The following is a 72,089-nucleotide window of genomic DNA, read 5'->3' on the forward strand; positions in this document are numbered from 1 at the left end:
TCTGATACCACTTGTTGGACCACCGTGGAGAGCTCTCAACCACCGAAAAAATTTCAGAGAGAAATCAATAGGGAGAACATACTCTGATACCACTTGTTGGGCCACCGTTGAAAGTTCTTGACCACCAGAAAGATTTCGGGGAGAAAACAAGTGAGAGAACATACTCTGATACCACTTGTTGGACCACTATAGAGAACTTTCTACCACTAGAAAGACTTCGAAGAGAAGCCAAGTAAGAGAACACACTCTGATACCACTTGTTGAGCCATTGTGAAAACTCCGACCACCAGAAAGACTTCAGAGAGGAATTAGGTGAGAGAACATAAGATGAGAAAACATCACATCCAACTCAAAACCTTAAGGTTTTCAGTTAATGAGTCTTTCATTTTATAAACTCCTCACTATTTCTTATTTTTTTAATGTGAAACTAATTCATTACACTCTTCACACTTGCTACTTAGCAGATTGACCATTAAATTTGTCATTTATTCTACTCAATTTGATTAATTGATGAGATAAAATATGATATGTAAAAATTTCATAAAAAAAATTTACAAATTATATTAGATGTCAAATAATATTTTATTTTTTTAAATTTCTAATTTGCTAAACAAATCTATATATGTGGATCAGACTACAATTTTATCAAAATTATGTTTATTTTCTTTTTATTGCGAGTTTTTTATATAATTTTTTTAAAAATATTTTTATATTATCTAATAGTTGTTAAAAATTTTAAAAACTCTCTACATCTCTGTTTAATAATTTAAATATTTATAAATCAGAATAAATAATTTATGATATGGAATTAACACTTTTATAAATAAAACGTCAAAAATTTCACTCTAAGCTAATTATAATAGGATTGAATTATTTATATTTTATAAGGCATTTATTACGAAACAAGTTCACCACAAATCTATAATGTCAAAAAACAGATAAATTTCATTATGATATAGATCTCTCAAAAAAAAGATACAGTATACAATTTGGCTAAACAACTTAAATTTATATATATGTCAAGTAAGTACTATATACTTAGTAACTAAGAATCAAATTAACACACACTTGTATGTAACTTGTAGAAGTTTTAATTTTTATTATCTTATTGATGAATAAAGGGCCAATTGGCCAAGCATCCATTCAGTTTAAGGATCTATTTTTAAATTTTAATCGTCTTAAATTAGTTAAATGTATCATTATTTTATATGTTAAAAATATAAAAACACTTATTATATATACGTGTGTGTGTAAAAATATAATTTACTAATATATCCTCTAATTTTTTAGGATACCAAAACATACAGTTATCGTGGCTTCTTATTGGTATATATATGCATAATAATTATTATCATCTTTTAATATAATATATGTTAATTATTTTTATATTTTGTTAAAAGTTTGATAACCTTTTTTCTTCCTACTAATAGGTTAGTATTGCTTACAAATGGTACATCTTTTAGAATGGTATTATAATTGAAGGATGAAGTTGAATCAGCTGTGCATATTGAGAAGAATTATTACAAGTAAAAATAGAAAAATAGGAGAGACATGAATGCATCATATATGTATTACTACTAGCTAGTTATTATAATATCGATAACATTAGGAAGACAATAATAACTCAGTCCAAATTAAACAGTCTAAATTTATTTTATTTAATATTCATTGATTTTAACAACAATTAATAAATGATAAATAAGATAAATTTTGAATGTTTGAACTGATTTTTTATTATCTCTCAAACATATTGTTACAATATATTGTTAAATAATAAAAGCAAATGTCACTCTTTTATAAAGTATATTAAACATCAAATAATATTTTTATTTCTATTTCAATTATAAATTCTAATCCACAAATAATTCTTAAGAAAAAAACTTCAATTCAAACAATCAATTAGTCCTAACTGTTATATTACGCACTCTTTTATTATTCTGTAATTTTTAAATTAGACAACTTTCTTCCATTTTCTATTCTATAAATTTATCCTAAAAACATTAAATCCAACATAAAACTTTAGAAAAATAAAATTAAAAAACATATCCCAATCTCAAACTCAAGTTATAATACCAAACTGCACAAACAACTCATGATTTATAAATTCTAAGCGCTTCAAAGATGCTTAAGCCGATCCAAAAATACTCGTATCTGATTTTAAAGAGTTACATATATATAAGAAGAAGATTATTGTTGTTTTTGTTGTTAGTAGTAGAAGTTGTGAAAGAAAAAGTATTGTTTCTCAAAGATGATAAAAGAAAAAAGAAGGTATAAAAAAGATGAAACTATAGTTGTGTTCTTTTATTTGTTAGCATCATCATAACTTGGGTTGGTTAAGAATTTATGATTATAATTTTGTATTATTTAAATTACACTTTTGTGTTATTCAACTAAATTTTTTATATTTTTAACTAAAATTTTTGTTTTTATTAAAATTTTTATATATATTTATTTTTGTGTTATTCAACTAAAAAAATTGCATAGTTTAAAATGACTTATGTATTATGCAACTAAAATATTTTAACAAAAAAATTGTATTTTTCTTTTTTATTATTTAATTAAAAAATTACTCAATTTAAAATAATTTTTATATTATTATCCAACTAAATTTTATGTATTTTTTTTATTATTCAATTAAAAAATTTGTACAATTTAAAATAATTTTTGTATTATGTAATTAAAATTTCTGTGATTATAACAAAAAAATTATGTTTTTATATATATATATTTTTTTTTGTCAAATTCCTCCTCCTAACTACTCTTTTTCTCTTTTTCTTTCACCTTTTTTACATACTTCCTCCTCTTTTTTCCGTTGTTTCTCCCTTCTTGTTTTGTCCACTTAAAAAAAAAAAGAAAAAAATCAAACAAAAAAATAAAAAGAAAAAACAAAAAATAAAAAAATATATTATTAGCATTCAATTCACATTAATAATGTTATTAGCATTTAATCTATATATGAATATTCTACCTTACAAAATATCCCTTAGTTCTTTAGAATGAATAAATAATCTTGTAATCACAAATTTATCTAAAATAATAATATAATTACAATCCAAAATTACAATTTAAATTATCTTTCCATTGTCAAAACAACATATTAGCTAAATAAAAAAAATAACTGGTTTACTAAAAGTCAACATTTTGTAACAAATTATATAAATAGAAAACATATATATAATTAAATTTGATTTAGGACCATATTGATAATTTGAGATTCTTTTTATTTTATTTTTGAAAAAACCTGGTTTTATGTTCTATAAAACTTTAATTTATAATACTATACGAGTAGAATATAAAGAAAATAGCATTATAAATGTGACAATTATCGCCCGCAAACATAATTATTAAAATATCATTATTTGATGTGATTTGATTTGTAAATAATATTAAAATTATGTTATCATATGATACATTATTTTGTTGTACTTAAAGAAAATATTTCATGGTTAAAAATTATATTTAATAGTTCATAGTAAATGATATTTTCTATAATTAGTAAAAAAATAAGACTCTGAAAATTGAGCTAGCTAATTTTATTAATTTATTTTGAAATGTTGTATTAATTATTTGATTGCTAGATATAAAATTGAAAAAATATTTGGCGTAAAATGAAAGTTGAAATTATCTTCCATTAGTGAAGACAAAATGTATATTTAATGGAAAAAAAAAGTACGCGTACGGTCCATAGATTTTGACTAAGTTGCATATCATGTACAGTATTTATTTAGAATAGTTGCTATTAATTAAAAAATTAAACATAGTTAGAATAATGACTTAATTTTATTTAACATTTTTAATCGTTTTCATGTATAAATGAAAAGAAACCAAACTATAAAATGTTGAAATGTTTATAACAACACACGTTAAGTTAATTTTATAATATATACTTATAAATGAATATTTAACCATTTCTCTGTATATGGTACAAATAATATTTCTTTGTAATAAACTTTTTTAGAAAAATTGTAAGTAAAGATGTCAAAAAAGTGTTATTATTGTTTAAATGGTTATATATATATATATATATATATATATATATATATATATATATATATCACTTTACTCATATAGCTATAAAAAAAAATTGGTTTTCCAGTATAAATTTTTTTTTTTTTGGTTATACCAGTATAAATTATTTAATCCACTAGTATATTACATTATTATAAAAAAAAAAAAACCTTGAGTCGATAATACAGAGAAAGCCCATGGGCCATGGAAGTATTTGTTGGAAGCTTTTCTTTGTGCATCCAGCCGGCAACAAAAGGAAGAATTTACTATGTATTTAGTTTTGTCATTATATCAATTTTTTTTTAATTTAAGCTAATAAAGAGAGATAATATAAATTATTATATTTTTATATTTTTTTAAATAAAAGTTTTTTCTAAAATTTACTTGATTTTGTATAAGTTTTTTTTAATCTAACGATATAAAATTTTAATATTATATTATGATATTATTTTTTAAGAAAAATTAAATCAATAAAAAAAGATTACATATTATTTCCACCATCTTAATTGTGTCAACTATTTTTAAACCATGAGTTAGTAATTAACAATCTGTAAAGAATTGTGCCATACTATAATTACAGTTTTTGCATTAATATTGAAACTCTGTCCAATAAAAAAAACAGACACGTCACTAATTTTAATACAAAAACCTTATAAAATGATTTTTTACAATAGTATGTACTCCTTTTATATTACATATTTAATTATTGAAAAAAGAAATTTAAATAATCTCTATCAATTATTTCAAAAGACAATAAAATTTTTAATAAAAAAAAATATTTTTTTTGACTTTTAATTTTTATTTTTTGAAACTGATTAACATCTATGTTAATATTGACAAAAAAATTAATTAATCTCACCAAATTAAATATCAAATATTAAAAAAATATTTTTTTTATTTAAAGATCTCATAGTCTTTCAAAACAATTATCAAAAATCGAATTAGATATTCGCACTTAATTATTTCAAAGTCATGTATGTGTAGTTGTGTACGTATAAGAGAAATTACTGCTAAATAGTCACTTCATTATGGATCCTTGTGGAAATATAGTCACTTTATTTAAAAGAAAAGAAGGTGATTGTTCCTATAAAAAAAAAGGTGATAATTGACGTAGTCATGTCTAGATAATAATTGTGAAAATTTGGTCACTGGATATTGCATATGCTTAGGATCTTTTAATTTCAAAGTCATCTTTGCAAAACGACTTTAAGGCTATGTTTATTTATAAAGATACAATATTGAGACAGGAATATAAAAATATAAAATTGTATTTGACAAATAAGATATAGACAGAAATATTATGTTTAGAGATAATGAATTAGTGTATTTTTGTGTCGATCTTAATAAAAAGGATACAAAAACACTAACAAAAGATACGACTTATTTTTTATTTTTTCTTTTATTATTTTTGTTAATTTTTCATAATTATATTTTTTATTATTATATTTTTCTTCTCAAATTTTTTGAATGAAAAAATAAAATAAATTAGATTTTCATAATTTGTTCTAATTTATCACCAAACAAAATGCAAGAACACAAAATTTTATGTCTCTAACATTTGTGTCTTATTCTCAGTGTTTTGTCATGTCTTGTTCTAAAAAATAAACACAGCCTAACTGATAACTTAATATTAGGTTAGCCCAATTAAATAATTATACTATAAATAGGAGTATGATGTAATAATATGAGATATCCATGATGTAATGAGAAACTCTATTTTCCCTTTTTGGCCATAATTATAGGAATTTAGCTTCTATTCTCTCTGATTTTCTATCTAATTCTCTATTTCTTGATACAAATTCATATCAAATGGTGCTTTCATTGAACACCATACCAAACTCCCATGGTAATTTCTCGGATTCGATTTGGGATCAAATTCAAACTAGTTTACAAAACTTGAATTTAGATTATCAAAAACGGACCAAGATACTTGAAGAAATTCAAACAACTTGCACCAAAATTTGTGCAACCTTGCATGATCATCAACAACTCCAGCAGCCTCCAATTTTCCAGATTCACGACAACTTAGAGGCAGATAGTTCAACAACTTCTGAACAAAAATTTTCATAGCTCTATAATTTGGAGAACAAAATACCACATGAGTAGAAGAAGAATCCTCATATTTTAATTTGGCAATTCAATCACAACAACAGCAACTTGAAGAATCACCAAGCAAAAAATTTAGTTACTCATCACAGAGAAATTCAGCAACAAATCCACGAGAAAAAAATCTCACAACAAACTCAGATTATACAATACAAACAGATATTCTAGTTCACACAGAAGAAAAAGAAGATGAAGAAGATGCAGAAGAAGAATCAGATTTCTATTTCCTAGTCCAACCACAGCAACAATAAGCAAAATCAACAAAAATGGCAGTTCAAACAACAATTCAGCAATCGTCATTGTCAAGTTATATTTACAAAGATGCGATGCCACAATTTCAGCAATGATGAGCGGATAATTTATACGCTTTTTGGCATTGTTTTTAGGTAGTTTTTAGTATATTTTATTCACTTTTTATTATGTTTTCATTAGTTTTTATGCAAAAATCACATTTCTGGACTTTACGATGAATTTGTGTATTTTTTTGTGATTTCAAATATTTTCTTGCTGAAATTGAGGGATCTGAGCAAAAATCTGATTCAGAGGCTGAAAAAGGACTGCAGATGCTGTTGGATTCTGACCTCTCTGCACTCTAAATAGCTTTTCTGGAGCTAAAGAATCCCAATTGGTGCGCTCTCAATTGCGTTAGAAAGTAGACATCTAGGGCTTTCCAGCAATATATAATAGTCCATACTTTACCCGAGATGAGATCAAACAAACTGGCGTTTAACGCCAGCTATCTATCCTATTCTGGCGTTAAACGCTAGAACTGGCATAAAAACTGGAGTTAAACGCCAGAAACAGGCAGCAACCTGGCGTTTAACTCCAAGAAAAGTCTCTACACATGGAAGCTTCAATGCTCAGCCCAAGTACACACCAAGTGGGCCCCAGAAGTAGATTTCTGCACTATCTATCTTAGTTTACTCATTTTCTGTAAACCTAGGTTATTAGTTTAGTATAAAAACTACTTTTAGAGATTGTTTTCAGGACCTCATGACATTTTTCACATCTGAATTTGTATCTTCTACGGCATGAGTCTCTAAACTCCATAGTTGGGGGTGAGGAGCTCTGCTGTGTCTCGATGAATTAATGCAATTACTTCTGTTTTCTATTCAATCACGCTTGTTCCTGTTCTAAGATATTCACTCGTACTTAACCGTGATGAATGTGATGATTCATGACACTCACCACCATTGTCAACTTATGAACGCGTGCCTGACAACCACTTCCGTTCTACCTTAGATTGAGTGTATATCTCTTGGGTTTCGGGTTCACGAGTTTGATTGCCTCTCCTGACAACAGAGCATTCAAATCCGTGAGATCAGAGTTTTCGTGGTATAAGCTAGAATCAATTGGCAGCATTCTTGAGATCCGGAAAGTCTAAACCTTGTATGTGGTATTCTGAGTAGGACCCGAGAAGGGATGACTGTGACGAGCTTCAAACTTATGATTGTTGGGCGCAGTGACAGTGTGCAAAAGGATCAATGGATCTTATTCCAACACAAGTGAGAACTGACAGATGATTAGCCATGCACATGGATCTTTTTCACTGAGAGGACGGATGGTAGCCATTGACAACGGTGATCCACCAACATACAGCTTGCCATGGAAGGAGTCTTGCGTGCGTGAAGAAGAAGACAGTAGGAAGGCAGAGATTCAGAAGACAGAGCATCTCCAAAACTCCAACCTATTCTACATTACTACATAACAAGTATTTATTTCATGCTCTTTTACCTTTTGCAATCAAAACTGATAATTATTATTAATATCCTGACTAAGAGTTACAAGATAACCACAGCTTGCTTCAAGCCGGCAATCTCTGTGGGATCGACCTTTACTCACGTAAAGTATTACTTAGACGACCCAGTGCACTTGCTAGTTAGTGGCATCGGAGTTGTGAAAAGTGTGTATCACAATTTCGTGCACCAGGTTTTTGGCGCCGTTGCCGGAGATTGTTCGAGTTTGGACAACTGACGGTTTATCTTGTTACTTAGATTAGGAAAAAAATTTTTTATTTAGAGTCACTAAGATCGCATCTTATATTTTTCCTTTCAAAAATCTTTCAAAAATATTATTTTTCTCTATTAAATTTTAATTTATCTTTGAGTCTTTTGTTTGAGTTTAGTTTCATATTTTAAGTTTGGTGTCAATTGTATGTTTTTATTTTCCTTCATAATTTTCATTATTTGTTCTTGTTTATTTTTTTTGTTTGATCTTTAATTTTGCTTGTTCTGCGTGTTTTCTTGTTTTTCTTGTGTATTTTCAAATTATCAGTATTCAAAAAAATTTATTAAATACCTTTTCAAAAATACGTTAAATTTCTAACTCAATTGGCTATAGCATTGTGTTTATGTTCTTGGTAACTTGGTGCTTCTTTGAGTGCAATAATTTATTAATTACAGTAATTTTTGATATTTTGGTATCTTCCTTTCAAAACCTTTTTCAAAATTAATTTTCCTTGATTAAATTTTATGTCAAGCTTTTAAGTTTGGTATTTTCTTGTTATTTTTCTTTAATTTTCGAAAATCTATTTTTAGTTTTCTAAAAATTTTAAATTTGGTGTTCTTTATGTGTTCTTGTGTTCTTTGAGTTTCTTAAGTCTTGTTCTTAGTGTTCTTTTTAATCTTTAAGGTGTTCTTGTGTTTTCTTTGTGTTTTGATCTTAAAATTTTTAAGTTTGGTATCCCTTGATGTTTCCCTCCAAAAATTTTAAATCTTGTGTCTTTTGTGTGTTTTTCTTTCCTCATTAAATTCAAAAATATCTTTTCTCTTTTTTTTTTTGAATTTTCAAAATTTACCTTTAAAATTTCAGATTTTTATTGTAAAAATTGTTATCTTATCTTATCTTAGTTTTAAAATTTCAAAATCTTATCTTATCTTTTCTAATCTCAAATTTTAAAATCATACCTTTTTCAAATCTTTTATTTTATTTTATTTTCTTACAAGTATCTTTAATTTTAAGACATATCTTTTTCAAAACTTCCTAACCACTTTCTCTCTCCTCAATTTTCTAAAATTATACCCAAAATTTTTCAAATCTTTTTTAGTTAATTAATTATTTTAGTTTTGAATTTTCCTTTATTTATTTTTCTAATTTTTTAATTTGTATTTATTTTTTCATTTATTCTAGTTTAATTTATTTTAATCTCAATATTTAAAATATATATATATATATATACATATTTTATTCACAATTTACATCATTTTCCTTTCTCCATCATGGACCTAAGTGGGAATAAACAGTCCAGAAGCACTTTGGGGTCATATGCTAACCCCACTACTGCTTCATATAGAAGTAGTATTTGTATACCCTCCATCAGAGCCAGTAGTTTTGAATTAAATCCTTAACTCATTATCATGGTGCAGCAAAATTGTCAGTATTCCGGTCTTCCACAAGAAGAATCTACTAAGTTTCTGGCACAGTTCTTACAAATTACTGACACAATATGTGATAAGGAAGTAGATCAGGATGTCTACAGATTATTACTATTTCCATTTGTTGTAAAAGACTAAGCTAAGAGGTGGTTAAATAACCAACCCACAGCAAGCATAAGAACATGGAAACAGTTGTCAGACAAATTCCTGAATCAATATTTCCCTCCTAAAAGGATGACATAGTTAAGGCTGGATATCCAAGGCTTTAAACAAGGGGATAATGAATCTCTTTATGATGCCTGGGAGAGGTATAGAGAGATGCTAAGGAAATGCCCCTCTGAAATGTTTTCAGAGTGGGTGCAGTTAGACATCTACTATGGAGTTACAGAAAAAGTTCAGATATCTCTAGACCACTCAGCTGGTGGATCTATATACATGAGAAAAAAGATTGAAGAGGCTCAAGAGCTCATAGATACGGTTTCTAGAAATCAGCATCTGTACTTAAGTAATGAGTCCTCCATGAAGGAAGAGGCTAAGGCAGTATCCACTGACTTTAGTCCTCAGGAACAAGTTGCTGAACTCAATCAGCAACTATCTTCCATAACAAAACAGTTAGCAGAATTTAAGGAGATGCTACAAGAAACCAGAAATGATAATCAGAATATGGAAAGACAATTGAATTAGACAAAACAGCAATTATCAAAACAGATAACAGAAGAGTGCCAAGCAGTTCAATTACGAAGTGAAAAAATATTAAATACCTCAACTCAAAGTAGCAGAAAGCTAAGAAAGGAATATCTGACAGAGAATAAACAAACCACTGCCCAAAATCCCTCTGAGGACAGTAAGGGCCCAGAGAGAAAAAATTCTGGCATTCAAACGCCAGAAAATGGTGAGAAACTGGCGTTAAACGCCCAGTGGATGCCCAAATCTAGCGTTCAAACACCAGAAAAGGGTGCGAATCTGGCGTTAAACACTCATTCAGCTCCTATTCCTGGCGTTCAAATGCCAAAGAGGGGTCAGACACTTGCAAGTGCTGATAATAACCCCCTTAAGCAGGCTGCTCCAACCATCTATGTAGGAAATAAACCTGTAGCAACTAAGGTTGAAGAGTATAAAGCCAAGATGCCTTATCCTCAAAAACTCCGCCAAGAGAAACAAGATAAACAATTTGTTCGCTTTGCAGACTATTGATGAGCGGATAATTTATACGCTTTTTGGCATTGTTTTTATATAGTTTTTAGTAAGTTTGAGCTACTTTTAGGGATGTTTTCCTTAGTTTTTATGTTAAATTCACATTTCTGGGCTTTACTATGAGTTTGTGTGTTTTTCTGTGATTTCAGGTAAATTCTGACTGAAATTGAGGGATTTGAGCAAAACTCTGAAAAAGGCTAACAAAAGGACTGCTGATGCTGTTGGATTCTGACCTCCCTGCACTCGAAATGGATTTTCTGGAGCTACAGAACTCTAAATGGCGCGCTCTCAACGGCGTTGGAAAGTAGACATCCAGGGCTTTCCAGCAATATATAATAGTCCATACTTTATTCGAAGAATGACGACGCAACTTGGCGTTGAACGCCAAGTACACGCTCCTTTCTGGAGTTAAACGCCAGAAAAACGTCATGATCCGGAGTTGAACGCCCAAAGCACATCATAACTCGAAATTCAACTCCAAGAGAAGCCTCAGCTCGTGGATAGATCAAGCTTAGCCCAAGCACACACCAAGTGGGCCCCGGAAGTGGATTTATACATCAATTACTTACTCATGTAAACCCTAGTAGCTAGTCTAGTATATATAGGACATTTATCTATTGTATTAGACATCTTTGGTCTCAGTTTTGTTTTATTCTTCATCTTAGGAAATCATTGATCACGTTTAGGGGGGCTGGCCATTCGGCCATGCCTGGACCTCTTTCACTTATGTATTTTTAACGGTGGAGTTTCTGCACACCATAGATTAAGGGTGTGGAGCTCTGCTGTACCTCAAAGATTAATGAAGTTCTATTTTCTTTTATTCAATTCTCTATCTTATTCTTATTCCAAGATATTCATTCGTACTCAAGAACATGATGAATGATGATGAGTTAGATAACCCTCATTATTGTTCTCACTGATGAACGCGCGTGATTGACAACCACTTCCGTTCTACATGCAACAAGGCGTGAATGTGTATCTCTTAGATTCCCCAACAGAATCTTCGTGGTATAAGCTAGATAGATGGCGGCATTTGTCTGGATCCGGAAAGTCCAACCTTGTCTGTGGTGTTCCGAGTAGGATCCTGGGAATCCGGAAAGTCTCACCTTGTCTGTGGTATTCCGAGTAGGATTCCGTTCATGAATGACTGTGACGTGCTTCAAACCTGTAACCTGCTGGGCGTTAGTGACAAACGCAAAAGAGGGATTCTATTCCAGTAGGGGAGGGAACCAACCGGTGATTGGCCGTACTGTGACAGAGTGCGTGAGCATTAGCTTTCACTGCGAGGATGGGATGTAGCTATCAACCATGGGTGATGCCTCCAGACTGGTTAGCTGTGCGAGTGACAGCCGCACAGGATATTTCCCCGTGAGGATGAAAGTAGCCACAGTTGATGGTGAACCCCTATACAAAGCTTGCCATGGAAAGGAGTAAGAAGGATTGAGTAGAAGCAATGGGATAGCAGGCGTCCGAGAGCTCTACAGCATCTCCATTCCGCTTATCTGAAATTCCTACCAATGAATCTGCATAAGTATCTCTATCCCTTTTACTATTCTTTTTTATTTAACAATCCAATTGTCACTATTACCTTTTTAATCTGCCTAACTGAGATTTGCAAGGTGACCATAGCTTGCTTCATACCAACAATCTCTGTGGATTCGACCCTTACTCACGTAAGGTTATTACTTGGACGACCCAGTACACTTGCTGGTTAGTTGAACGGAGTTGTGAAAGAAGGTCAATTTCTAAAAGGAATAATTTCACAATGATGCCAAAAGGCACAAAAATAGGAATCACAATTTCGTCCACCAACTATCTCAGGACTCTTGAAATAAAGATTCCATTTGCAGAGGCACTTGAGAAAATACCCTCTTATGCTAAGTTCATGAAAGAGATCTTAAGTCATAAGAAGGATTGGAGAGAAACTGAAAAAGTTTTTCTCACTGAAGAATGCAATGCAGTCATTCTGAAAAGCTTACCAGAGAAGCTTAAGGATCCCGGAAGCTTTACGATACCATGCACATTAGAGGGTGCTTGTATCAAAATAGCTCTATGTGATCTTGGGGCAAGTATCAACCTAATCCCTGCATCCACTATCAGAAAGCTTGGCTTGACTGAAGAGGTCAAACCAACCCAGATCTATCTTCAACTTGTTGATGGCTCCATTAAATATCCATCAGGCGTAATTGAGGACATGATTGTCAAGGTTGGGCCATCTGCCTTTCCCACTGACTTTGTAGTGCTGGAAATAGAGGAGCACAAGAGTGCAACTCTCATTCTAGGAAGACCTTTCCTAGCAGCTGGACGAACCCTCATTGATGTCCAAAAAGGGGAATTAACCCTGAGAGTCAATGAGGATGACTTTAAGTTGAATGTTATCAAAGCTATGTAGCATCCAGACACATCAAAAGACTGCATGAGCGTTGATATTATTGACTCCCTAGTAGAAGAGATCAACATGGCTAAGAGTCTCGAATCAGAGTTAGAGGACATCTTTAAAGATGTTCAGCCTGATTTGGAGGAACCAGAGGAAATAAAAAAACCTCTGAAAACTCCTCATGAAGAGGAGAAACCTCCTAAACCCGAGCTCAAACCACTACCACCATTCTTGAAATATGCATTTCTGGGAGAAGGTGACACTTTTCCTATAATCATAAACTCTGCTTTAGAGCCACAGGAAGAGAAAGCACTAATTCAGGTGCTAAGGACACACAAGACAGCTCTTGGGTGGTCCATAAGTGATCTTAAGGGCATTAGCCCAGCCAGATGCATGCATAAGATCCTATTGGAGGATAATGCTAAGCCAGTGGTTCAACCACAGAGGCGGTTGAATCCAGCCATGAAGGAGGTGGTGCAGAAAGAGGTCACTAAATTACTAGAGACTGGGATTATTTATCCTATTTCTGATAGCCCCTGGGTGAGCCCTGTCCAAGTTGTACCCAAAAAGAGAGGCATGACAGTGATTCATAATGAAAAGAATGAACTGGTTCCTACAAGAACAGTTATAGGGTGGCGTATGTGTATTGATTATAGAAGGCTCAATACAACTACCAGAAAGGATCATTTTCCTTTACCATTCATAGACCAGATGCTAGAAAGACTAGCAGGTCATGACTATTACTACTTTTGGGATGGATATTCAGGCTATAACCAAATTGTAGTAGATCCTCGGGATCAAGAGAAAACAGCATTCACATGTCCATATGGAGTATTTGCCTATAGAAGGATGCCTTTTGGTCTGTGTAATGCACCAGCAACCTTTCAGAGATGCATGCTCTCTATTTTCTCTGATATGGTGGAAAAATTTCTGGAAGTCTTCATGGATGACTTCTCAGTATTTGGAGACTCATTCAGCTCCTGTCTTGATCATCTAGCACTTGTTCTGAAAAGGTGCCAAGAGACTAACCTGGTTTTAAACTGGGAAAATTGTCACTTTATGGTGACTGAAGGAATTGTCTTTGGGCATAAAATTTTGAACAAAGGAATAGAGGTGGATCAAGCTAAGGTAGAGGTAATTGAAAAATTACCACCACCCACCAATGTAAGGCAATCAGAAGTTTTCTGGGGCATGTAGGATTCTACAAGAGATTCATAAAGAATTTTTCAAAAATTGCAAAACCTCTGAGTAATCTGCTAGCTGCTAACGCACCATTTGTCTTTGACACAAAGTGTTTGCAGGCCTTTGAGACTCTGAAAGCTAAGTTGGTCACAGTACCTATCATTTCTGCACCAGACTAGACATTACCATTCGAATTAATGTGTGATGCCAGTGACCATGCTATTAGTGCAGTATTGGGACAGAGGCATGACAAGCTTCTGCACGTCATTTACTATGCTAGCCGTGTTTTAAATGATGCACAGAAAAATTACACAACCACAAAAAAGGAATTGCTTGCAGTGGTTTATGCCATTGACAAGTTCAGATCTTACTTAGTAGGATCAAAAGTGATTGTGTACACTGACCATGCTACTCTAAAATATCTCCTCACAAAGCAGGATTCAAAATCCAGACTCATAAGATGGGTGTTGCTTCTGCAAGAGTTTGATATAGAAATAAGAGACAGAAAAAGGGACAGAAAATCAAGTAGCTGATCACCTGTCCCGGATAGAACCAGTAGCAGGAGCGTCCCTCCCTCCTACTGAGATCTCTGAAACCTTTCTGGATGAGCAATTGTTTGCTATTCAGGAAGCTTCGTGGTTTGCAGACATTGCAAACTATAAGGCTCAGTAATGTCAAGCTATTGACAGTAAAAAAGCGCTTATTGGGAGGCAACCCAATCTTAATTATCTATGTTAATTACTTTTTCATTTCATTTTCCATTGTTATTTTATGTTTTCTTTAGGTTGATGATCATGTGGAGTCATAAAAACAGCTGCAGAATTAAAGCAGAATCAAAACCAGCATAAAAAATAGCACACCCTGGAGGACAGACTTACTGGCATTTAAACGCCAGTAAGAGTAGCAAAATGGGCGTTAAACGCCCAGTCTGGCACCATTCCGGGCGTTTAACGCCAGAAAGAAGCAACAAGCTGGCGTTTAACGCTAGAACAGAGCACCAAGTTGGTGTTAAACTCCAGAAAGGGAAGAAGAGTTGGCGTTAAACGCCAAAAACAGGATGCAACCTGGCGTTTAACGCCAGAATTGCACTCAAAGGGTGTTTTGCACGCCTAAATGGAGCAGGGATGAGAATTTCTTGACCCCTCAGGATCTGTAGACCCCACAGGATCCCCACCAACCTCAACTCATTCTCTCTCTCCCTCACACATTTTCATAACACTCTTTCCCAAATACCCTTCACCAATCACCTCATTCACTCTTCCTCAAGATCCCCACCTACCTCACCATTCAAATTCAAACTATTCCCCTCCCAAACCCACCCATTCACAAACCTCCATCTCCTCCACTTCTCCTTCTACTCCCTTCTTTCTTCTTTTGCTCGAGGACGAGCAAATCTTTTAAGTTTGGTGTGGAAAAAAGCGTTGCTTTCTGTTTTTTCATAACCATTTATGGCACTTAAGGCCGGAGAAACCTCTAGAAAGAGGAAAAGGAAGGAATTTGCTTCCACCCTCGAGTCATGAGAGATGGAGAGGTTCATCTCAAGGGTCTATAGTTCAGTGGTAGAGCATTTGACTGCAGATCAAAGAGCCATGAGGGAGGAGCAACAAAGGCAAGGAAGAGACATAGAGGAGCTCAAGACCACCATTGGTTCTTCAAGAGGAAGATGACGTCACCCTTACTAAGGTGGACCCGTTCTTTAATCTCCTTGTCTATTTGTTTTTCTGTTTTTGGTTTTGAGCTTTATGTTTGACTATGTTTTGTGTCTTTACTACATGATCATTAGTGTCTAGTGTCTATGCCTTAAAGTTATGAATGTCCCATAAATCCTTCACCTTTCTTAAATGAAAAATGTTCCTAATTACAAAAGAACAAGAAGTACATAAATTTCAATTTTTATCTTGAAATTAGTTTAATTATATTGATGTGGTGGCAATACTTTTTGTTTTCTGAATGAATGCTTGAACAGTGCATATTTTTTATAGTGGAGTTTATGAATGTTAAATTTGTTGGCTCTTGAAATAATGATGAAAAAGAGAAATATTATTGATAATCTAAAAAATCATAAAATTGATTCTTTAAGCAAGAAAAAGCAGTGAATAACAAAGCTTGCGAAAAAAAAGGAGTGGCAAAAATTAAAAGAAAAAGAAAGAAAAAGAAAAAGCAAGCAGAAAAAGCCAATAACCCTTAAAACCAAAAGGCAAGGATAAAAAGGATCCAAGGCTTTGAGCATTAATGGATAGGAGGGCCCAAGGAAATAAAATCCAGGTCTAAGCGGCTAAATCAAGTTGTCCCTAACCATGTGCTTGTGGCATGAAGGTACAAGTGAAAAGCTTGAGACTGTGTGGTTAAAGTCGTGATCCAAAGAAAAAAGAGTGTGCTTAAGAACTCTGGACACCTCTAACTGGGGACTTCAGCAAAGCTAAGTCACAATCTGAAAAGGTTCACCCAGTTATGTGTCTGTGGTATTTATGTATCCGGTGGTAATACTGGAAAATAAAGTGCTTAGAGCCACGACCAAGACTCATAAAGTAGCTGTGTTCAAGAATAAACATATTGAACTAAGAGAATCAATAACACTATTTTAATTCTGAGTTCCTATAGATGCCAATCATTCTGAACTTCAAAGGAAAAAGTGAGATGCCAAAACTGTTCAGAAGCAAAAAGCTACAAGCCCCGCTCATCTAATTAGAACTAAGCTTCATTGATATTGTGGGATTTATAGTATATTCTCTTATTTTTATCCTATTTTATTTTCAGTTGCTTGGGGACAAGCAATAATTTAAGTTTGGTGTTGTGATAAGCGGATAGTTTATACACTTTTTGGCATTATTTTTAGGTAGTTTTTAGTATATTTTATTCACTTTTTATTATGTTTTCATTAGTTTTTATGCAAAAATCATATTTCTGGACTTTACTATGACTTTGTGTGTTTTTCTGTGATTTCAGGTATTTTCTGGCTGAAATTGAGGGACCTGAGAAAAAATCTGATTCAGGGGCTGAAAAAGGACTGTAGATGCTGTTGGATTCTGACCTCCTGCACTCGAAATGGATTTTCTGGAGCTACAGAAGCTCAATTGGCACGCTCTTAATTGCGTTGGAAAGTAGACATCCAGGGCTTTCCAGCAATATATAATAGTTCATACTTTGTCCGAGATGAGATCACGCGAACTGGCATTTAACGCCAGCTTTCTACCCTATTCTGGTGTTAAACGTTAGAACTGGCATAAAAACTGGAGTTAAACACTAGAAATATGCAGCAACCTGGCGTTTAACTCCAAGAAAAGTCTCTACACATGGAAGCTTCAATACTCAGCCCAAGCACACACCAAGTGGGCCCCAGAAGTGGATTTCTGCACTATCTATCTTAGTTTACCCATTTTCTGTAAACCTAAGTTATTAGTTTAGTATAAAAACTACTTTTAGAGATTGTTTTCAGGACTTCATGACATTTTTCACATCTGAATTTGTATCTTCTACGGCATGAGTCTCTAAACTCCATGGTTAGGGGTGAGGAGCTCTACTGTGTCTCGATGAATTAATACAATTACTTCTGTTTTCTATTCAATCACGCTTGTTCCTGTTCTAAGATATTCACTCGTACTTAACCGTGATGAATGTGATGATCCGTGACACTCACCACCATTCTCAATTTATGAATGCGTGCCTGACAATCACTTCCGTTCTATCTTAGATTGAGTGTATATCTCTTGGGTTCCGGGTTCACGAGTTTGATTGCCTCTCCTGACAACAGAGCATTCAAATCCGTGAGATCAGAGTCTTCGTGGTATAAGCTAGAATCAATTCGCAGCATTCTTGAGATCCGAAAAGTCTAAACCTTGTCTGTGGTATTCTGAGTAGGATCCGGGAAGGGATGACTGTGACGAGCTTCAAACTCATGACTGTTGGGCGCAGTGACAGTGTGCAAAAGGATCAATGGATCTTATTCCAACACAAGTGAGAACTGACAGATGATTAGCCATGTACATGGACCTTTTTCACTGAGAGGACGGATGGTAGCCATTGACAACAGTGATCCACCAACATATAGCTTGCCATGGAAGGAGTCTTGCGTGCGTGAAGAAGAAGACAGTAGGAAGGTAGAGATTCAGAAGATAGAGCATCTCCAAAACTCCAACCTATTCTCTATTACTGCATAACAAGTATTTATTTCATGCTCTTTTACCTTTTGCAATCAAAACTGAGAATTATTATTAATATCCTGACTAAGAGTTACAAGATAACCACAGCTTGTTTCAAGCCGGCAATCTCTGTGGGATCGACCCTTACTCACGTAAGGTATTTCTTGGATGACCCATTGCACTTGCTAGTTAGTGGCATTGGAGTTGTGAAAAGTGTGTATCACAATTCCGTGCACCAAGCAACAACAACAAAATTCATGCCAAACTTCAAAAATCATGGATGCAGAAGAAGCAAATTCAGATTCAATAAACAATTCAACAATAAATTTGTAGAATGTATCAACAATTTCAGATCTAAATTTTCAAATTCACATTCAACAAACAATTCAAATTTTCAAATTCAGATTCAACAATAAATTTGGCGGAAGGTTCCGGCACATTTCTCCGATCTTAGCTAGACCAACTCCACTCCTTGTGACGGTCTTCCCTTGGGAATAAGGCTCGAACAACAAAGAAGCAGGTGGCGGCGGCATTTCCAGGGAATCACGACAAAGCACCAGGCAACGATGGGTTGCCGCAACTAGCAGTGATTTTGCAGCAGACGGTGCCAACAGAACCGAGGAAAGATGGAGAAGGAGCCACTGGAGCCAGATGGTGATGCTTGACTTGCCGACGGTGGTTCTTCTGGCAGCAGCTCCGCACTTAGTTGAGTGGGAGAGAGGAGAAATGAGGTTGTTGGCCTTCTGTGTCTGGATTATGGTAGAAGGGAAGAGGACCCCTGAGTTTGAGCTGGGTTTGGAGTGTTTGGGTTTAACCTGTAAAACTCGGTCAAATCATAATTAATTAAATAATAAACTAAATGGGAGAGAATATGGTTAGAAAATTTAGCAATCGGAATTTGATCATTTAAATATGATATTAGGACTCAGTGAATTTTTCTGAGTTGGAAAACATAGTTTTATAAATAAAAATGCGCACTGAAAATTTGACTGGTAGTACTGGCTGCGATCTGTCCGGTACTGTGGCTGAGAAAATTAATTAGAAGTGAATAATTTTAAGAAATAAGAATTTATAATTTGGGAAGAGAGAAATATTTAAAATACGATTTAAAACTCTAATATTAAAGATTTTGGCCCAAAATTGGGCCAACGAACTAAAACAAGTGAACTGGACCCAAGTGGGCCCTAGACCCAACATATATAAATATTAGTTATGAGCATTTCAGTTCATTTACCCTAGAGAATGAGAGAGGGGGCGGATAGAGAGAAAGAAAACCTAGCTTTCCAAACTTCAAATCACCATAACTTTCTCTCTAGAACTCCGATTGATGAGCCGTTTACGGCCACGCGTCGCTCTTTTCATCTTCTAGAATTTTATCTAAGTTTTGTGGTGAGTATTCCACTTTTCTCTGTCCAGTTTTCGTTTTTCTCCTTAAATTCGAGTTTGGTTATGAGTGTTGAGTAATTTTATGATTTTAGTTGTTTATGAGTGCTCTAGTATGAGCCATTGGTGAGTTCCATCAACCAATTTCGTGGGTTGAGGTAAGAAACACTCCAACTCTTGTGATTTATCATTTTCATGAACCCTAGGTTGATGGTAAGTGTGAAATTGGTTATGTTAGAGTATTAGTGGATTTTAGTACATAATTGGGAGGTTGGTGTTGCTTGTGGAGCTTTGGTGAGACTTAGAGCTAAGGTTGGTGGAGACTTCCAAAGAAGAGGCTCAATTGGTTTGGCTCCAAGAGGTACGGTTTAAGTTTTATTTAAGTACCGTGGTGTGATTAGAATTTCCTAGGCTAGATGCCCTTAGGATTAAGTTTGGATTGTGTAAGTGGTTGGTACTATTATGTGTAGTTGATATGTATTGTAAATTAATGACTGAGTTGAGAATTGTGTGAATTTGTATGTTGGTGTGTTGAGAATTTGATGAATTGGATAATGAATATTAGTTTGTGAAATATGCATTTAAATTGTGAATTTGGGTCGGAGGACGTGAATCTTGGGCCGGAGGTCGGAAAGAGGTAAGGAAGGTAAGTGATGTATGTATTGTGTGATGTCATAGGAGATTGAATGGAATTGTGATTGCTGTTATTTGGTTACAATGGATTGTATTATTGGTTTTGAGGGAGGAATTGATGTCTTTGTTGATAATGCATGTGGGTTGTAAATGATGATATGGATTTATATGTATTGGGGGTTGATGGAATTGGTATTGTTAGAACTTGAGATGTGGAATAAAATATATGATATGGTATTTTGTTTGAAATTGAGTTATTTGATTAAGATTGGTCAAAATGATGGATTGGTGGATTGTGAATTTAATGAAAATGTTGAAAATATGAGTTGAGGAGGCTTGAGGTTGATTTTGGTAAGTTTTGGGTGGTTTTGAAAAGGTTTGAAATTGGTTTGTTTTGAAAAATTAGTTTTTGTTGATTTTTATGAAAGTTATGATTTTGGTCTACTTTGACGGAGCATAACTTGGTCTTCGCATTCTCGATTTGTATCAAACGTAGTATAAATTCCAGAGAGTTATGATGGTAGCGTGCCGGTTTTGTACGAGGAGCACAAAATGCATCCACGCGTATGCGTGGCTGACGCGCACGCGTCCACTACCTATCTACTTTCCACACGTCTTTTCTCCGCTTCCCATGTGTGCGTGTGGACGACGCGCACGCGTGACCCCGTTTTCAGCAAAAATTAATTTTTGAGTTTTTAAAGCCAAATTTCAGACTTCTAAACCTCCATCTTCATCCTTTAAGTCATAAATTTTTATAGTGTGCCTAGTAATGAAAAGCAACTAGGAAATGTGATAACTTATTGATGAAGAAAGGCTTAGAGTAATGAATTGTGATTGAGGAAGTGAAGAAATGATGGTTTGAAAATGAATGTGGCGGGTGACCCTGGGTAGTAGGTAGTGTCGTTGTCTACTTGCTTCGAGTATGAGATGGGAAAGGAGAATTATGATAAATGAGTTTAATTATAGAGTTTTGAATGAATGTATGTCTGTAATACCTGGGTAGTAGCAAGGGTCATGGTTCGTCCCGCTTGCTCCGGGTCATTATTGAGAATTGATAATAATGAAGACTGATTGTGAATGAATGTGTATGTGTAATACCTGGGTAGTAGCAAGGGTCGTGGTTCGTCCCGCTTGCGCCAGGTCATTGTTAAGAATTGGTAACAATGAAGAGTGACTATGAGTGAATGTGTATTTGTAATACTTGGGTAGTAGCAAGGGTCGTGGTTTCGTCCCGCTTGCTCCGAGTCATTGCTTGAGAATTGGTGATAATGAAGAGTGTTTATGAATGAATATGGTAAATGAATAAAGATGGAAAATGTTGATTGTGAGTACGCTAGTGTTTTTTCTCAGGTTGTAAGGGTGACAGGGCACCGATACCCTCTAATGGCGACAGGGCACAGATACCCTCTAATGGCAACAGGGCACAGATACCCTCTAATGGTAATAAGGCACAAAAGAGAGACTGTGCCCGGGTTAGCTACCGGATACGTCAGGTTGGCTTGATAACCGACAGATGATATCATCAGCCATAGGGTAGGCATACATCATTTGCATATGTTTGAATTGTTTGGGTTTTCCTATTTGCTTTGGATTGCTATATCATATATGCTATGTTACCTGATTATGTGCTACTTGTTCTACTTGTACCTTATTGTGTATTACTTGCCTGTATTGCTTGTGTTTGTACAACTGAGAGGCCCCTCATGATGGTGTCATTTGACACTGAGGGTTGTTCTTCATGAGATGAGTTGATGACGAAATTGAATAATGATGATGATTATTGAATGAGATAATTTGAGCTCCCTAGGTGGACACAGTGAAGTGATTTCACTTGCTCCGGGTGAGGATATAAAGTATTGATATAGAATTGTTGAGACAGAACAACTGGCGATGGTTTGGCTTATGATTCTAATTCTGATTTGTTGGAGTGTTAGAAAGTTGGGAAGCATGAGGAAGAGGAATTTGATTTAGCATTCCCTTATGACAGTTGCCTATTTATGGATTAGCGAGAATATAGGATGGATATTTGGTGAAAAGAAATTTTGGATGCTTAGTGAGTTTTTATTACAATGCCTTGTATTTATTTGACACTTTTACCGTACTGGGAACCCATGGGTCGGAGGTTCTCATTCCGTATATATCTCTTTTTTTTAGATACAGGTCCAGGTGCTCAGAAGTGAGCTGTGGTTCATTTGAGAGACGACGAAGATCTTTATATTCTCTACTTTATATTTTGCTTAGAATCTCTCCACCTTTATTTTTAAAAGCTTATATTATGTATTGAACTCTTTTGGACTTGCCTATAGAGGCTCTTATGTTTCTTATGGGAGAGATTAGGAGATACTGTTGTCAACTGCTTTTATATTGTACCCTAGCCGGCCTAAACTTCGCGGGTCGTGACTAGTGGCTAATTATTTATGTTACCTATCTATATTTTGTCTTATCTTATTCTTCTCGATGGCATTATCTTTATATCGTCTCGATTCACGCTTTACCTTCTTTTTGTCGATACGTGAGTGTTACGACTTTCGCGATTTTATTTTTACTCTTTTCAGGATTCTCGAGTAATACTCCTTTCAGCTATACTTATAAACTATCTATTAAAAATCCACCTTGAGAGTCGTACCACCTTATTGTCATTGACTTATGACTCGAGCATAAGGAAGGTAAGTGATGTGTGTATTGTGTGATGTCATATGAGATTGAATTGAATTGTGATTGTTGTTATTTGGTTACAATGGATTGTATGGATTATGTGGTTATTGGTTTTGAGGGAGGAATTGATGTCTTTGTTGATAATGCATGTGGGTTGTATATGATGATATGGATTTATATGTATTGGGGGTTGATGGAATTGGTATTTTTGGAACTTGAGATGTGGAATGAAATATATGATATGGTATTTTGTTTGAAATTGAGTTATTTGATTGAGATTGGTCAAAATGGTGGATTGGTGGATTGTGAATATAATGAAAATGTTGAAAATATGAGTTGAGGAGGCTTGAGGTTGATTTTGATAAGTTTTGGGTGGTTTTAAAAAGGTTTGAAATTGGTTTGTGTTGAAAATTTAGTTTTTGTTGGTTTTTATGAAAGTTGTGATTTTGGTCTACTTTGACGGAGCATAACTTGGTCTCTGGATCTCCGATTTGTATCAATTTAGAAATAAAATTTGATCCGAGATGTTAATGCCGTTCGAAGAATGGGTGGAAAATAATTTAAAACAAAAAAGTTATGCCCGTCAAAAGTTTGGGGTTTGAAAATGTAATTCAGTAGCTTTTACTCAAAAGAATCGACACAATACGCCCAGTCGATTAGAATTAAGAAAATTCTGTTCTTGTTGTTGCAAACATACGATTCATGCAGAGATAAAGAAATAGAAAGCAGAGATAAAGAAATAGAAAAAAGGATTGTTTGTGTGTCACCTTGCCAAACAAAGAATATGAAGAATGATACATATTCTAATATTTATATAGATGCATTTTCTAATTTATATATAATCTAATTTAGATTATATATAACATAATAGATAAAAAATTTCATTGTAAGTATACATAAAAAAACCCTTTTGTTAAGAAATAGAATTCTCGGGATAGGAATAAACAAATCATGGATAAATCTAAGCGACTCTTTCTTAAACCCAAACGATCTTTTCGTAGGCGTTTGCCCCCGATCCAATCGGGGGATCGAATTGATTATAAAAACATGAGTTTAATAAACTTAGTAAAATTTTTGGTAAAACATACTCCGACTCGCACGCATGGCCGACGCGCATGCGTCACTCACAATTTTTATTCCTCACGCGTGCGCCTGGCCGACGCGTACGCGTCGCTGTATTGATGCAGGTGCGTGGTATAAATTCCAGAGAGTTTTAATGGTAGCATGCCGGTTTTGTGCGAGGAGCACAAAACGTATCCACGCGTACGCGTGCCTGACGCGTACGCGTGCCTGACGCGTACGCGGCCCCTACCTCTCTACTTTCCACGCGTGCGCATGGGCGACGCTTACGCGTCCCCCGCTTTTCTTCGCTTCCCATGCGTGCGCATGTGCAATGCGCACGCGTGACCCCGTTTTCAACAAAAATTGATTTTTGAGTTTTTAAAACCGAATTTCAGACTTCTAAGCCTCCATCTTCATCTTTTATGTCTTAAATTTTTATAGTGTTCCTAGTAATGAGAAGAAGCTAAGAAATGTGATAACTTGTTGATGAAGAAAGGCTTGGAGTAATGAATTGTGATTGAGGAAGTGCAGAAATGATGGTTTGAAAATGAATATGACGGGTGACCCCGAGTAGTAGGCAGTGTCGTTGTCCACTTGCTCCGGATATGAGATAGTGAAGGAGAATTATGATAAATGAGTTTAATTATGGAGTTTTGAATGAATGTATGTCTGTGATACCTAGGTAGTAGCAAGGGTCGTGGTTCGTCCCGCTTGCTCCGGGTCATTGTTGAGAATTGGTAATAATGAAGACTGATTATGAATGAATGTGTATTTGTAATACCTGGGTAGTAGCAAGGGTCGTGGTTCGTCCCGCTTGCGCCGGATCATTGTTGAGAATTGGTAATAATGAAGAGTGATTATGAATAAATGTATATTTGTAATACCTGGCTAGTAGCAAGGGTCGTGGTTCGTCACGCTTGCTCTGGGTCATTGTTTGAGAATTGTAATAATGAAGAGTGATTATGAATGAATGTGGTAAATGAATAATGATGGAAAATATTGAATGTGAGTACGCTTGTGTTTTCTCGCTGGTTGTAAGGGTGACAGGACACCGATACCCTCTAATGGTGACAAGGCACAGATACCCTCTAATGGTGACAGGGCACAAATTTTCTCTAATGGTAATAAGGCGCAATAGAAAGACTATGCCTAGGTTAGCTACCGGACACGTCAGGTTGGCTTGATAATTGACAGATGATATCATCAACCTTAGGGCAGGCATATCTCATTTGCATATGTTTGAATTGTTTGGGTTTGCCTATTTGCTTTGAATTGCTATATCAAATATGTTATGTTATCTGATTATGTGCTACTTGTTCTACTTGTACCTTATTGTGTATTACTTGCCTGTATTGCTTGTGTTTGTACAACTGAGAGGCCCCTCATGCTGGTGTCAGTTGACACTGAGGGTTGTTCTTGATGAGATGAGTTGATGACGAAATTGAATAATGATTATGATTATTGAATGAGATAATTTGAGCTCCCTGGGTTGACACAGTGAAGTGATTTCACTTGCTCCGGGTGAGGATATGAAGTATTGATATAGAATTGTTGAGACAAAATAACTGGTGATGGTTTGGCTTGTGATTCTGATTCTGATTTGTTGGATAGTTAGAAAGTTGGGAAGCATGAGGAAGAGGAATTTGATTTATCATTTCCCTATGACAGTTGCCTATTTATGGATTGGCAAGAACATAGGATAGATATTTGGTGAAAAGAAGTTTAGGATGCTTAGTGAGTTTTTATTACAATGCATTGTATTTATTTGACACTTTTACCGTATTGGAAACCCATGGGTCGGGGGTTCTCATTCCGTATATATCTCTTGTTTTTCAGATACAGGTCCAGGTGCTCAGAAGTGAGCTATAGTTCATCTGAGAGACGATGAAGATCTTTATATTCTCTACTTTATATTTTGCTTAGAATCTCTCCACCTTTATTTTGAAAAGCTTATATTATGTTTTGAACTCTTTTGGATTTGCCTATAGAGGCTCTTATGTTTCTTTTGGGAGAGATTAGGAGATACTGTTGTCAACTGCTTTTATACTGTACCCTAGCCAACCTAAACTTCGAGGGTCGCGACTAGTGGCTAATTATTTATGTTACCTATCTATATTTTGTCTTATCTTATTCTTCTTGATGGCATTATCTTTATATCGTCTCGGTTCACGCTTTACCTTCTTATTGTCAATACGTAAGTGTTACGATTTTCGCGATTTTATTTTTACTCTTTTCAGTCTTCTCGAGTAATACTCCTTTCAACTATACTTATAAACTATGTATTAAAAATTCACCTTAAGAGTCGTACCACCTTATTATTATTGACTTATGACTCGAGTATAAGGATTTGAATATTAGGGTTTTACACAACCCAATTTCTCTTTTTGCAAGATAGAATTTTTACTAAGCTAATTTGTAAAAAGAATTATTTTAATAGTTTTATGGGCCAAATATTTTTAAATAGGATTATGGTGGTAATTTTTTTTTTTTTTTTAGCAGTAGCGTAGAAAATATTATTTTAGAATTGTTTGGTTTCTTTTATTAATTGTAATCAGCTTTTACAATTTTTATTAGGATTTATATTTTTCCGCAACCTTGAGAATAAGGTTGTTTTGAAGGATAGAGTAATGATAGGATTAATATTGGGCTAACCCAATTAGAGAATTATATTATACTATCAATAGGAGTACGATGTAGTGAGAAATTCTATTTTTTCTCTTTAGCCCTAATTCTAAGAATTTCTCTTCTATTCTCTCTGATTTCCTATCTAATTTTCTATTTTTGGATACAAATTTATATCAGGTTATTACATGTGTTAGAGCCTAGAAGTATAAGATATTGCTTCCTCCTATTAGTTTAAATTTTTTAAAAAATAGTATCAGAATATAATATTAAAATTCCATATCTGAAAAACCTAAAATTCAAATCTTCATTTCAAAAGATAAAAATTATACGAGATAAATAAAAAAATATTTATACAAAAATTAATCAAACAAACTCAAAAGAGATTCTTATTTAAATAGGCATGTTAGAGTCCAAAAATATAATTATTTATATTAATTTTTTTATCAACTTAAATTTTTTAAAAAAATAATACCATGATAATATGAATTGCATGAAATAAATATTATATTTTTTAAATTTTATATGTAGTTATGTCAAAGATTTTTTTTATATTCTCTAATAATTATTTAAAAATTTAAAAAATATTCATACATCTCTGATTAATAATTTAGACCTTTAAGAATTAAAATAAATAGTTTATAATATGAAATTAATGCTTTTAAGAATATAACATGTAAAATTTCACGACTATAATAAGATTGAATAGTGCATAAAATATTTTGTTATGTATAAGTTCTAAGCATCAAAATACATTGTCAAAATATTTTACAAAACAAATCTTTAATGTCAAGAAACAGAACAATTTTAGCATGGTATAGATTTGATAGAGAAAATAAAATAATATGCAATTGGCTAAACACATTATCAAATAAAATATGTATTTTAAAAAAATATATGACTAGAAATTTAACATGGCATTAATTCATTGAATATAGTAATTATTTGTAGCTCTCTTTTGTTTTAATTTAAAAAAAATTATGTCTTGTGTGCACAAGACAAAAACTCAAAAACTTATTTTCAATTGTGAAAATTTGAGAACTTTTAATGACAAAAAGTGATTGATAAGTAATGACTTTACAATAACTATGTCTTAGCAACTAATTATTAAAAGTTTAATATTTATTATTTTATTATAACAAATAATTATTTAAAATAAGCATAAACGAATTTTTATTTTTATTTTTATACTTCAAAAAAGTTAATAAAGATTCCTCAATTTTTTTATGTTCATCAGTAGTTATTTCAATTCGTTTAACTATTATTTTTATATTTTTTTTTCTTCTTAATTCCTTCACCAGAAATATGTTGAAAAACGGTTATGTCTCACATTATCTAAAATTGTTTTTATAATTATGAGACAATTCTTATCTCTTGAGCTAAATTTTAGGGTAAGTTAGGTCAACTTAATTTTTTATATAATTTTATCAACTTGATAGTCTTTATAAGTGGGAGACAACCTTAATTTTTTATATGGTATCAGAGCAAAAATTAAAAATTATTATTCCTCAAATTTCAAGCTCATCCTGAGAGTGAGAGTAAGAAGAGCGTATTACCTTGTCTAAAATTGAAAGCCTGATAGTCCTTTTAAGTACAAAATAACTCTTACCTTTTGAGCTAATTTTTGGATAAGTTAGGCCCACTTAATTTCTTATATGGTATAAAAAAAATGTTATTAGGCCACCTTCACACTATAACAAATTCAAGTCGTCCTCAAATTTTACGTCCGTTCTGAGCGTGAGAGGGGTGTATTATACTGTCTAAAATTAAAAGTCCGATAGTCCTTATAAGTGTGAGACAACCCTACCTATTGAGTTAGCTTTTGGGTTAAGTTAGACCTACTTAATTTCTTATATGGTATCAGAGCAAAAATTAAAAATTATTCTTGGGTCACCCTCATACTACAACAAATTTAAGTCGTCCTCAAATTTCACGCTCATCCTGAGCACGAGATAGGTGTATTAAGTTCTACATTGTCTAAAATTAAAAGCCTGATAGTCCTTATAAGTGTGAGACAACCTTTACCTCTATGAGCTAACGTTTATTTTGAGGTATTGGGATGTAGATTAGGAGACTCGGACTCAGTATCATATTTATTGGGACACAGGAAACTGAATTTTTTGGAGACAAAGATTGAAACTTTTATAATATTTTATACCTAAAATACCCTCATCACAATTAATTAATTTCAACTTTACTCTTTATACAAATTAAATTATAGCTTCATTCTTATTTCGGTCTCTGTTTCTTACTTTACACCAAACACAATACTGAGACTTATTTCAGTCTCTATCTCTCAATCTCAGTTCTCAATTTCTGTCTCTCTTCCAAACGCTACCTAAGTGTGAGACAACCCTTACCTCTTGAACTGGTTTTCGAATTAAATTAGACCCACTTAATTTTTTATAAGAACAAAAATATTATAATTATTTTTTTTATATGTTTTGTGTTATTTTATAAATCGCATAATAAAATCTTTTCTTAGCTTTATTGTAAAAGCAATTTTTTTTAGACATGATTATAAAATCAAGTTCTATAACATGAAATTGTAGATATATAAATCGTGTCAATTATACATAATTGAAACTAGGAAGATACATGAATGTATACTAAATAAAAGGTAGTTAAAAAAATCGACATCACTAAATCACATTATATTAATTTTGATAATTAAATTTATCAATTTCTTTTAAAAATTAAAGATTAATAAATGAATAGTTTAATTGTACTTTGAACACTAAATTATATATTTAAATAAAGTAGTGCGATGAGATATCAAATAATTTTTAAATTTTATACAATTAATTAATCTGTATAATAAAATATCTCAATTTAATTATTAAATTGGTAAAACTCGTCATTATGTATAAAAATTAATAAATAGTATAACTGTGTCAAAAGTTTACATATTAAAAGGAGAAAATTAAAATGAGAGCGAAAATAAAGTTTACACATAAATTAAAGATTCTGCATTACATTTATACGTAACAAACAAAACAAACCATTTTACATACAAAGAAATAAAGAATTTTTTTACCAAAATAAATATTATTTTCATTTTTAAATCGTCCTCCTACAAACTTAAGTTAATGAATGATTTGAATTGTAGAAAGTAAAAAGACGAATCACCTTTAATCCTTTAGTAAATGGTGATAAAATGTGACTCTTGAATTTACAATAGTTATGTCTTCATAATTAATAAAATATTATGAAAATTATTATTTATACACCAAATGTCATTGATACTCGTATAAAAAAATGTTTGTTATTAATTAATAGTGTATTTATATTATTTTTTAATTAATAAAATAAAAAAAGAAACGTTTAATTATTAAAAAAATATTAATAATAAAATATTATTTATTATAAAAATATAGAAGTAATATAATTAAATTATTATTTTATCATTGAAAATGAGAAATAAGGAAGCAAGACGTCTCGATCTGATGTGGATGAGTAACAGTTGAGATGCGTATGAAGGAACATCTCAACCAAATGGTGGAACTCATGTGAAAAGGAAACAATAATTTATTTACCAATCTCGCTAGGTAATCAAGAGGGTCCAGCCAACTCCTGCCAACACTTATTGGACTGGATCCCAAAGCCCAACGTATCAAAGACTCATATCTCAAATTACCACAATTTACCCTAATCACTAATTACAAAATTTGCCTATTAACCTAACTCTTTCACCACCACCGTCTACCTAGTTTTCCTCTCAACCCCGTCGCTAACCCTCCCTCAATGGTGGTGTGACACATCGAAGCACCATCGTCTCACGCTGCCCCTTCTTCCTGACCAGCGCTAGTGAACATCCCCAACCTGCAAGTCCTCCACGACAAGCCTAGACGCTTTCATCGCCGGTCTGGATCGCGTTACAACCTAGCTGCCATGAGGTCATCATCTACGAAAACTCATTGGGTCGCGTTGCCCTCTCCATCTTTCCACCGGTTCGCGCTGACTCCAACACTTCCTTCAAGACACGCTGTGCAATCTCTTCCTCGTCCACCGGCATTGCTACTCTAACAAGTTAGTAGAATTTTATGATTTTAGTAAGTAGATGATATTACTGATCTGTTTAGAGTTCATATAATAGGTTTAGATATTTATATAAGATGCTTTTTGCATTACTAGATGTTACTTTTATGTAATGTTAGACATTTTTATTATATGAATCGTACTGAATTTTCTATGATACTGGTTCGTTATGTTTTGCTGGAAGGCTCTTGTATACGTTAGTAATTGTATTTTTTCTTAGTGCATTCGCAATTACATGATAAAAACAGAATTATAATGTCGTTTGTTTTCTTTTTCCCATATTAAAATTGGGTTTGAATGCGGTCAATTTAAATTTGAAGCATTAAGATAGTGTTGGAGTAAATTTTCAGAGTTTGGGAAAAAAAATAACTAGTTGTTAACCCCACAACTAAGAGTGATTTTTTGGAGTTCTGAATAAAAAAATAGTTGTAATCTGTATAACTAAGTAATTTTTTGAATGTGTCTTCAATGGATGTTCTTTGATTTTGTTGAATTAATGGATGTTTATTTGATTTTAACTATTCAATATTTCTTATCAAGTAAATTGGATGTTAATTTTTCATATGGTTTGGGAGTTTTGAAAAAAAAATTAGTTGTAAGCTAGCTTAATTTTGCTTGAATTGAAATTGGATTTGAATTTAGTCATTTAAAGTGGTAGCATCAGGAGAGTAAATTTGTAGCTGCTTTTAGTTTTTAGTTCCTTTTTTCTTTAATTTTTCATATTTGCAGGAAGGTGTTTTGTATGTTTTGTAATTTCTTATGTTTTTTGTGTTTTTTTTTATAAAATTGGAGGTTTATTTTACCGAAATTGAATTTATTTGGGGGATGGTGTTATTGTTTTGATATTTTTTTAGTGTCAGATGTGTCTTTAATGGATGATTTTTTTGTTTAAAACTTGCTTGGATGTGTCTTCTATTGGATGTGTTTTTAATGGATGTGTCTTCTGTTTAGAATTTCGATGTTATTTTTCGAGACTTGTGGACTTTTCTGTTGGACTTATTGGTGCATGTCTCTATTGAAACTCTTGTTAGCATTTTTTTCTAGTGTGGATGTGTCTTCTCAGTTAGGGTATTGATGTGTCTTTCTGCTTTTGTTAATGCTTGAATGTGTCTTTTGTTATAAGAGAGGAAAATTGCGGCTGCTTGCACTAGGTATGAGAAGTTGGAAGCGAAGATGAAGGAAGCTACGACTAACTTGGTCTCTCAAATAGGTCAGAATAAGGAACTGAAGCTCCATCTGAGGGAGCCTCATCAAGAGGTTGCTAGTAGGAAAAGTGCATTGACCTAGTTGATAACACTTATTGATGCTAAGCTTAAACAAAAAATTTAACTTTTGTTTTTATGAATATGTTTATTTTGGTTAAACCTTGATGATTACCTTTTGGAGTTTTTGTGGTTTAATTAGATATTCATCAAAACTTTCTAAGTTTATATGAATGTGCACATGATTTTTTCAAGCTACTCAATTTCTTCGTAGACATATTAACATGAATATAAGTTCAATTGTTGTTACATCTATTTGGTTATAGTAATCATATAACTATAAATTTATAATCATGCTGAGATGCGATGAAAGGAATTATAATATTCAGTAAGCTCATCCATACTAATTTGCATCACTGTGGAATCAAAGATTCATCATGACCAAAGGGTTTACAAGAACTTTATATTTTGTTAGAAGGGGTGAAGCTACATCGGTTAGAAAGCTACATCGATTAGGATTAATCAAGCATATGTCATATGTATGTGCTCACAAAAATGAACACAAACACTACAATTCTATAAGTCGTAGCATCATAGTGAAATGAAAAATTAAAAGGTTAATGATATTAAGTCTATGATTGAATTTTTGCCTGGGCAAAAGAAGCCATAAGAAATATCACTCTCAAAATCAACAAAACAAGAATAATCTTCATTAGCAATAAACAAAAAACAAAACCCCCAAAATCAACAAACAATCTAAATTACAAATTGTTACCAACAACAACAAAAAATCATGAATTTTGACACAGATCCACCGTCTGTCGTCCTCATCATCATAGTTTATAACAGAAACAAACACAAACTGGAACAACCGAAAGGAGCACATGTCTTATAGAGCACAGGTCTTGCATCTGTTTGCTTAGAGAGCTGCTACACAAGCAGAAAAATAGCATCTAGTAGCTGATGAAAATACCAAACGCATATAAGATCTTTGCACCTGTGTGTCATATGATAACTATAGCATCATCAATAAAGATTAAATAAAAAAACAATAGAAACATAGTATCAAACCAAAAAAAACAATGAAAACTATAACATCATAAAGAAAGATTAAATGGATTACAATAACAAATAAAAACTTTTTGTATAATGGATTGCGACTTTGTTCACCCTATCAGAATTAACATAATGAATTATTGTTATGTTACTTTGATTAAACACTGGCACACAGCTTTTCTTGTTTATATAGGTTTCTGTCAGAAGATGTTATAATGCATGAAATCCAACAAGGTAATAAGTGATTTGAACTCTGAAGCAAGTTACTAACAAGTGCAGTTTATTAAATGAACAATGATGAAGAAAAGGAAGGATAAAAAAGCTTGATCTCATTATTACAGATCTGACTCTCCAGCACCAAAGTAAGAAATTTGGCATTTCACATTTCCAAGCTAAATCAGCTTTACAACATCAATGATTCTTACTAATCATAACTAATTATCCGAACACACATTGTCCTTCCAATCACCAAAGACAATACAAATGATTAAACATGTATTTTCATATCACAGAGCTAAAAACATCCATCATGAATAATCATAGAAAGTTGCATAATAATGAAAATAGCATATTGTCATTTAGCAGCAGAAAACCTAACTAAGCAACATGAAAATACCTAAACTAACCTCTACTCAGATCAATCTATCAAACTCAGCATCCTGCTGAAGTAACTCTTGATCAATATCGTCGATAATGAGTGAAGACACAGTTCCATGTTCCTTTACCCTTTTTTCCCCCTTCTCCAAACATTAAACCCATTGCAAATGGGCGCAGCCATAAGCCAAAGCAAGCCCAACAACAACTACTATAAAAACAACTCGAAATTGCAGACCCAACAAAATGTAATGAAATCTCAAAATTCAAAATAAAAGCTTTGAAGCCTAGGTGATACAAAGTTTCTTGCTTTTCTTTTGCAAGTAGTGAAAGTAAGAAGAGGGAGAAAATTGAAACGAAAAAAAGACCATTCCTTCCGAAGGGGCTCGCAGCAAGAGAATTCTCTGTTGTGGTGGTCCTACGGATGAGGAAATAGCGCATGCAGAGTGCGCGTTACGGCGACGGTAATTGGTTGCAGAGGGCATTGGCACTACGCAGAAGATCGTTAGGGAGAAGGTCGCGGCGGCGCAGACGCGTGATTGGCCTTGGGGATGCGAGCGGCATTGCGGGATGCTTTTCAGGCAGAGATGTGAACTCAGCGATGTGGGCAGTAATGCACACAGTGATTCAACGATCTAAGGGAAGGGGTGGATTGCGATCATGGAGACAAGGGTGGAGCTTCTCGTAGATGCTCAATGGGAAAAGGGGGAAGACGTCGTATTGGAGTGGGAGACACGGTTACAAGAATCCTAATTTTTTAAAGAGTAAAGGACAAATAGGTCCGTGACCTTTTTTCGCGGATATTTTTGTCCTCAAGGAACGGAAAATACATTCATGTCCCTGACCCCTGTAAAACGTGGACATTTTAGTCCTTCCGTTGAATTCAGGCCGTTAGACCCAACGGAAAACTCTGGCCTGGCAAAGGTGGCACTGACCTGTCCGTTACGGAATTCACGTGGCAGTGAACTTTTGAAAACTGGACATATAAATCCCCAGACACGAAAATGATGCCGTTTCATTACCTCTCCCAATCTTTCAAATTTTTCTACCCTAATCCCTCGTCTGCACAGAAACGGCGAAGTGGGTGTTGTGGGGAGTGAACGAAGAAAGGAAATTCTTCGTGCCATGGCATCTGAAGGAGTATCATCAAGCTGGAGAAGAAGTGGAGGTCGGGGAAGAGAAGCCTAGTTCGATGCGAAGAAAGGGTCGTGTTTCGATTCTGGGGTGGCTCCGATTGTCGGAAAGTTAAGATCTTTGGTGTTGAATCGTGGTGGGATTGTTTCTCCTCAATTATGTGTAGATCTAGAGCTACAATGGCTTGGAACGTGTTCAAGTTCTGCACCACCCTCAGAGGCTTGGGTTCGATCATGATACTTTTGGTTCTTGGAGTTGTTGGTGTTACTTATTATGCTTTTGTTTTGACCAATTACGGTCCTGTGTTGTTTGCTGGAGGCCTTAATTATCTTCTTGCCATCGCAGTGTTGATCTTGTTTCATGGTTTGGTAAACTTCAATTCCTGAATTTCACATCTTTTATTCTTTTTTGCCTTCAAAATTGTGTTTGTTTGAATTTAAGCTAAAGCTCATTGAAAATGTGAGCTTTTTTTTAGCTCAGGATGAGATGTTTGCTAATTTAATTTTGGAACTCAGTTTGTTATGACTCACAATTAGCAAATGGTTGTCACTTAGGAATCGATATGTTGGTACAGTAAATGACGTAGAATATGTTGTTTGGTAAATGAAACTGAAAACTTGAGTTTCTGGGTAGTTAACTGTGTTGGTGCTCTAAATTACAAGTATTTCCTCCTTTTCTTGGTATGGTGCCTTAACTAGAGTTATTTATTATCTTGTTATCTAGCTATTGCTTCTGGCTTGTTAGGATGGTGTTTTGATATCTTAAGACTTTCATAAACTGTGCTAACGTAGAACATAGAAACACACACTATATTTTGACCTCCTTTATTACTTTGAAATTTTCTTTTCTATTGCATAACATTGAAATCTGAAACAGATAAAAGTTTTGGCTATTAAAGTTGGATTGTTGCTCTTATTCCGGACTGTCATAGGGGATATTCATGCACAATAATGTTAGACTGATGTGGATAAAAGTTTTGGCTATTAAAGTTAAATTGTTATATTTTATTAATATATGTCATGTATCTCCTTCAAAATTTCTATTGAGTTTCAAACTAGTTTTGACGCGTTATTATGAATTCTTGAAACCCTTTGTAGTGGTTTTATCTAAGTCTCCTTCATTGAGGGTTGTTTTCATCGTATCATAGTTGCTGTTATAATGTTCTTTTTCCAGGTATGAATCTTGCTTGGCCAGTTTTGTGAAATTGCAATTTGCCATCAGCCAATCAACTGGATTTGTTCCCAGAATCGGTTGGTTCAATGCCGACCAATCGTTCTTTTTTTATTTTACCTCACAAATCAATTGTTTGTGTAAGAAAATAAATTTTTATTTTTGCTTTCAACCAATTGATCTGTGCAGACGAGAAATTAGGGCAGAAAAATTTAAAAGATTGGGGGAGGTAACAAAACGGCGTCATTTTTGTGTCTAGGGACTTATATGTCCAGTTTTCAAAAACTCACTGCCACGTGGACTCCGTAACGGACGGGTCAGCACCACCTTTGCCAGGTCAGAGTTTTCCGTCAGGTCCAACGGCCTGAATTCAATAGAAGGACTAAAATGTCCACGTTTTACAGGGGTCAGGGACATGAATGTATTTTCCATTCCTTGAGGACGAAAATGTTTGCGAAAAAAAGGTCAGGGACCTATTTGTCCTTTACTCTTTTTTAAATTTGGATTAATTAGTTATTATTCAATTCTTAAATTTTAAAAAAAAAATATTTATTAACTGAAATTGTTTAAAAAGTTGGCTGTTTAAGTTGTCTACCTATATTTTTTATAATTTTATTGTTATTTCTAAAAGGCATATTTAAGTGAATCACTTCGTTTATTGCCGCTCCATTTGATTTTATCCTATTTACTCTATTTTAATAATAAACTTACATCTACTTTTTTTCTATCTAAGTTCGGTTGTTTATCGTAACTTTAAATTTATCTTATTAGCTAAGAATTATTTCATTTATTTACGAGCTAAGTCCAAAATGATCTCTGAAATTAACCGCTTTCAATTAAATAAAGCCTTAAAATTCTAATTACATTGTAAACACTGTTATTTAGATTTTTTTCATTAGTTTAATGTGGATGGTAATTAATTTTATTTTTCTGTTTTTTCATTTTCATTGAAAATTATCAAAATGAGAAGAACCAATTTTTCTCTCTCTTCTGATTCGTCAAACTATTAACATCAAAACTTGAATAGCTTAGAAGATGAAATTTTCTTCATGGTGCAATAAGCGTGGAGAGCAACCAAGTTGTGAATCGAATTAAAAAGTTGTAAATTGCCAATAGTTGCCAATGACGTCATTTTCTTTCTTTCCCTTATTTTTCCTTCGACATTTTCTTTTCCCCTTTCTTACCTCTTCCGTCAAACTCATCCAATAGAGTTTGATGAGAGGCTATTTCGTAAGATTTTTTCTTGGTGAACATAGTTGTTTCGATCTCACACATCATTGCACCTATTACCACACCACACACTAATAATGCACCTGCATCACAAAACTACAACATCACACATAACTGTATCACTAGAAAATTTGAAAGAGTCAAGAAACCGCCTACTTATTTAAGGGGCTATCATTGTATGATAACCCACGCAACTCACTCTAGCAACTTTGCCAACTCTAGCTCTTTATATCATATCTCACAACACTTTTCATATGATAAACTAACTCCAAAATATAAGTCCATTTCTCTAGTCATCACCTCACATCTGGAACCTAGTACTTATGAAGAAGAGATTGCACATGAATATTGGAGAAAGGGTAACACAAGCTGAATTGACAGCTCTAGATCAGAACAGAACTTAGTGTCTCACTGAACTCCCAAAACGGTAAGAATGCTGTGGGTTGCAAACGGATTTTTCGAGTAAAATTCAATCCCGATACCGCCATAGAAAGGCAAAAAACAAGGTTAGTTTCAAAAAGATTCACTCAAGTGCAAGGAGTGGATTATGGTGATACTTTTAGTCCACTTGTCAAACTGACTACTCAACAAGTAATGTTAGCATTAGCAGCGACAAAGAAATGACATTTGAAACAGCTGGACGTTAATACTGTCTTCCTTCACGGAGATTTGGACAAGAAAATTTATATGAAGATACCAACCGATTTGGCTATGTCACAACCAAGTTTGGTTTGTAAATTACAAAAGTCTCTATATGGGTTTAAGCACTCTTATTGATGCTGGTTATAAGCAGTTTTTTTATGATCAATCCCTCCTCATCAAGAAACAATATGAAAGCTTCACTGTCATTCTAGTATATGTTGATGACTTGGTTTTAACCGGGGATGACATTGGGGAAATCAATTCCATCAAGCAAATTTTCGATGACAAATTCAAATTAAAGGATCTTGGTGATATCAAGTACTTCTTGAGAATGGAAGTAGCACGCTCCAGTTATGGAATTCACATTTATCAGCGGAAGTACGTGACCTTCTCAAGGATTTTGGTTATCTAGATTGCAAGTCTATCTCCACTCCATTTGATTATAGTCAGAAACTCTCAAAAAAGTCAGGTACCATTTTAAGGACAACACTACTTATAGACAGCTCATCAATTGACTCCTTTACCTCACAAACATTAGACCCGATGGCATATTTGAGCCAATTTTTGGACTGTGCAACTATTTCTCACCTACAGGCGACTTTCCGCGTACTCTGATATTTAAAAGGCGGATATTCTTCTCCTCTGCTTCTAATCTGCATCTCACAGGATTTGTCGATGCTTACTAATCTACTTGTGTCGATACTCGTCGCTCCATTTCCGGTTATTGCTTCATGCTTGGGAACTCTCTCGTTAGCTGGAAAAGTGAGAAACAAACCACAGTTGCCAAATCTTCTGCAGAAGTGAATATAGGTCTCTTGCTATTACCACTTGTGAAACTAGTTGGTTATCTTTCTTAATGGATTTCATTAGTTTGCCACTTCAAAAATCTATCACTCTATTCTGTGACAATCTGTCAACCATTCACATTGCCAATAATCCCATCTTTCATGACAAAACACATTGAGGTGGACTGCCACGTTATTTTTGAAAAATATTTGTATGATCTCATTCATCTTATGCCAATTCGTCCCAAAGACCAACTTGTTAATCTTCTTACCAAAACTCTGTCACCGGGTCCTTTTCTTACTTTCTAAGTTAGGATTGTTAGATTTATACAATTCTAGGTTGCACGAGGATATTACCTAGATTATTTTTTTATTAATTTAATATTGATAGTAATTAATTATAATAAGAGTATAATTGGAGTACATAAAATTTTTTATTTTTCTGTTTTTTATTTTCATTGAAAATCATCAAAATGAGAAGAACTAATTCTTCTCCCTCTCTCCACTTTTACTCTTCCTCTCTCTCTTCTGGTTCGTCAAACCATTAACATCACAGCTTGAATAGCTTAGGATATAAAACTTTTTTCAAACACCTTCAAAATTAAAAAAATTATATACCATATTAATCTCTCACTCTCTTTCTATCGTGTTAATCTCACTTAAAACATTCCTTTTACGCTGTACTAGACAAAATATCACTTTAGTTTTAACGTTAAATATTTGATAAAACATCATTTAACTTAACTGTTATACAATTTAATTGATGTAATTTAACCATTACTATTATAAATGCTTTGCTTGCGATTGTGACTATATAGCATGTTAATCTCATGAAAAATAGTCATACATGATGTAAATATTTATGTCATTATCTTTTTTTTCTAACAAAAATGATTATAAAATATATATTATATAGTATATAAATCTAAAAATTTTAAATATTATAAAGTTAAAAGAAATTTAATTTAAATTAATAATTATTTCAATATCACTAAGAATTTTTAAACCGTTAATATTTATATTATTTATATAATTAGAGGTTAATATTTTTCATACCTTGGCCCAGCACAAAAGTCAGACCCAATAATGATAAGAGGCCTGACCCAAAGGGGAGGTCTTTACCATATGTCCGACCTTAAAGAGGTCGAACACCGCAAAGGAGCCCAACTCTAATTGCTCAAACAAGTAACTGCCTCCACAAATCTCTTCAACTATCTCTATCTTCCTTAGATAGATCATAACAAATTCTTAAGATAAAAGGAACAACTATACATCAATAAAGGTGGAACATCTCCAACAAAAGTGATTATCAACTCTACTATAAAAACTTTAATACCCCTCAGGTATACATACGTTCTAATCAACTAAAAATCTATTTAAAACTCTTGCTAACTTAAACATCAGAGTCTTTTGCAGATACCACCCCACCTCCTCACGAGAAACTCGAATGGCAGCACCTCACTATAAGAACAAGTCAGACGCTGCCTCAAAGAATTTGGGCTTCACGCTGAGGCTCAAACCAATGTTTCAGATAACCCTCGAAACAATATCATTATGCACTTATTTGTTTGAGTTACAACTATATAAAAAATTAAACATTTTGTAAACAAGGGAAAATTTAATATTTACCAATATTAAAGATTTTGTCAACAAAAAATTGAACGCCATGTAAAACATAATCTGCTCATCAGTGTGCTCCCAAGTGATTATAGTATTGCATTAAAATGTCTCAAAAACAGGAATTTGTTTAGTTGCGGTGGAAATGGCCTGTAACTTAAAACACTCCTTAAAGAAATTATATGAACACTCCATAAACCAAAAGAATATATCATAATAAAACTTTTATGCTAAGTTGCTTTATGACATTTGGATGATATTCACTTAAATAAAGACTGAAAGTGACTAAGTATCGAAGCAGTGAAGGAAATATGAAACTTGTATGGATTCTTTTCCTTCATTTGTTACCTGTTATAATAATGCCTGTATAAATTTGGTGCCAGCCTGGGAATTATAATATATAGTATGGACTTGCCTCGTTAGATTACGCCTGAACCTATTGCAGTATTATTGCAGTTAATCTAATTTTAACAATTTCAGTGTTCCATAATGTCTGAGGGGTAAGTGCTAAAGTTACTTGATTTAGATTCTATATTTTGCACTGGGTTATTTTGTACTGCACAAATTTTTTAGGAAAATTTGGAAAAGTTGAATTTTGAAAAGGGATGATAGCAGTTGCGTCCTTCTATACCAGAGACTAAAGAATATGTTGAGCCGGTTTAGAATATTACAAATTTGTTGCATTTCCTCAAATATAGCTCACCACGGAGTTGGTTATTCCAGAGTCCAATACATCAGTATAGAAATCATAGAAGGTAAATATTTTGACTCCCTCGTAACTCAGATGATAGTTTGGTTGAAATCTAGAATAATTTCGTGTTCAAACCATGGTTTCAAACTGTGCAAATAGAAAACCAAATATGGAATTTGCAATATGAACTTTCAAATACCAGCTAAGGCAGCGTAACTGGATTCCCCAGATCTCTCCAGTATAAATACTTCAATGGAACAATGGTTTCAAAGATCATGCATACGATGCACTTTAACCTACATAATAGTGACAATAGTGGATCGCGGTTAACACTTTAATTTAAGATTTTTAATAGTGACAATAGTGACAAAGGGAATTTTTTCCATTTCCTTATAATTATTATCATTATTATTACTATTTGAAGACAAAACTCACTTTTGGAATATGGGAATTTTCAAAACTGACAATAAAGATAATAAATTGAGATTGTCAGTCACCTTGTCTTTCCAAAGGTAAAGAATCACATGCAGTAAATAGTTCCTGAATCTTCACACCCTTGAGCACTTCAAGTTTCCATTTAAGGATTTTTTCCAGCAACATATTCATTTTCTACGGACAATTATAAATCCACAAGTTTCACCAGCCTCAGGTTATTGAACCATCCAGAAAACCTTAGATTAACAGCAAACTGAAACAATGAGCAAATAAGAAATAAAACAAAACATAGTCAACCAAAATGCAAGAAATTGAAGTTCGGAAGCATTAGATCAAATGACCATCAAATATGTTATTCATCCACATAGAACACATCAAGATCAAAATACAATATATCAATGGCATAGCATGAAAAAGATTAACAATAATAACAGAAGTGATATAGCAGAATCAGTTACCTGCTTACAATCGCCAAGAAATCTCATTCATACACAAATCAATCAAGTGGTACAAACAAGTTATTCACCAAAGATGAGCTTCCAATTAGCCGACTTCTCATATTCAGATACAATTTGCATCTTTCAATGTTTGATGCACAAAGAATCAAGCAGAAGCACAGTCACACAATGACTGACCAGAGGAAGCCAATGCCAACTTTGGATACTGGAAGTAAAACGTGGTTAGAACATATAACTTACAAATGGATAGCTATATTTTCAACAGTAACCAACTCATGGCTACTTAGTTCCCATTGGAAAATAATAATAGACACACATGTCAATACTCTGAACTTTCCCAACTGAAAAAGCCATGGTATAGTATTAAATAACAAGCAAAACTGGCAGTTAAAAAATAAGAGTATTGAGGAATATATTTTACTTTGAAGATAATAAATAGATTAATAGAACATCCTCATCCTCGTCCTTCACTTCAATCAGAATAAACACATTTACTGATTTACATTTCATGAGATGAACCCACAAACCAAAAGAATGGTTAGAGTTCACTGATAAATATATAATTCATCACCAAAATGAAAAAAGTAACAATAATATTGTGAATACAATGATTAAAAGTGATAATCAGATGCAAGTGTGTACAAATTTTCTGCCTTTAAAAGTCAAATTCAGACATCCAGGAGCCCAGTAGGTTTAAGTTAAAAGAAGGCATAAAAAGGACCCCAGTATACAAGCCTGCACTGCATAAATTGTTCAGTTCTGACTCCTAACCCGTAGTAGCTAGCATATTTCAAAAAACCATTGCTAAAAAACACCTAAGCTTTCCACATGCCTTCAACATACTAATTTAACTACTGTTTAGATCTATACAAGCTTTATGTCAAAAGACATGTCACAACAGGCATGAAAGACCAAGTTTTGCTCCTAAGCATTTTTTCATGCAGTTGAAATACAGTGCAAGGTATTGCATCATATGATATGTGATGGCGACGATTAAAAAAGGTTTATCATACATCCATGCCAAACTTCACTGTTCAGCAAAATTTGTGAGATGATCTTCACTTCCAAGTGGCAGACATAAGAACAAGATGTCAAAATGATACCAGCTGGAATCTCAAACAAATCTTCAGCACTTCATGAAACTGTTCTTCCATAACAAACAGCCGCAATGTACAGGTTCTTTGCCCATTTTTCCTGAATACACAGAATATCAAATATAAGCACACAAGATCTGCTAAACACACTGGATTAAGTCAGGTGTACTACTAACCTTGACATGAGTACTGGGAAAAGCAGATGTGCGTAGCGTCTCTTGAGTTTCATCAGATGGTTTTCTTCTTGGGACACTAAGAATAAAAGCAGCTTGGTCCCATGTTGCAGCAGTTGAGGTGATTCGGTAACCACCATCCCACCTATGGTGAATCCCTTCACTAGGATACAGGAAATCAAGCTCCACAACCTAACATTTAGTTTGGAAAGAAAAGTATATTCATCAGATGGCAATCTTCAATGTCACAGGGAATTTCAGTTTAAAATAATTTTGACAGAAGAGAAAAGACCTGATCTGAAAATCCAGCACCACGGGACATTACAATTGCCCATTTACTGCCAGCAGTAGCCATAGCAGTGACATAAAATCCTTCTCTCCACTTTTTGTTGATCCACTTAAATGGAAATGAATCACTGACTTTATAGGATTGTTGCAAGTAATGGGTCCCTAAAAGGAACAAGCAAACAAGAAAAGTGAGAAAAAAGTCTATACACAATAATACTGGCTAAAATGCTAATTTATCCAAAACAAATTATCAACAAAATTCAAACCAATATTTCCATCCCAAGCACAATTCCTAAAGAAGTTTCAACTATATTACCTTTAGACATTACAACCAAAGAACTTCCATTATTAGCTCCAGCTACAGCACTGATGTAATAATTTTTCTCCCACTGTTCCATAATCCATTCCTGTATATATTTTTTAAAAAATTAAAAAAGAAAAATAAATTTGAAGTCCGTCAGCTTGCATCTAGCAAAAAACCAAATTCAGTACAGAACATCAGTGAGATCTCAAATTCACCAGAATCAGATGCACAATACAACAATTGGTAAGCTGTAAGAACCTGGCATCTAGTCTAACTAGAAGAATGAAACAGTAAAAGAATGGCAAAGGGGATTAGTGATATCAGTGAGATATCATCCAATTTCCCAGTATTTGTTATTATTTAGTAAAAGGAAGATAAAACAAAGATATCAGGTATTCAAGAGACCTGATTCTCTCCTAAGAGTCTGATCCCTATCTTTTCCCTCTTTTTCCATGGCCTCTCACTACTTCCCACAACCCTTTATAGTTCCCACCTCTCTCTCATAACAGAATGCTCACTCTCTCTCACTCACTTTCCAGCTAGGCAAGTTAGATACAAAACCCATAGTTCACTCAATTACAGTTAGGTCCCAAATTTCTAATCAGCTCGATACATAACATAAGCTAACAAACCTTGTGAAGAAAATAGGGAGATAGTTCGTAAACTTGAGAAATGAAACCAGTGCCAGCATCCATAATGAGTGCCCAGAGATTAGAACAAGAAGCTACACAACTGATATATAACCCATCCTCATTTCCCTTATCAATGTGTTGGGCAAGTCGCACATCAGCAACATTGTAATGGTACCTATACCCCAAGATTATATTTATATTAAAAAAAATGTAGAAATAAAATAAACCCAAAGCTTCTAAAATCAACCGGAAAAAACCATTCAAATCAAGTAAAAACCTTTGCTTCATTGGTCGGCGAGCATTGTAAACACTAATCCACTGTGTTGCAGGCATTCCCATTCTGACCTTCTTCTTTGGTTGTTCATCATCATCCTCTTCCATTGCCACTCGTCCTCGTTTTTGTCCAACCTGACATATAAGCTTCACATCACAGGGCCAGAGAAAAGACAACAAAGTCAAACTTTGAATCAGCAAAAATAGTCATTCTAAAGCAGTAATGGTGTTTAAGTACCTTTTGTGCACCCTCAGTGTTTATTGGCCTGATGGCTGGATTTGGACCAACAATTCCATCAAAAAGGGATATGTATTTAGCATAATTTGGCTCTTCATCAAACTTCAAATTCACCACATATTCAGCAAACTGCCGGAAAGGTTGAGGACAAAAGCAACATAAAGTTTCTGGAGAAGTGGCCATCTTCTTCTTGCAAACAAGAAATCCTTTGTTTTCTCCCTGCACCAACACTTTCATGACAACCACGCAATTTCACTAATTTGTAAGACTAACATGACAAAATTTGAAACCATGAAAAACCTGAAATCCTTGCCAAGGAAGCCGACCACGAAGAAGGAACACAAGTGTGTAAGCAAGAGATTCTAAGTCATCTCTCCTGCTACCAGTTCTACCAAGATGAGCATGCACACTAGCATAACGAACTGTACCCCTGTGGCAAGAATACAGTACACAAAACCTGTCAGAATGCACATGTTCACTAACACTAAGGCTTATAGTGAGAAACAAACAAGTAAATTACCTAAATACATCTGGACGCTGATCATACTCAACATGAAGTCCGGTAGAACTATCACGCCATCGAGTTGCTGCATAGAAAATGGGAGTAAAACCAATATGAAGCTTCATGAGAAGTCAGGAATACCTTCATTTATAATGTAGTATGAAAGATTCAAGGATAATGTGATATGTTTACCTAATCCAAGATCAACTAAAAACAGCTTCTTTGCATTTGACGTTCCCGGTGGGCCAAGCAAAAAGTTCTCAGGCTTTACATCACCATGAACATACCTGCAATAATGGTAACATAATGATGATGACACCTTTCTTTTGGAGCCAAAAACACCAGCATATGCTAGACTTGAGACTTCAGATATTTTAAATAAATCAAACTTTACTTGTCTAAAAGCACTAGCCAATTAGTTCCCCAAAAAAATGTAGACAAAAATCATAAAAAGAATCAGGAAGATGGGTATCACCCTCTCGAATGTATCTTCTCCAATATAGAGATAGCCTCAATCGCAATGCATGCCACCATTTCAGTTGACATCCTAAATCCAAAAGGAGTAGTCAAGGTTAGCAATCTAATATTCACGACAGTAAGAGAATTAAGATGCACTATTTCAGCATTTCTGAGAGATCCTTACGTGTGTGAGTTGTTATTCCAGACATCCCATAGACTAGGGCCAAGCATATCCATAACCTGCATGCAACATCATGTTATGAACATATAAAGAAACACCACAAACTCCTAGAAGATGGGGAAACAAAAGAGAAACCTAAGAAGACATACCATAACATAGTAATCACCTTGCCGCCCTTTGTAATGAACTCGGGGAACACCATGACTGCCACCTAATGCACTACAAGATGTAATAAAACAGCAAAGTTAACACTATGATAAGCTTAGCTTTAAAATCCCAAAAATACCCTCTTGAGCACGTATCACACTCTTATTAATATCCATTCAATAATTATGTAACGCATCAGCAGAGACAGCTAACAGGATAAATTCAGGAAGAAGAGAATAAATAAATAAATAAATAAAGAAGAAGAAGAAGTAGAAGAAGAAGAAGAAGAAAGACTTACTTGTAAACCTGCCACTCATATGGGGGTCCATAATTACAACCCTTACTGCTTCTGTGTTCAAATTTCAACGCTACCTGCAGTTATTTAAAGAACAATAAGAATAACATCATAGCAAATAACTATATAACTTCATAACCGCAACAATGTCACTCGTATCAAACCTCAATAGCCCCAGCACCAGTTCGATCACCGTAGCTAGTGGCTCCAAGGCGACGACCAACATAAACCTGTCCAAACCCTCCCTTCCCAAGTCTTCCTTCAACCCTGTACATCGGTGAACCACCAACCTGGACCTGTTATAAACCAAAAAAGGGGTTACTTTTTCCCAGTTCTTAGAGAAATAACAAAAACCTATTCTTAGAAAATACTAGCCCCTTTATTAATCTGAAGTTTCCTTCTTTGTGTTCGCTTCTTTCTCAATATCATTCCGAAAACGAGACTCTTAAAAGAGACAATAACAGTTTCATGCATGTCTAAAAAAAACTGCAACAAACCTTCTCTGGGACTGGAGCAGTGGTTCCTTCCTCTTCAGCTCCCGGAGCCTTGTCGGCGCTTCGACCGCCGCTATCGTAATCATCCATGTCCTCCTCCCTCAAAACCCTAATACTACCGGCGTTGTTCTTGTTCTTCTTGATTGCAACGTCGTTCACAACTTTTCCGACTTCATCGGCCGAGGCTTCAGCGGCGATCGCGTTTTTCTGCCTCCGATTCCTCCTGTTCGGTGCAGCGACAGCTGTTCTCTTCCTCGGTTTGGCTCCTCCGGCCACCAGCGGGTCCGGCAGAACAATCGGGTTCGGATCAGCAGCGCCTAACAGTTCTTTGTTATTGTTCGTTGTGCGTTGTCGGGAACGGAGCTCAGGCATGGCAAGGATGCGGTGGTGGTAGTGGTGGTGGTTGGTGGTGGTCCATGAAGGATAAGAGAGACAAAGTTCAGGAAGGTTCTAGAACGACCGGCGTGTGTAAGAAGGTTAAAAAAATGGATGTGGTTGCAAATAGCGAAAGGAAAAGTGTGGAGTTTGAAAAACAGAAATGGGTGAGATGAAGTGATAGTGAAGACGATCAAACGGCCCAAAAAAACAAAAAAAAAAAACAAAAAATAGGGTTGGGGATGCGAGGGAATTTTAGAGATCTGTGGAGGGAAACCGGTGAAAAATATATTAATAAAATAATTTTAATGAAATAATATGAAACAAGAAAAATACAATCAGAAACTAAAAGGGTAGGGAATTCTAGATTCTAGATATATCGTTCTATTTCTAGTAGGGAGATAGGGGTAAAGTTTGAGCCAAGAGAGAACTAGAAATAACAAATAACTTTTTTCTACTTTTAATGGTTTTAGAATTTTCAATTTTTTTTTTTTTTGGTCTGAACTATGAGAAAGAAGACTAAGGAAGAAGAGGTGTTTTCTCTTGAGTAAACTACCAACTCGGCGATGTCTATTTATCCGAATGACGATGCGATTTTTTACTAAAAAAATATTCGTTTTGGATTTTGATCTTATGCTTCGGCTGCCAACACGATTTTTTTGTCACTTTTACAACGAAAAATTGACGGAAACGTGTCTAGATAAACGGATGAGGTGGATGGCTAAGGTGGTTAGGTGGAAGATGAAAGTCCACGTGGCTTGTTGAAAAGGACAGAGACTTATCTGTCCTCTTCCACGTCACACTAACGACGTCATTTTGACATCTCCAAAAATCGTTTCGTTTCGCACTTTATATGTTTTCTCATAAAGACTTATTGTCTTTCTATTACAATTATTTTTTAAACCCTAACAAAAAACTTTCTTCTCCATCGAGGCAGTGGTGAGTGCTCACAAGTTTGCTGACAAAGCCTCTGACAATGAAGTTGTCGGCGGTTGGACGGCGCTGTTGACGGAACTTGGATGATTCTGTAAACAGCACAAATTATTAAGGTTAGTATCGCTACTGTCCTTTTTTCTATTTTTGTGTGTGGTCCTCAGTCTGCCATGTAACCATTATTATTTGTATTCAGTCGTGGTGTAGGGTTTAGAAAGGTTAAAATATTGTTTCTGTTGCCATGTCATACGAGTTTTATGTATTTAAATAACATAAAGTGTAGAGATGTGTTAAAAAATAATTTTTTTTATGTAATAAATTAAAGAAAGTTGGAACATATTATTAGAATAGGGTGTTTATATTGATGTGAGATTAAAAAAAATGTGTTACATGTTTAAATTTTTTAATTAGAATTTAACAAAGGTTCTTTTATTTTCCCAGATAACTGAATGTCTGGTTACCACCGTGTTTTACCATGGGAAATATGTTTACCTATTTGAATGAAAAAGTCCATAAGTTTCCACCATTAGATGTTAATCTGATTAATTATTTTGATCTGGTGGCCTTGTTTAAAGAATTAGGCAACCTGGAGTATAACGCTATGTACTGGTGTGATATGACTACCTCTAACTTGGAGACTGGACTTCATGCCATTAACGAGAATAGAGAGATTAATGAACTGAGAGAGGGTATTATTAGGGAGAGAGATGAATTTTATATCTACTTTAATCATCTTGTGGATCTACTAGAGGTAGTTGGTGATGGAGTTGGGGAGGAAGTTGTGGTTTTCAGTGAGGCTTATTCCCTGATTCATCATCATCTTCCTTTGATGGTGAATATGAAAGTGCTGAGAATAAGGCTTATAAGCCTCCTCCTTCTAGATATGAGTCTGATGATAGTAGTAGTGATGATAGTTTGAAAAAAAAACAAGCAGAATAATCAGCTTAAAAAGAAGATGTCACCTAAAAGAAGCAATAAGACCGGCGTAGCTAAGAAGAAAGGGCTTAAGTTAGTAGACAATGGGGCAAAGATGTCACCTAGAACTACTAAAAAAGAGCCTCTAAAAAATACTATAGTACTAGGAGAAAACATGTGCTGAATGATGGGTTTAATAAGTAAGGGATGTAGAGTGAAAACAGTAGGCCTAGGTCAGATGTTGAAGGCCCAAGAAGGACTAGGAGAACTGTGCTTGTTGGAGGGGATGCAACAAATATTGCTGATGGAGCTGAAGATCATGTACCTGACCCAACTGTAGCAGAATTGAATAGTGAGTATGAGAAACCTTATTACTATAAAAGTGAGGTGTTTAATAGTCCAGTTTCATCTAGAGATGAGGGCGGAACAACTTATTACTCTTTCAATGAAGAAACTAAATATGGTGAGGTGGAATTTAAGGTTGGACAATTGTTTCCCAGTATGGAAGTCTTCAAGAAAGCTTTGAAAGATTATTTTGTGTATGAGGGTTGATTGTGTACTAAAAATATAAATTTTTTGTACATAAATAATTTTAAAATTGACCTAAAAATATGGTCAAAAAAAGAGTCAAGGTTCTCCTAAAGGTGTTGGGTAAACTAGGGGTGTTCACGGTGCGGTTTGATTCGGTTTTTTAAAGAAAATTCATCCGATCCAATGTTATATTAATTATGCGGTTCGGTTTGGTTCGGTTTTTTTATTAAGACCATCCGAACCAAACCAAATTTAATTAAATTTGGTTTGGTTCGGTTCGGTTTGTTCGGATTTTACATTGTTTTGAAAATATATCATATTCTAATCATCAAATCATATCTAGGGTACTAAAATAATTAACAATTTCGCAAAATCAACAATGAAACAATGATCAACTTGACTCATAAATCACTAACAAATTAGCAGAAGCACAACAAATTAAAATATTAGCAAGTTGCAAAAACAGGGGAAACAGATGGAACAATAATCAACCTGAACTGAATTAAGAAAGTAAAGAAATACAACCAAACTAATTCCAAAAATTTTACAAAAATGGTGCACCAATTCCAAACTAAAACAAGAAATAGAACCAAACTGAATAAAAAATATAACCAAACTAATTCCAAAAATGTTCATGTAGTGCACCAATTCCACAAGTTCTTCCTCTTTCACTTTCTCTTTTCCTGCATTAACATTAAATAAACAAAACGTTCAGAATCAACCCAAATCAGAATTTCCCTAAATCAAAACAGAACAAAAATTTCAAAATTAAAAAAGCAAAATCAAAATCAACCCTATACCAGAATTTTGCAAGAAAGTAAAGAAATACAACCAAACTAATTCCAAAAATTTTGCAAAAATGGTGCACCAATTCCAAACTAAATCAAGAAATAGAACCAAATAAGCAAAATCAGAATCAACCCTAAACCAGAATTTCCCTAAATAAAAAACAGAACAAAAATTTCAAAATTAAAAAAGTAAAATCAGAATCAACCCTAAACCATAATTTTCCTAAATCAAAACAGAACAAAAATTTCAAAATTAAATCAACCCTAAACCAGAATTTTCCTAAATTAAAACAGAACAAAAATTTCAAAATTAAAAAAGCAAAATCAGAATCAACCCTAAACAAGAATTTCCCTAAATCAAAACAGAACAAAAATTTCAAAATTAAAAAAGCAAAATCAGAATCAATAAATTAAAATCAATAAAAAGACTAAACTAAAATTAATAAAAATAGAATCGAAACAGAAAAAACTACCTGAGACTTAGGCTCCATTACAGAGGATGACGGAGGTACAGGATGGTGAGACGGCGGCAACGACGAACCAAGGACCAGAGAGACTGGACAGATCAACAACGAACGAGAGACGGACGATAAACAGTGGTTGCTTCGACTGCGTCTAGTGCGTGCTGCTACGGTTCGTCGAAGAAGACAGCGGCTGTTGGTTCGTGGAGGTGACTGCTGCTGGAGAGGTGGTGTATGGAGCTGTCAAGGCTGAGGGAGAAAGAGAAGCGTTACAAGCTACGAGGAAGAAAGAGGAAGAGAGAGGAAGAGAAAAGAGTCGCGCCGCCGCGATGGTGCTGTCCGGCGGCGTCAATGGCAGAGAAGAAGAAGGAAGAGCTTCCGCTGAGATTCGGTGCTACAGAGGTTGAGAGAGAGGGCTCGAGGGAGTTAGGGTTTCTGCAGGGATGGCTATTGGCTGCGGCTGGTTTAGGAGGGAGGCTACTTTTATAGCAGGGTTTTTAATAACACCGGTTCGGTTTGGTTCGGTTCGGTTTTTTCTACCAAAACCAAAAACTAAACCGAACCGCAAAAAAACTGCACAAATAATTTTTTCGATTTTTCAGTTTTCGGTTTGTTCGGTTATCGGTTTTTTTGGTTCGGTTGATCGGTTTTGTTCGGATTAGATCGGTTTTGAACACCCCTAGGTAAAAGGATAGAACCCAAAAGAACACCTTGAAGAGATGAATTTCTCTTTAGTGGGAACTAAATTGGTGGAAGTGGATTGGTTGGATTTGGAGTGTAAAGAGTGTCATCTAGTTAAAAAAAAAACAAGCGAGATGTCCCTTCACTAATGTCACATGTCGTCATGAGCACCCCTTTTACCCATACACCTCCTTGTCATGGACACCCAGCAGAACTGTAGTTTAACTTGTGGAAATCAACTTCTTCCATTTCTAATTAAAAAGATTTGAAGTGATGGGAACACTTAAAATATTTTCTGTCAACTACCTTATTTAGTAACAAGTCTTGGGGTAAAAGGAGTAGGTCAAACATCACACTATAACCATTAGATAATGGACTCCCTCCTCAAAATGGTTTTACACTATAAAAGGACCTTAAGTCACCTCTTTAAAGGAATTTTTTAGAAACTTAGAAGCTTATGTCCATCTTTTTCTCTCCTCAAATTCCTTTTATTCGTCACCTTCATAAGTAAAATTGGCATTCGAGTGTTTTACCAGAACACCTGACAACAAGATTAATTAATCCATGTCCACTCTAACAAAGTTCATTCATCCTCTTGTGGCATTAGTGAAGGTCTCAACACTTGTTCTCCACCTCTATTTCTCATTACTAGTTCTTGTATTGCTTATTTGCCATTAATAGAAGTGTTTTCCTCACAAGTTTACTTACCTCGAATCTCTCATCTTAATCATTTTTCACAAAACTCACCCGAATCAAGGGTAAAAGTGCATTATATATTAAAAATAAGAAGCATAGGTTGAGGGCAATTTGTGCAAGTGAAGACTGTCCTTGATTGATTTTTACCTCTTGGAACAGTGCAAAAGGCTGCTTCCAGATCAAGACTCTATATAATAAGCACTCTTGTGGAAGGAATTTTGGTAGCAACTTGGCTAACAGAGCTTGGGTGTTTGATAAGTTGGTTAAGAAGCTTCTCACACAACGTGACCTAAAACCAAGTGTAGCCATAGATCACATGATAAAGAAGTACAATGTTCAATTCAACCCAAAAATGATAGCTCGAGTATTGAAGGTTGCCAGAAAGGTTGTGATTGGAAGTGAAAAGGCACAATATGAAAAGACACGTGATTACCTTATGAAATTGCATAGAAGTAACCCAAGATCAACTGCCTTGATGGAGACAATTTTTTAACCTGAATCCCTGCCACTATTTGATAGGTTATACATTAGTTTGGATGTCTATAAGAAGGGTTTTAAGGAGAGATGCAGGCCATTAATTGGTTTGGATGGTTGCTTTTTAAAGGGTCGTTTTGGTGGGCAGCTTCTAAGTGCAGTGGGACAAGATGCCAATAACCACTTTTACGTCATTGCATATGCAGTGGTTTCTAATGAATGGAAGGACACATAGAAGTAGTTTTTGACATTACTGCAAGAACACTTAGGTGAAGTTCTACAATATGGGTAGAATTTTATTTCAAACCAACAAAAAGTAAGTTTCTTCACTTAACAAATGTTAACGGTTATTTTTTATTTAATTACATCTTGTGTTAAAGGTTACATAATTGTTGAAGGGTTTGGTGCTAGCAATGGAGTTTATTTTTTATTTAATTACATCTTCTGTTATTGTTTACATAATTGCTAAAGGGTTTAGAGCTGGCAATGAAGGAAGTGAATCCTAATGCGCATCAGCAAAATTGCGTTCTTCATATTTAGAAGAACTTCATAAAACATTTTAAGAATGAACAAACTAAGCAGATGGTTTGGAAGTGCTCTAGATGTACAACATTTCAAGAATTTAGCAATACCATGGAGAAGTTAAAGAAGATGAATGAGGGAGCCTGGGAGTATATGCAGAGGTTTGAACCTAGTTTGTGGTGCAAGGCCTATTTCAGCCATGGGTCCAAGGTTGACAACATAACAAATAACATGTGTGAAGTGTGGAACACTAAGATTGTCAAATACAGGAAGAAGACAATTATAACAATGTGTGAAGACTTGAGGTGTTATATCATGAGGAAAATGGCTATGTACAAAAAAAGGTTAGAGAACCACATTGGTATCTTGGCCCCTGTGTAGCAGAAGAAACTTGATCAGTTTATCAAGTACCAAGTGAAGAGCAATCTGGGCTAGTGATAGTGAGAGGGTACTGTTTGAAGTTCAAATGCAAGGACACAAAATTGGAGTAAACTTGCAAAATAGCACATGTACCTGCAATATCTGGCAACTAACTGGTATACAATTTCATCTTCTTACATGGTTGGTCTATTTGTATAACTCAATCATGTGATTTGGTTGGTTTGTTTAAGACCCTTTAAATATCTTCTTACATAAAATGGTCTGTTTAATATAACTCCATCTTTTTTAATTGGTTGGTTTGTTCATTTAATATAAATAGCTTCTTACATGGTTGGTCTGTTTAACAAATGTATATCTTCTTACATGGTTGGTCTGTTGGACATAAATATCTCTTTAAATAGTTAGTATTTTTATGTATTTGTTTGCAGGAATGCTTTGTAGACATGTGGTTGCAGCCATGACTAAGATGGGATTGAGGCCAGAAAACTTTGTGTACAAATGGCTCACAACGAATGCTATCAGATTAGCCTACTCACATTGCATTAAACTAGTTAACAGTAAAAAATATTGGATCCCAACTGATTCAACAAAACCATTACCTACCACATATAAGAAAGCTGCTCATCATCCAAAAATAAAGAGAAGAATCGATTCTGTTAAGACGGAGATGAATTCCAACAAGGCCAAGAAGACATTTGAAGTCACTTGTTACAAGTGTGGCCAAATGGGTCATTATTACAAAACTTGCTACAATCCACCTAAAGATCCTAATTGGAAGCCTATGACCAAGAAAAAAGGAGACCTATGAAGAGAAGTGTTCTAGCAGTGGACTTGCTATCACCACATAGGTATGGTGACTTTAGGGATCGGTTTGTCATATAACCTAAATGGTTAAGAGTTTAAGTGTGACATTATAGGTTGGTCAAAGGTTTAATTATCATTAAACCAAATGATAATGGATTCAATTGTTAGCTCTGTATAACGATCCATACAGAAAATCAAGTTGTTGAGGAAAATAATTCGAATGCAAATGTTGCAAGAACTTTTCTAGATCCAGTGGTGAGTAGTTTGCAAGGTTACTTATTTGAAATATGTGTTCATGAAATTGTTGTTGTCTAAACATGAGCTGTATATTGTGTAACTATAGATGAAGGGAAAAAAATAAAAAAAGAAGCTACCTAAATCAGGTCCAAAAGGAGGCATATCAATGGGACAAGGAGATGAAATTCCACTTTTACAATATGCTCCCCAAGCATAGGTTGTAATCTAAATCACAATTACATTATAAATAGCAACATCTAAATATTTTTTTGCACTTAATACATTACTTGTTGTTTACATGGAGCATATGAAACTATCAACTTGAATGTTCCATGATGCGTGAGCATCTTATCCCTATTTTCTGCTTATTTTAAGTTAGAATTTACTGAGTTTGAGTACATTTTAGTGTTAAAATCCTCATTGGATGCTACTTTGAGTTGTTTTTGTGCTTTAATTATTTCAGGTAAAATTCGGATTAATTTGGCAGAGTTTTTGCAAGAAAAGAGAAGAATTGAAGCTGCCTACTAGGGCGCTAAATGCCAAGCTGGCATTTAGCGCCAGCAACTCAGCGAGACCAAAAGCGTTTCTGCCCTCAAGGGCGCTAAACGCTAAGGCTGGCATTTAGCGCCAGGCAATCCGGACCTCACCTCACTCTTGGAGCATCTTTAGTTGGATTTAGCTTTTAGTTACTTTATTTTATTTTATTTTAGTTATTTTTATTTACAAACAAAATCTTTTAGATTTAGAATTTATTAATTTATTTTAGTTTCAAATCAAATTAGGTTAGATGTAAAAGAGAAAAGATTCACCTTTTAGGGGCATCTTCTCTCTTGCGCACTTTCATACTTTCGGAACCCTAGTTTTCTCTCTGACGCATGAGCAACTAAACCTCCTTGGTTAAGGTTAGGAGCTCTGTTTATTTCTATAGATTAAGATTATTATTTTTCTATTTTAATTAATTTTTCTATTTTAATTAATGTATTGATTCAATTTCAAGGATTACTTTCGTACTTTATTTTATGATCTGGGTGGATCGGAAGAATGACCCTTATTCTAATTGCGTTCTTGTGATTCTAGGAAGAGATATCTCACCTGAACAATAGCTTGAAAGTAAATTCCTCCTAAATCGTTAATTACTTGAACTAATCGAGATACATGACATATAATCCTCTTAGCTTTGGGTAATTAGGATTTTTGTGGCGATAAACTAGAATTGAACTTAATCCTCTAATTGAAATTAAGTGACCAAGACATTAGCGGTTAACTAGGTTAAATGAGACTAAATCACAAAGACATTAGGGTTTAGTCACTGACAGTTTACCATTAAATGAATCTTACATTATTAAAATAGTTGGTAAGAAAACTTAATCCGGAAAAGTAAACATCTCCGAAACTTTAACTGTTTTCTCTTGTATATTTCACATCATTCTCACTGTTTGCGTTTTCTTACTCTTTGAATTATTGTTTAATGCTTTTTGAACCTTAAAACATCACTTTCTGCTTGCCTGACTAAGGAATCATTTGACCATAGTTGCTCAATCCATCAATGCTCGTGGGATTCGACCCTCACTCACTTGAGGTATTACTTGGTACGACCCGGTGCACTTGCCAGTTATTTTGTGAATATAGAAATTTCGCACCAAATTTTTGGCGCCGTTACCGGGGATTGACTGTGATTGACAACTAACCGTTGTCTTATTATTTAGATTAGGCGTTTTTAGCTTTTTCATTTTTATTTATTTTGTTCTTTATTTTTTGAAAATTTGGTTTAAGTTTATTTTAAAAATTTTTTAATTTCTGAAATTAAATTTGGTGTCCCTTTAGTCATTTTATTTTGTTTTTCCTGATTAATTTTATTTTCTTTATTTTTGGAATTAGTGGCATATTTTTCCTTATTAATTTTTGAATTTCTACTATCAATTATTTTGTTTGTTTTATTTTATTTCTCTTACATAGGATACCTCACTGGAAATTCTCTGCACTATGACGTAGAAATTTTCACTTTTCTTATTTGCTGTTTGTTTATAAGCAGGAACAGGGACAAATAATTCCTCTTTGACTTTGACCCTGAGATTGAGAGGACTGCAAGAAGACATTTACAACAAGCTCGAGCTTATACAACTGTTGAAAGTCTCATGGATAACTCTCAGAAAGAAGTTGAAGAGTTTATCATGGAGGGCAACCCTAACAACAATGTAATCAATCCCAATGTTGCTAATCCGAACACAAATGGGCAACCTGGGAGGACTCTTGGCTCTTATACTGCTCCTAGCCTAGATTTTTATGGGAATAGCATTTCTGTGCCCCCTATTGCTGTAAAAAAACTTTAAGCTGAAGTCTCAGTTGATCTCTCTAATGCAGCAAAACTGTCAGTTTCGCAGTTTTTCACAGGAAGATCCCAACCTGTTCATAGCTAATTTTCTGCAAATCTGTGATACTATGAAGACTACTACAATCCCAATGTCTACATGCTATTTCTCTTCCCATTTGTTATGAGAGATAGAGCAAAGTAGTGGCTTGATACTCAGCTTAAGAAGAGCTTGTACACTTGGGACAAGGTGGTCATTGGGTTTCTGACCAAGTTCTTTCCTCCTCAGAAGTTGATTAAGGTGAGGATGGACGTTCAGACCTTGAGGTAGAGAGAGAGAGTCTCTCTATGAAGCTTGAGAAAGGTACAATCAGATGCTCAGGAAGTGTCCTCTTGATATGTTCTTAGACTGGATCCAAGTGCAGATATTCTATGATGGAGTCTTTGAAACAGGAAGGATGTCTTTAGATAACTATGCAGGAGGGTCACTGATGAGCGGATAATTTGTATGCTTTTTGGCATTATTTTTAGTATGTTTTTAGTATCTTTTAGTTAGTTTTTAGTATATTTCTATTAGTTTTTAATTAAAATTCACTTTTCTGGACTTTACTATGAGTTTGTGTGTTTTTCTGTGATTTCAGGTATTTTCTGACTGAAATTGAGGGTCCTGAGCAAAAATCTGATCCAGAGACTAAAAAGGACTGCAGATGCTGTTGGATTCTGACCTCCCTGCACTCAAAGTGGATTTTCTGGAGCTACAGAAGCCCAATTGGCGCGCTCTCAACGGCATTGGAAAGTAGACATCCTGGGCTTTCCAGCAATATATAATAGTCCATACTTTGTCCAAGATTTGATGGCCCAAACCCGCGTAGCAATCCGGCCTCAGAAATTCCAGCGTTAAACGCCGGAACTGGAATAAAAGTTGGAGTTAAACGCCCAAACTGGCATGAGAACTGGCGTTTAACTCCAGAAAAGGTCTCTACACGAATTTCCTTCATTGCTCAGCCCAAGCACACACCAAGTGGGCCAGGAAGTGGATTTTTATGTCATTTACTCATTTTCTGTAAACCTTAGGATACTAGTTTACTACTTATAGGACCTTTTTACATTGTAATCAGTACCTTATGACCTCATAACATTTTGTACACGTTCTTTCCACAGTATGAGCCTCTAAACCCCATGGTTGGGGGTGAGGAGCTCTGCTGTGTCTTGATGGATTAATGCAATTACTACTGTTTCTTATTCAATCATGCTTGCTTCCATTCTAAGATAACACTTGTTCTTAATCCGGATGAATGTGATGATCCGTGACAATCATCATCATTCTCAACTATGAACACGTGCCTGACAACCACCTCTGTTCTATCTTAGATTGAGTAGTTATCTCTTGGGTTCTTTCATCGGAATCTTCGTGGTATAGGCAGGACCTGATGGCAGCATTCAAGAGAATCCGGAAGGTCTAAACCTTGTCTGTGGTATTCTGAGTAGGATTCAATGATTGAATGACTGTGACGTGCTTCAAACCTGTAACCTACTGGGCGTTAGTGACAGACGCAAAAGAGTGATTCTATTCCGGTAGGGGAGGGAACCAAACCGGTGATTGGCAGCACTGTGACAGAGTGTGTGCATTAGCTTTCACTGCGCGGATGGGAGGTAGCTGCTGACGACAGTGAGACCCTACACGAGCTTGCCATGGAAGGAGACATGCGTGTTTGATGAAGAAGACAGTAGGAAAGCAGAGATTCGGAAGATGGAGCATCTCCAAACCTCAACCCATTCTCCATTACTGCAGTACAAGTAACCATTACATGTTCTTTTGCTTCTTACAATCAATCCTGATAATTTCTGATATCCTGACTAAGATTTACAAGATAACCATAGCTTGCTTCAAGCCGACAATCTCCGTGGGATCGACCCTTGCTCACGCAAGGTATTACTTGGACGACCCAGTGCACTTGCTGGTTAGTTGTGCGGGATTGCAAAAGTGTTATTGCAATTTCGTGCACCAAGTTTTTGGCGCCGTTGCCGGGGATTGTTCGAGTTTGGACAACTGACGGTTTATTTTGTTGCTTAGATTAGGACTGTTTTATTTTTGTTGGTTTAGAGTCTTTTAGTTGAGTCTAGTTTCATATTCTAAGTTTGGTGTCAATTGCATGCTTTTGTTTTTCTTTTAAATTTTCGTTTTTGCATGTTCTTAGTCCCTTTTTGATTCATAAAAATTCTAAGTTTGGTGTCCTCTTTGTGTTTTTCTCTTAAAATTTTCGAAAAATTTAGTGTTTGATTTTCTAAAAATTTTAAGTTTGGTGTCTTTTGTGTTTTTCTCTTTCCTCTTTTTAAAAACCAAATCTTTTTCATAAAAATTTTTCAATCATATCTTCTTAATTGCTGTTTTCAAAATCTTTTTCTTCACTAATTGATTCAGTTCTCAATTTGCTTTGATCTTATTTTATTTTTAATTTTCGAATTTTCTTTTATTTTCCTTTTATCTTATTTTATTGAATTTTATTTTTTCGGTTATTTCAAAAAAAAAAAAAATAAACAAAATTTATCTCTTTGCAATCATTCTCATTTCCCTTTTGTCCATTATGGACTTAAGTGGAATTAATCAGTCCAAAAGGACTCTGGGGTCTTATGCTAACCCCATTACAGCTGCATATGGGAGTAGCATCTGTATACCTCCCATCAAAGCAAGCAGCTTTGAGCTAAATCCTCAACTCATTATCATAGTGCAGTAAAATTGCCAGTATTCCGGTCTTCCACAGGAAGAACCTACTGAGTTTCTGGCACAGTTTTTACAAATTGCTGACACAGTACATGATAAAGAGGTAGATCAGGATGTCTATAGACTATTACTGTTTCCATTTGCTGTAAAAGATCAAGCTAAAAGGTGGTTAAATAACCAACCTACAGCAAGCATAAAGACATGGAAACAGTTATCAGACAAATTCCTGAATCATTTTTACCCTCCAAAGAGGATGACACAGCTAAGGCTGGACATCCAAGGCTTTAAACAGGAGGATCATGAATCCCTTTATAATGCCTGGGAGAGGTATAGAGGTATGCTAAGAAAATGTCCCTCTGAAATGTTTTCAGAGTGGGTACAGTTAGACATTTTCTACTATGGGCTTACAGAAAAAGCTCAGATGTCTTTAGACCACTCAGCTGGTGGATCTATACACATGAGGAAGACAATTGAAGAAGCTCAAGAGCTTATAGACACTGTTGCTAGGAACCAATATCTATACTCTAGCAATGAGTTCTCTCCAGAAGAGGAAGTCATGACAGTAGTCACTGACTCTAATCCTCAAGAACAGGTAATGGAGCTTAATCAACAACTACTCCTGATGACAGACCAGTTAGCAGAATTTAAAGAGATGCTCAATGAAACTAAAGTTGCTAATAAAAGCATAGAACTACAGTTGAGTCAAGCAAAACAGCAAATATCTAAACATATAACAGAAGAGTGTCAAGCAGTTCAACTGAGGAGTGGAAAGACCTTGAATAACACTGTTCAAAAGAGCAAAAAGCCAAATAAGGAACAAATGACAGAGGACAACCAAACCACTGTTCAAAATCCCTCTGAGGACAGTAAGAGCCCAGAGAGGAATATTGGCGTTCAAACGCCAGAAAGGGAAGGAAAGCTGGCGTTAAACGCCCATTCCTTGCCCAGTTCTGGCGTTCAAACGCCAGAAAAGGAAGGGAAGTTGGCGTTTAACGCCCAAACTTCACCCATTCCTGGCGTTCAAACGCCAAGGGAGGATCAGACACCTGAGAGTGCTGACAATAATCCCTCTAACAAGGCTTCTTCAACCACTTCTGTAAGGAATAAACCTGCAGCATCTAAGGTTGAAGAATATCAAGCCAAGATGCCTTATCCTCAGAAACTTCGCAAAGCGGAACAGGATAAACAATTTGCCCGCTTTGCAGACTATTTAAGGACTCTTGAAATAAAGATTCCTTTTGTAGAGGCACTTGAGCAAATACCTTCTTATGCTAAGTTCATGAAAGAGATCTTAAGTCATAAGAAGGATTGGAGAGAAACTGAAAAAGTGTTTCTCACTGAAGAATGCAGTGCAGTCATTCTAAAAGCTTACCAGAAAAGCTTCAAGATCCTGGAAGCTTTCTGATACCATGCACATTGGAAGGCACTTATACCAAGGTAGCCTTATGTGATCTTGGAGCAAGTATCAATTTAATACCTGCATCCACTATCAGAAAGCTTGGGTTGATTGGAGAGGTCAAACCAACCAGGATATGCCTCCAACTTGCTGATGGCTCCATTAAACACCCATCAGGCATAATAGAGGACATGATTGTCAAGGTTGGGCCATTTGCCTTTCCAACTGATTTTGTGGTGCTGGAAATGGAGGAGCATAAAAGTGCAACTCTCATTCTAGGAAGACCTTTCCTAGGAACTGGACGAACTCTCATTGATGTACAAAAGGGGGAAGTAACCTTGAGAGTCAATGAGGATGAGTTCAAGTTGAATGCTGTAAAAGCTATGCAGCATCCAGACACACCAGAGGACTGCATGGACGCTGACATTATTGACTCTCTGGTAGAAGAGATCAATATGGCTGAAAGCCTAGAATCAGAGCTTGAGGACATCTTCAAAGATGCTCAAGCTGATCAGGAAGAGCCAGAGGAGGCAAAGGTATTGGAGCGGATGATTTGTATACTTTTTGGCATTGTTTTTAGTATGTTTTTGATATGATCTAGTTAGTTTTTAGTATATTTTTATTAGTTTTTAGTTAAAATTCACTTTTCTGGACTTTACTATGAGTTTGTGTGTTTTTCTGTGATTTCAGGTATTTTCTGGCTGAAATTGAGGGACCTGAGCAAAAATCTGATCCAGAGACCAAAAAGGACTGCAGATGCTGTTGGATTCTGACCTCCCTGCACTCGAAGCGGATTTTCTGGAGCTACAGAAGCCCAATTGGCGCGCTCTCAACGGCGTTGGAAAGTAGACATCCTGGGCTTTCCAGCAATATATGATAGTCCATACTTTGCCCAAGATTTGATGGCCCAAACCGGCGTTCAAAGTCACCTCAAGAAATCCCAGCGTTAAACGCTGGAACTGGCACCCAAATGGGAGTTAAACGCCCAAACTGGCACTAAAGCTGGCGTTTAACTCCAAGGAGAGTCTCTACACGAAATTTCTTCATTGCTCAGCCCAAGCACACACCAAGTGGGCCCGGAAGTGGATTTTTATGTCATTTACTCATCTATGTACTAGTTTTCTATAAGTAGGACCTTTTACTATTGTATTACGACATCTTGGTAGCTATCTTTGAGTTTTATGCTATCTTAGATCATTGGGAGGCTGGCCATTCGGCCATGCCTAGACCTTATGCTTATGTATTTTCAACGGTGGAGTTTCTACACACCATAGATTAAGGTGTGGAGCTCTGCTGTATCTCGAGTATTAATGCAATTACTATTGTTCTTCCATTCAATTCCGCTTGTTCTTTATCCAAGATATCACTTGTTCTTCAACATGATGAAGGTGATGATTGACGCCCATCACCATTCTCACCCATGAACAAGGTGACTGACAACCATTCTTGTTCTACAAGCATCTGAGGCTTAGTGAATATCTCTTGGATTTCTGATTGCACGATGCATGGTTGATCGCCTGACAACCGAGTGCTCGCCTGACAAACGAGCCAACCATTCCGTGAGATCAGAGTCTTCGTGGTATAGGCAAGAACTGATGGCAGCATTCAAGAGAATCCGGAAGGTCTAACCTTGTTTGTGGTATTCTGAGTAGGATTCAATGATTGAATGACTGTGACGTGCTTCAAACCTGTAACCTACTGGGCGTTAGTGACAGACGCAAAAGAGTTATTCTATTCCGGTAGGGGAGGGAACCAAACCGGTGATTGGCAGCACTGTGACAGAGTGTGTGCATTAGCTTTCACTGCGCGGATGGGAGGTAGCTGCTGACAACAGTGAAACCTTACACGAGCTTGCCATGGAAAGGAGTAAGAAAGGATTGGATGAAGGCATTAGGAAAGCAGAGAGACGGAAGGGAAGGCATCTTCATACACTTGTCTGAAGCTCTTACACCAATGATATACATAAGTATCACTATCCTTATCTTCTATGTTATTTTCGTTCATCATCATATATATTTGAGTTTGCCTGACTAAGATTTACAAGATGACCATAGCTTGCTTCAATACTAACAATCTCCGTGGGATCGACCCTTACTCACGTAAGGTTTATTACTTGGACGACCCAGTGCACTTGCTGGTTAGTTGTGCGAAGTTGTGTAATGCCATGGTATTGAGCGCACCAAGTTCTTGGAGCCATTACCGGGGATTATTTGAGTTGTGAAAAAGTATTGTTCACAATTTCGCGCACCAAGTTTTTGGCGCCGTTGCCGGGGATTGTTTAGGCTGGACAACTGACGGTTCATCTTGTTGCTTAGATTAGGTATTATTTTTTTCGAAATTCTTGAAGATGAATTCTAGAGTTTCATGATGATTTGTTGAAATCTGGCTGGCTGAGAAGCCATGTCTAATCTCATTGGACCGAGGTTTCAACTTATCACCACAAGAACTTGTTGATTTCTTATCAATCTTGCTTTTGGAGCAGTGATTTGCTAAGGCTTGGCTGGCCTCTGGCCATGTCTAGTGTTTTGGACCGAAGCTTTCTTTGAAAGCTTGGCTGGCTGTGAAGCCATGTCTAATTCCTGGACCGGAGTCTTAGACTAGCATTGCACTGATTCCTGGAATTCTCATTAAGAATTTTGATACCTTTTCCTACTTAATTTTCGAAAAACACAAAAAAATTACAAAATCAAAAAGACCAAAAATATTTGATGTTTTTTTTTGCTTAAGTTTAGTGTCTCATCCTAAGTTTGGTGTCAAATGCATGTTTTTGTTATAATTTTCGAATCCATGCATATATTTCTTTGTTTTGATCTTTGAATTCTATTGACTTGAAGTACTTTGTGTGTCTCATATGCATTTTCATGTTGTTAGTGTCAGTAGTATACAAACTGCTAAGTTTGGTGTCTTGCATGCATGGTTAATTGATTCATTTTGCATTTTGATTATTAAAAATCCAAAAATATTTTTAATTTGTGTCTTTTCAAGTCAATGATACAAAGAATTGAAGATTCAGAACATACTGCAGAGGAATTATACAGAAAAAGCTGAGCATTCAAAAATGCCCAGTGAAGAAGGCAGACTGGCGTTTAAACGCCAGCCAGGGTACCTGGTTGGGCGTTTAACGCCCAAAAAGGGTGCATTTTGGGCGTTAAACGCCAGAATGTATACCATTCTGGGCGTTTAACGCCAGGATGGTGCTAGGGGGAAGATTTTGTTTTCAAAATCAATTTTTTTCAAGTTTTCAAAGTTTTTCAAAATCAAATCTTTTTCAAATCATATCTTTTCAATCAAATGTTTTCAAAATCAATTTCTTTCCTTTTTAAAAGATACTTACTAACAATTAATGATTTGATTGAACATCTCAAAAATTGTTGCCTTTTCTGTTGAGAAAGGTTTTATGTTTGAATCATATCTTTTCTTGTTAGGCAAGTCATTAATTTTTAAAGTCATATCTTTTCAAATTGTTTTCAAATCATATCTTTTAAAATTGTTTTCAAATCATATCTTCTCAATCACATCTTTTTAAAACCATAATTTTTCAATTAAATCTTTTTAACCACATCTTTTTCAAAATAGTTTTCAATCAGATCTTTTTAATTTCTAAATTCAAAATCTTTTTCAAAAATCACTTGATTTCTTTTTCACTTTTAATTTTCGAAAATTATCAATTAAATTTTCAAAATGTTTTCAAAATCTTTTGATTGAATTTTCGAAAATTCTCTTCCCTCCTTCCCACATCCTTCTATTTATGGAGTACCACTCTTTCCAAATGCACAATTCGAACCTTATCTAATTAAAGTTCGAATTCATCTTCTCCTTCTTCTTTCTATTTCTCTTTTCCTCTGACATTTCAAGGAATCTCTATACTGTGACATAGAGGATTCCACACTTTCTTTTTCCCTTCTCTTTCATATGAGCAGGAGCAGAGACAAAGGCATTCTTGTTGAGGCTGATCCTGAACCTGAAAGGACCTTGAAGAGAAAGCTAAGAGAAGCCAAAGCACAACTCTCTTTAGAGCACCTGACCGAATTCTTCAAGGAAGAAGAACAAATGGCAGCCGAAAACAACAACAATGCCAACAATGCAAGGAAGGTGCTTGGTGACTTTACTGCACCTACTCCTGATTTCTATGGGAGAAGCATCTCTATCCCTGCCATTGGAGCAAACAACTTTGAGCTTAAGCCTCAATTAGTTTCTCTAATGCAACAGAATTGCAAGTTTCATGGACTTCCAATGGAAGATCCTCATCAGTTTTTAGCTGAGTTCTTGCAAATCTGTGACACAGTCAAGACTAATGGGGTTAACCCTGAGGTCTATAGACTGATGCTATTCCCTTTTGCTGTAAGAGACAGAGCTAGAATATGGTTGGATTCTCAACCTAAAGAAAGCCTGGACTCTTGGGAAAAGCTAGTCATGCCTTCTTGGCAAAGTTCTTTCCACCACAAAGATGGAGTAAGCTTAGAGTGGAAGTCCAAACCTTTAGACAGAAGGATGGAGAATCCCTCTATGAAGCTTGGGAAAGATACAAACAATTAATCAGAAGATGTCCTTCAGACATGCTTTCTGAATGGAGCATCATAGGTATTTTCTATGATGGTCTCTCTGAACTATCTAAGATGTCCTTGGATAGCTCTGCTGGAGGATCTCTTCATCTGAAGAAGACGCCTGCAGAAGCTCAAGAATTGATTGAAATGGTTGCAAATAACCAATTCATGTACACTTCTGAAAGGAATCCTGTGAACAATGGGACTAGTCAGAAGAAAGGAGTTCTTGAGATTGACACTCTGAATGCCATATTGGCTCAGAACAAGATATTGACTCAACAAGTCAATCTGATTTCTCAAAGTCTGTCTGGGATGCAAAATGCACCAAACAGTACTAAGGATGCTTCATCTGAGGAAGAAGCTTATGATCCTGAGAATCCTTCCATGGAAGAGGTGAATTACCTAGGAGAACCCTATGGAAACACCTATAATTCTTCATGGAGAAATCACCCAAATCTCTCATGGAAGAATCAAGAGAGACATCAACAAGGTTTCAATAATAATGGTGGAAGAAACAGGTTTAACAATGGTAAACCTTTTCCATCATCTTCTCAGCAACAGACAGAGAGCTCTAAGCAGAATACCTCTGACTTAGCAACCATGGTCTCTGATCTAATCAAAACCACTCAAAGTTTCATGACTGAAACTAGATCCTCCATTAGGAATTTGGAAGGACAAGTGGGTCAGCTGAGCAAGAAAATTACTGAACTTCCCCCAAGCACTCTCCCAAGTAACACTGAAGAGAATCCAAAAGGAGAGTGCAAAGCCATAAATATGGCCGAATTCTGGGAGGAAGAAGAGGCAGTGAACGCCACTGAGGAAGGCCTCACTGGACGTCCACTGTAGGTGACTTTGAACGCCGGTTTGGGCCATCAAATCTTGGGCAAAGTATAGACTATTATATATTGCTGGAAAGCCCAGGATGTCTACTTTCCAACGCCGTTGAGAGCGCGCCAATTGGGCTTCTGTAGCTCCAGAAAATCCACTTCGAATGCAGGGAGGTCAGAATCCAACAGCATCTGCAGTCCTTTTCAGTCTCTGAATCAGATTTTGCTCAGGTCCCTCAATTTCAGCCAGAAAATACCTGAAATCACAGAAAAACACACAAACTCATAGTAAAGTCCAGAAAAGTGAATTTTAACTAAAAACTAATAAAAATATACTAAGAACTCAACTAAAACTACCAAAAACATACTAAAAACAATGCCAAAAAGCGTACAAATTATCCGCTCATCACAACACCAAACTTAAATTGTTGCTTGTCCCCAAGCAACTGAAAATCAAATAAGATAAAAAGAAGAGAATATACTATAGACTCCAAATTATCAATGAAACTAAGCTCCAAATTAGATGAGCGGGACTAGTAGCTTTTTGCCTCCGAACAGTTTTGGCATCTCACTTTATCCTTTGAAATTCAGAATGATTGGCTTCTTTAGGAACTCAGAATCCAGATAATGTTATTGATTCTCCTAGTTAAGTATGATGATTCTTGAACACAGCTATTTATTGAGTCTTGGCTGTGGCCCAAAGCACTCTGTCTTCCAGTATTACCACCGGATACATACATGCCACAGACACATAATTGGGTGAACCTTTTCAGATTGTGACTCAGCTTTGCTAAAGTCCCCAATTAGAGGTGTCCAGGGTTCTTAAGCACACTCTTTTTGCCTTGGATCACAACTTTATTTCTTTCTTTTTCTTTCTTTTTCTCTTTCTCCCTTTTTTCGTTTTTCTCCTTCTTTTTCTCCTTTTTTTTTTGTATTCACTGCTTTTTCTTGCTTCAAGAATCATTTTTATGATTTTTCAGATCCTCAGTAACATGTCTCCTTTTTCATCATTCTTTCAAGAGCCAACAATTTTAACATTCATGAACAACAAATTCAAAGACATATGCACTGTTCAAGCATACATTCAGAGAACAAAAGTGTTGCCACCACATCAACTAATTAAGCTAGTTTTAAAGATGAATTTGAAATCCTGTACTTCTTGTTCTTTATGATAAAAACAGTTTTCTTTTAAGAAAGGTGATGGATTCATATTCATAGCTTTAAGGCATAGACACTAAGACACTAATGATCATAAGACACAAACATGGATAAACATAAAGCACTAAAATTCGAAAACAGAAAAATAAAGAACAAGGAGATTAAAGAACGGTCCACCTTAGTGATGGCGGCTCTTTCTTTCTCTTGAAGATCCTATGGAGTGCTTGAGCTCCTCAATGTCTCTTCCTTGTCTTTGTTGCTCCTCTCTCATGATCCTTTGATCTTCTCCAATTTCATGGAGGAGGATGGCATGTTCTTGGTGCTCCACCCTTAGTTGTCCCATGTTAGAACTTAATTTTCCTAGGGAGGTGTTAATTTGCTCCTAGTAGTCTTGTGGAGGAAAGTGCATCCCTTGAGGTATCTCAGGGATTTCTTGATGAGAGGGGTCTCTTGTTTGCTCCATCTTCTTCTTAGTGATGGGCTTGAGGTCATGCCTTCTCAGTTGAACCGGCTTTGGATGCCATAAATGGTTATGGAAAAACAAAAAACAATGCTTTTACCACACCAAACTTAAAAGGTTTGCTCGTCCTCGAGCAAAAGAAGAAAGAAGAGAGTAGAAGAAGAAGAAATGGGGGAGAGGGAGATGGCTTTGTGGTTCGGCCAAAAAGGGGGAGAAGTGGTGGTTTATGAAGGATGGATGTGAGTGGTGAAGAGAAAGAGATGTTGAGGTGATTGGTGAATGGGTGAAGAAGAAGAGAGAGTGTGGTGGGTTGGTGGGGATCCTGTGGGGTCCACAGATCCTGAGGTGTCAAGGAAAAGTCATCCCTGCACCAAATGGCACTCAAAATCACGTTTTGAGCCATTTCTGGCGTTAAACGCCGGGCTGGTGCCCATTCCTGGCGTTTAACGCCAGGTTCTTGCCCCTTCCTGGCGTTTAACGCCAGTCTGGTGCCCCTTTCTGGCGTTAAACGCCCAGAATGGTGCCAGACTGGGCGTTAAACGCCCAACTGCTATCCTCACTGGCGTTTAAACGCCAGTGGGTTCTTCCTCCAGGGTGTGCTGTTTTTCTTCCTGTTTTTCATTCTGTTTTTGCTTTTTCAATGGATTTTGTGACTTCTTATGATCATCAACCTACAAAAAAGATAAAATAACAAAAGGAAATAGTTAATTATAAAACATTGGGTTGCCTCCCAACAAGCGCTTCTTTAATGTCATTAGCTTGACAGAGGACTCTCATGGAGCCTCACAAATGATCAGAGCAATGTTGAAACCTCCCAACACCAAACTTAGAGTTTGAATGTGGGGGTTCAACACCAAACTTAGAGTTTGGTTGTGGCCTCCCAACACCAAACTTAGAGTTTGACTGTGGGGGCTCTATTTGTCTCTGATTTGAGGGAAGCTCTTCAAGCTTCCTCTCCATGGTGACAGAGGGATATCCTTGAGCCTTAAACACATAGGATTCTTCATTCACTTGAATGATCAGTTCACCTCCATCAACATCAATCACAGCCTTTGCTGTGGCTAGGAAGGGTCTGCCAAGGATGATGGTTTCATCCATGCACTTCCCAGTCTCTAGGACTATGAAATCAGTAGGGATGTAATGGTCTTCAACTTTTACCAAAACATTCTCTACAAGTCCATGAGCTTGTTTCCTTGAATTGTCTGCCATCTCTAATGAGATTCTTGCAGCTTGCACCTCAAAGATCCCTAATTTCTCCATTACAGAGAGGGGCATGAGGTTTACACTTGACCCTAAGTCACACAAGGCCTTCTTGAAGGTCATGGTGCCTATGGTACAAGGTATAGAAAACTTCCCAGGATCCTGCCTCTTTTGAGGCAGTTTCTGCCTAGACAAGTCATCCAGTTCTTTGGTGAGCAAAGGTGGTTCATCCTCCCAAGTCTCATTTCCAAATAACTTGTCATTTAGCTTCATGATTGCTCCAAGGTATTTAGCAACTTGCTCTTCAGTGACATACTCATCCTCTTCAGAGGAAGAATACTCATCAGAGCTCATGAATGGCAGAAGTAAGTCCAATGGAATCTCTATGGTCTCATTTTGAGCCTCAGATTCCCATTGGTCCTCATTGAGGAACTCAGAGGAGATTGGTACACGCCCACTGAGGTCTTCCTCAGTGGCGTCCTCCTCCTCTCTTTCCTCTCCATATTCGGCCATGTCTATGGCTTTGCACTCTCCTTTTGGATTTTCTTCTGTATTACTTGGGAGAGTGCTAGGAGGGAGTTCAGTAACTTTCTTGCTCAGCTGACCCACTTGTCCTTCCAAATTTCTGATGGAGAACCTTGATTCATTCATGAAACTTTGAGTGGTCTTTATTAGATCAGAGACCATTGTTGCTAAGTCAGAAGTATTCTGCTTAGAACTCTATGTCTGTTGCTGAGAAGATGATGGAAAAGGCTTGCTATTGCTAAACCTGTTTCTTCCACCATTATTGTTATTGAAACCTTGTTGAGGTCTCTCTTGATTCTTCCATGAGAGGTTTGGGTGATTTCTCCATGAAAAATTATAGGTGTTTCCATAGGGTTCTCCTAGGTAATTCGCCTCTTCCATGGAAGGGTTCTCAGGATCATAAGCTTCTTCCTCAGATGAAGCATCCTTAGTACTGTTTGGTGCATTTTGCATTCCAGACAGACTCTGAGAAATCAAATTGACTTGTTGAGTCAATATCTTGTTCTGAGCCAATATGGCATTCAGAGTGTCAATCTCAAGAACTCCTTTCTTCTGACTAGTCCCATTGTTCACAGGATTCCTTTCAGAAGTGTACATGAATTGGTTATTTGCAACCATTTCAATCAATTCTTGAGCTTCTGCAGGCGTCTTCTTCAGATGAAGAGATCCTCCAGCAGAGCTATCCAAGGACATCTTAGATAGTTCAGAGAGACCATCATAGAAAATACCTATGATGCTCCATTCAGAAAGCATGTCTGAGGGACATCTTCTGATTAATTGTTTGTATCTTTCCCAAGCTTCATAGAGGGATTCTCCATCCTTCTGTCTGAAGGTTTGGACTTCCACTCTAAGCTTACTCAGTTTTTGAGGTGGAAAGAACTTTGCCAAGAAGGCATTGACTAGCTTTTCCCATGAGTCTAGACTTTCTTTAGGTTGTGAGTCCAACCAAGTCCTAGCTCTATCTCTTACAGCAAAAGGGAATAGCATAAGTCTGTAGACCTCAGGGTCAACCCCATTAGTCTTGACTGTGTCACAGATTTGCAAGAATTCAGCTAAGAACTGATGAGGATCTTCCATTAGAAGTCCATGGAACTTGCAATTCTGTTGCATTAGAGAAACTAATTGAGGCTTAAGCTCAAAGTTGTTTGCTCCAATGGCAGGGATAGAGATGCTTCTCCCATAAAAATCAGGAGTAGGTGCAGTAAAGTCACCCAGCACCTTCCTTGCATTGTTTGCATTATTGTTATTTTCGGCTGCCATGTCTTCTTCTTCCTTGAAGAATTCGGTCAGGTGCTCTAAAGAGAGTTGTGCTTTGGCTTCTCTTAGCTTTCTCTTCAAGGTCCTTTCAGGTTCAGGATCAGCCTCAACAAGAATGCCTTTGTCTTTGCTCCTGCTCATAAGAAAGAGAAGGGAACAAGAAAATGTGGAATCCTCTATGTCACAGTATAGAGATTCCTTTAGGTGTCAGAGGAAGAAAAATGGAAGACAGAAGTAGAAAATTCGAACTTAACAAAGAAGATGGAGTTCGAATTTTGCATTTAAGGAATAGAGTTAGTCCAAAAATAGAAGGATGTGAGAAGAAGGGAAGTAATTTTCGAAAATTTAAGTAAAAGATTTTGAAAACATTTTGAAAAACACTTAATTGATTTTCGAAAATAAGAGTGGAAAAGAAATCAAGTAATTTTTGAAAAAGATTTTAAATTAGAAATCATAAAGATTTGATTGAAAACTATTTTGAAAAAGATGTGGTTAAGAAGATATGATTGGTTTTAAAAAGATGTGATTGAAAAGATATGATTTGAAAACAATTTTAAAAAGATATGATTTGAAAACAATTTTAAAAAGATATGATTTGAAAACAATTTTAAAAAGATATGATTTGAAAACAATTTTAAAAGATATGATTTTAAAAATTAATGACTTGCCTAACAAGAAAAGATATGATTCAAACATAAAACCTTCCTCAACAGAAAAGGCAAAAAATGTTCAATCAAATCATTAATTGTTATTAAGTATCTTTGAAAAAGGAAAGAAATTGATTTTGAAAACATTTGATTGAAAAGATATGATTTGAAAAAGATTTGATTTTGAAAAACTTTGAAAACTTGAAAAAAAAAAATTGATTTTGAAAACAAAATCTTCCCCCTTTGCCATCCTGGCGTTAAACGCCCAGAATGGTGCACATTCTGGCGTTTAACGCCCAAACTACTACCCTTTTGGGCGTTAAACGCCCAGCCAGGCACCCTGGCTGGCGTTTAAACGCCAGTCTGTCTTCTTCACTGGG

General features: G+C 35.3%; 1 protein-coding gene and 2 non-coding genes across 5 annotated transcripts; 1 reads left to right on the forward strand and 2 right to left on the reverse strand.

Annotated features, from left to right (window-relative positions):
* Nucleotides 1–40,446: 40,446 nt before the first annotated feature.
* Nucleotides 40,447–47,456, reverse strand: LOC130955071 (casein kinase 1-like protein HD16). Of its 3 annotated transcripts, none has more exons than XR_009076578.1 (19): nt 46,871–47,456; nt 46,538–46,669; nt 46,377–46,450; nt 46,081–46,150; nt 45,935–45,990; nt 45,767–45,838; nt 45,484–45,578; nt 45,310–45,376; nt 45,090–45,219; nt 44,790–45,008; nt 44,556–44,698; nt 44,279–44,453; nt 43,659–43,749; nt 43,347–43,504; nt 43,058–43,246; nt 42,801–42,981; nt 41,788–41,992; nt 41,392–41,565; nt 40,447–41,190 (listed from the first exon to the last, which is right to left on the reverse strand). XR_009076578.1 is itself a non-coding variant. In XM_057881848.1 (16 exons), the coding sequence occupies exons 1-16, from the start codon at nt 47,237–47,239 to the stop codon at nt 42,922–42,924; spliced, it is 2,100 nt and encodes a 699-aa protein (XP_057737831.1). In that variant the 5' UTR covers nt 47,240–47,456; the 3' UTR covers nt 42,364–42,921. The 3 variants fall into 3 exon arrangements, 1 of the variants encoding a protein (XP_057737831.1); XR_009076577.1 differs by having other exon boundaries at nt 40,448–41,190; nt 41,392–41,582; XM_057881848.1 differs by lacking the exons at nt 40,447–41,190; nt 41,392–41,565; nt 41,788–41,992 and having other exon boundaries at nt 42,364–42,981.
* Nucleotides 47,457–65,545: 18,089 nt separating this feature from the next.
* On the reverse strand, nt 65,546–65,653 carry LOC130958427 (small nucleolar RNA R71). Its single transcript, XR_009077549.1, has one exon. It is a non-coding gene; the product is annotated as a small nucleolar RNA R71 (small nucleolar RNA).
* A 4,899-nt stretch (nt 65,654–70,552) lies between these two features.
* On the forward strand, nt 70,553–70,660 carry LOC130959112 (small nucleolar RNA R71). Its single transcript, XR_009078207.1, has one exon. It is a non-coding gene; the product is annotated as a small nucleolar RNA R71 (small nucleolar RNA).
* The last annotated feature ends 1,429 nt before the right edge of the window (nt 70,661–72,089 follow it).

Source organism: Arachis stenosperma, chromosome 10 (assembly GCF_014773155.1).
Source record: "Arachis stenosperma cultivar V10309 chromosome 10, arast.V10309.gnm1.PFL2, whole genome shotgun sequence".
Lineage (NCBI taxonomy): Eukaryota > Viridiplantae > Streptophyta > Magnoliopsida > Fabales > Fabaceae > Arachis > Arachis stenosperma.

What these genes read in the sequence shown, in the direction of transcription:
- LOC130955071 (XM_057881848.1), bottom strand. Translation starts at nt 47,239, where the DNA reads ATGCCTGAGCTCCGTTCCCGACAACGCACAACGAACAATAACAAAGAA. An exon ending in CTGGTGCTGGGGCTATTGAG is followed by an intron (nt 46,451 to 46,537) that starts GTTTGATACGAG and finishes AAATAACTGCAG; the next exon opens with GTAGCGTTGAAATTTGAACA. An exon ending in AAGGTGATTACTATGTTATG is followed by an intron (nt 45,991 to 46,080) that starts GTATGTCTTCTT and finishes TGTTGCATGCAG; the next exon opens with GTTATGGATATGCTTGGCCC.